Genomic DNA, 71,065 nt, shown 5'->3' on the forward strand with positions numbered 1-71,065 from the left:
ATATATTATCCAAGCCTTCTTCCTATCTAACGTCGGGTCGCGATATACCTGCGTAAGGTATGCGTTTAGGGGTATGCGTTATCCTAGTCTTGGGTAGCTTGCTACTAGTAATCCTTACTACAGCTGCTATTTGCGTTCCTCGTATAAGTCATATGCGTAGCGCCGGCGTCTAGGGGGTCCTCTAAGCTATCTAGCTGTTAAGTAGTCTCCCCGGGAGTTTAGTTGGGAAAGCGTCACCTTTCTAAGGTTCTGTCCTCTAAACCTGACCCTATAGAGCCTACACTACAACCGCGCTTTAAACGCGAGGATCTGTCGCTACTAGCTGCGCGGTCTTCCGCGAGCTTTATAGTGTAGAGTAGTTGCTCTATATAGCGGATTTCTGCAAAGAGGTCTTTAGTAGTTCTTACCCGTATAACAAAGTTCTGGCGAAAGAGCTTTACTTATAGGTAGGTTAGAAGGCGCAAGAACTAAAAGTCTACCTCTTAATTAGGGTCAATAAAAGGGGTGTATAAGAAGAGGTCCTCTAAGCTATGTATACGGGCTAAGAAGGTATTAAACTTCTAGTTCTCCTTTATTACAGTTATATAGTATATAATAGCATTTTTAAAGCGTCTTACTATAGGGTTCTTGATCTGGTCTTAGACTATAGTCTTAAGTTTATCCTATAGTAGAGGACCTTTATCCTTAGCGCCTAGACGGCGATATACTAGTTAGGCGACTATCTTCTCTTTTATAAGACCTTTAATAGCCTGGCGCGTACGTCGCTCGCAGTTATAGTTAGCGTTATAGATCTTAAATCGATTCTTAACCGCGGTAATCTACTAGTTAAACCTCTGTTAAGTAATGCCGCTAATGTTAGGTGGTGACTTCTTAACCAAGGCGTTAAGATTCGTTCGTTATATACATTTACTGCGCAACTCTTCGCTAGAGAGGCGACGGGAGGGCTTTATTAAATTGATGATGCTCCGTAAGTTAGCTATTTTATTAGCCAGCTTATCTAGCTCCTTTAGGTTAGCAGTATTCGGTAGGACGCTAGTAACCTTACTAAGCTCCTATTAAGCCCAGGTATATAAGTTAAACTAGTCTCCAGCGTTCGTAGATGTCTGATTGTCTTAAGATTCGGAAGGTCGCGTAGATTCTGCTAATGTGCTTCTAGTACTAGACCCTAAGGCGTTCTGCCGTCGTGTCGCAGGCGTGTTGCCGTCAAGCGCAGGCGTTGATCTTGTCTTCGGAGGCATTGTGGAAAGATTAAACCGGCTATCCTCCTAAAGGGATTAGTAAGGATTTGAATGTGAGGTAAGGATGTAGATAGGGAGTCCAATGATAGAACAATAGGGTATATTGTACAGTAGACAAATCCTTAAGGTAGAAGGAAGAGTCTGAGGTGCGAGGTAAGGAAGGGGTTTCCCTAGGCACGTGCAGAGCACGTGCCTTACAGGCGAGTCGCATGCGAGTCGCCTACTCGGCCCCTGCTGGGTCTCCGACTTTTGCTCCGCAAAAGGCCTCGCGTAGCGAGGCCCTACTAGCTTAACGATAATCACACACTTAACGATAACATCTGTCAAAAATCATTTATTTACTCGTCCCTAGTGTTTTCTATAGCCAAAAAAAAGCGCGAATTATCTAATTATAATGCCACTGTCCTCCGCATTAAAGCCGCGCTTAAAGAGCTCCGTGTAGTGCTAAATCCAAATATCCTCTAATACGCTAGGTCTTATAACCTGCCCTACTAGAGGCTTAACTAAGCTTATAAGGGCGGAAAGAATTGTAAAACTTGCTCAAAAACGAATGCCCTGCTTACCGAAGAGTAGGACTACTCTCTCCTACGCTATATTAACTTTGTAGACGATATAGGCTTCGGTATACGCTATGATTTAGTACGCTAGTAATGCGATGTAATCCTAGCTGCCTTATACACTAGGGCTGGCTTACCCCCTTATTATGGGGTCTATTGGGCTTAGAGATGGCTGTAAGAGCACCTATAGTTTAGGAGAGTTAAAGCAAAGCCTGTAGAGGTATAGAGGAAGCTTGCGTAACAGCTAGAGGCTATTTAGAAGTAGTTTAATAAGCTAGGGGTAAAGATTAAAGAGCTAGCTATAACCTGAGAGGATCTATATAATATAGACGAATATAGAGTTTAAATTGGGGTTGCTAAGAACTAGTACGTATATACAAAGCACGGCAAGCAGGTAATTATTCTAGGATTCTACTGGTAATTAATCACTAACGCTGTACGGTAGATATTTATACCTTATTTAAATAACCGTAAGCAGGTCTCCCTAGTAGAGGCTATCTTAGCTAGCAGCGTCGCGATTACTCCTATAATTATAGTTAAAGCAGCAACTATTTTAGAGGGCTGGATTATAGACCTTCTAGATAATTATCTTATATATAAGAGCGAAACTAGGTATAGCAATAATAAGACGAGTTTAGATTAGATAAAGTATTTTAATAAGATAACTTAGGGGCAAGCTAAGGGTAAATAGAGACTACTACTAATAGATGGATATAGATTCCACTTTACTAGAGAGTTTATTAAGTACGCTATAAGTAATAGGATACAGCTCTAGGCGCTCCCTTTATATACTACCTACTTCCTCTAGCCTTTAGATGTAGGGTGCTTCTAGCTATTAAAGTAGTATTAAGGCAAGGTGCTTAACTGGGCCTCTTATAGTGGTGCTACTAAAATATCTAAGACTGATTTCTTTGCTACTATAAAGGAGGTTCGTTAGTAGGCCTTTAGAAGTAGTATAGTCCTTAGCGGGTAGAGGCGAACTAGGCTATATCCGTTTAAACCTAAGCTGGTTATTAATTACCTTAAGGCTCTAGAAGGCACCAATTCTCTATAGGAGGCAGCACTAGCGCGTAGAGCTGTCCCTTAGCCCTTAACGCCTCCTTAAGTCACCCCCGAGCCTAGCCGCCCTGGCTAGAGTACCCCTTTTACTATACAAACGCTTTAAACCTAGAACGCTTAAGTAAAGGGAATTATTAAGTAGTAGCTGCCGTCCCCTATAGCGATTAATATAGCTTGTACGCTAAGAGGAGGAGAAGCGCAGGCTACTAACTTAGCTAGTTTTTAAAAGGACCTACTTAACACTAAGGCGGCAGAGAATGCCCGTAAGGAGCGCCGTAAGCGTAAAAGGAGAGTAATAACAGCTAGAGGAGGACCTGTTTACGCAGGCGAGGCGCGAGAGATGTTAAAGAAGCGCAAAGTTGATAAGATATAGGCTCTTAACTGATAGTTAGCAAGGCTTAAGGCGCGAGAGCGCTAGAAGGTCTTTACGCGGTGGGCTAAGCTTCGCCCTACTGTACGCAACTATGGCAAGATATACGGGCGGAGGCGGCTTAAGGGCGAGCTAAGGCGTAGGGACGTCTCTAAATGGCTGAAGGATGACTATATTGAGCTCCAGGACCGCTGCTAGGAGTCTATTAAGCGCGTAGGTCTATATAGGCCGCGCATTAAGGCATGGCCTACTACTAAGGACACTACACCTACTGTTAATGTCGCTGCGCAGCACCGAGCCTCTGATGACCCCTATAAGCTTCTACTACGTTAGAAATGGACTGCAGAGGCGTTAGCTAGTGCTCCTATTGTTATAAAGGACGACTCTAACTCTGGGGAGAATGCTAGCAGTAAATTAAGCACCTCTAGCGCCTCCTTTAGTAGCAATAAGCTTAGAGATTACAAGCGATTTAGATCGGATGAACTCCCATATAATGAGAGGATTTTATAGCCTTATAAAATAGGTGTAGCCTTAATACAATTGTCACAATTGAGTTTTTTATCGTTGAGTGTGTGATTATCGTTGAGCTAGTAGGGCCTCGCTACGCGAGGCCTTTTGCGGAGCAAAAGTCGGAGACCCAGCAGGGGCCGAGTATGCCTCGCAGCTATATAACTATATACTTAGGTTTCACCTAATATAACTATATTAACGTACACCTTTTTAAATATATAATTGCTGCGTTGTTAAAGGCGTCTTAATATTTACTTCTTGGCCTTTTTAAGGTAACAGTCCTTATAATAAAATGGCTTATCCTTAGTAACTATAATCCCTTTTATACTTCTAGCTAGTTAACATATCTAGTTAGGAGGAAGATATTATAGTCTCTTATACTAAGTCTCTATAGTAGCTTTAGTAAGCACGCCTTTCTTATAAAGGCGCGATTATATAGTAGCTAGAGCTATTACAAAAGGAACCTTTATAGGGTTATCTACCAATATAAATTAATTAAGTCCGTTAATGTATAGGATATAGGCTATTTCTACCTAATCTTTAATAAAGTTAATTATGTTATAAAGACCGTTAAAGAAGACTTCCTTCTCTTATAGAACACTAAGCGAGATAATATTTATAAAGAAGTTAAGATAGTAATATACTTCGGTAAATATAATTATATAGGCTAAGTGGTTAGTTTAGGCAACTATAAGCTTAACTAATCTAACGCTAATGGCCTTTATTAGGCCTTCTCCTGTTTAGATTTAAATAGGTTTAATTTCCTAATACTAAACAAACTTCCTAATATTGTTGCTTATATAAATATTTAAGCAACTATCGGCTATTTAGAAGTCCTTAATATTTGTTCCTAAAGCTATAGCTGCTAGCCTAATAACCTATATAGTAAAGATCGATCTAGTTACCGAATTAGTAGCCTAAGAGGGGCGATTAGATGTCCTCTTAAAGGCCTTATTTATATTTAAGACTACTCCGTTACCTAAGCGCGAAGGCCGTTTCTCTCCAGGTCTTTACTATTCGGGCCTTAAATAGGTGTGCTTTATTTAGCAGTCTTCCTTACCACCTAGGTAACCTAGCTTATACTATTTATACTTATTTAAAGCATCTTTAGTAGGGCCTTAATTACCTAATAAGGCACTACAGCTGGCTTCCCTACTACCTCTACCTTAACTATTACCGCAATTATGGCTATTACCGCGTCCTTAACCGGAGTTACCTAGTAGCTTATTAACTAAGGCGAAGCTCTTAAGTAAGTCCTTCCGCTAAGCCTTATTAGTAAGGTTAGTAATTAATTAAACCAGTATAATTATATAGCCGTTGCGAATCTTATTACATTAGATTTAAGCCCATATAGGGAAGTATTCGTTAACAGCGTTAATAATCTTGTTATCTAAGGCAAGCTTTACCTACTTAACTCCTTAAACCGCTTCTTAGTAACGGCTTAAAAAAGTAATAATTACTTAGTCTAATTAAAAGCGGAGCTTAATAAAAGTCTCCTATATATTAGCCTTATAGATTAAGCCACGGGCCTTAAACGTTTGCTTAAGGTAATTAATATAGTCCTTTACCGTCTGCTTATACTCTAAGGCAATAAGGATCTTATTATTAATTATACCAAGGATAACTAAATAGACTTTACCGTCTTCCTTACTATACTTTTTAAACTCCTTATTATACTTATTAGAGAGTGCCTTATTAGTTAAGCGAATTAAATTATTAGTATCCGCAATAATTTAAGACCTTTTAAGGATCTCGTCTCGCTCCTCCTTATTAGCGTCCTTTAATACTTAATTAATAGATATTATAGGTTTTTCTTCCTAGAGCTTTAGGTAGAGGGGTAGGCCTATATCTTCCTAAATAATATACAGAAGACCCCCGCTACGTAGGTATATACTAAGCTGCGTCCAATATTAGGGCTAATTTAAACCGTCTTTCTTAAGGCGTTAAATACCTAGATAGTCTTTACCTATAGTAACGCGTAGATTTAATAATAAGAAATAATACAGAGTAGTAAGAAATAGCCTAGCACGGGTGTGGTAACCCTTAATGCAACCTATAGTAAAGTATTAATCTTTTAACGTTATAGCTTAGTAGTAACAAGTGCTTATAACCTAATGAACTAAATAATATTAATTAAATAAATAAAGCTATAGAATCTAACTATAAGGAATATAGGCCTTAATATAGGCCTATATCTACGGAGTCTGGGGTGACTACTACGGATACCGAAGTAGTTGCTGCGGAGACCAAACAAGAAGGGACTCTGCTTATGTAAGCAGGAAACGCGTGTAGACGCATGTGGAGGACTCTTCCAGAGCCATCGTCAGTTTCGGCCCCCAAAATTTAATATCTTAAAAGCTACTTAACTATTTACTATACAAATTTAATAGAAGCTGTAGAGTATATATAAAAGTCCAAATCTACATTTTAAGAATTTATTATTAGGTGGTTGTTGAGATATTAAGGTGTAAATTCTCTAATTTTTGGTGAGTTTTGATGTGGCCCACTTGCCCGCATGGTCCACTTGCCCGCAGACTACGTTATGGCTTTTACTAGTAAAATAGGTGCCCGAGTAGTGCCTTGGCTACACTTACCACCTGCTAGGCCGCCGCTGATCAAAAGATTCGGGCAGTAAAGTTAGTTAGTGCCAAGAGTTATTTCCCGGATCCTGTCCGAAGTTTTAGTTCGTGTTCCGGTCTCTTATCTGTCTATATATTTCTTCATCCATAGACCACTCAGTATACAAGTATATTTGCATGAATACAAAACAACCTAAGCCTACGTATTCTCTTGCTGCGCAGTGTGATCCAATACAATACGGTCCTCAATTTCAAGCTATGTGTTCAACCTTTTCTGACTTTCTTATTCTCTGACCCCAAGGTCTCCACTGCATGAATTTTGTGGCTCCATCTCCGTCAGGATGCTTTCCTTTCATCAACTTCGCTCTCGTGTGCATGTACCATAATCGCCAAACCATTATCACAACCACCGTCAACGGCGCAGCAATTGCCCAAAGGATCCAGAAATCAGGTGATACCCTTAGATGGTACTGAGCGGTCGAATCAAGCGTGATAAGTTGGGACCCAAACACGCCCGCAACCGTTGCAACAGGCAAAAAGACCATTGTTACGACAGCAATCGTCCTCATGNTCTTACTGTCTCGCTGCATGATTCTAGAATCCTGCTGCGTCACCAGGTTAAAGCTTAGATTTATGATGTTACCCATCCTTCTGTCCATACTCACGATCCTTCTTTGTGTCGATTGGAGCAGACTTTTGCGGTACTCTAAAGCGTCCTGAGTCGAGATATTGCACGGGGTCGGATTCTCTCCAATCAATTGCTTGTGCTTCACACGCAAGCTCTCGGCGGTGAACAAGGCCGCTTCAGAGGATTCATGCAAGTAAATGACGTGCTTGGCGACATTATGCAACCCAACAAAATCAATCGCACGAGCTGCTTGCCCTGGTGTTGAAGTGTTATCTAGTGTTTCCTAATGCCCCCCGGTCAGCATCGTCACAATCCGCCCAAATTCCCACAGTAAGGTCACCTACAGTCTCGATCTCTCCAAATACGTCCCCTAGTAGCCACGCTACCTGATCAATCAGCGCAACCAGTTCCTCAAGTACCAAATCAAATAGAATGTACGGATCCTGCATCACATCGTCACAGCTGAAATCTTTCGCCAGCCTTTCGAACCGGTTGACCAGAGCAAGTGGCGCCCCAAAACAGATCAGTGTTACGGCATCGCTGGCTTGCGCAATTGTCGTGGAGGCGCTACTGCTCCAACCGGAGTTGTTCCGCGGATTTCTGGGCTGCGTGAGCTGTGATGACTGAAGCATATAGCCGGATTGGACCCAGCTAAAATCCGCTTGGCTTTGCGACTGCGGAGACTTCTTGTCGTCAGTCTGGCGAATGGGTGCGGCAATGTTTTTGATTTTCGGCAGTCCGTTAAGACCGGTCTCGGTGTTAATATTTTTGCACAGGAAGTGGAACCAGGTGTCTGTATAGTTGTCAGCAACATGTATCGAGAGGTGTACTTGTATATAGATGATCTTTCACACTGTGTTCCGTCTTCGTTTAGCGACCCAAATGACTGCGATACCGACTGTATGCGCTCTGACACGAAGCTGCTTGGGAATTTGTATTCCTTGAAAAGGGCCATGAGGCCGACGATGGTCTTTGGGTGGGGCACGTCTAGGGGAGCAAAGCTGCACTTCCTTCAGAACCGACTAGATCGCGGATTTCTTCAGGGGGTTTACATTACACGGAGGCTGCAGCGCTCGCGAGCATTCAGCTCATCAATGTTGTTTAGGATCACGTCTCGGCCAGTAAGGTCCCCTACGACAGTTGCCAGTCAGTCGTGTTGCTTAAGATTACGGGCTACCGGCGATCTGTACCTTGGTTCCATTCGAAGACTCGCATTTTCAAACCACCACCATCTGGGTTTCCCGCATGATCCTCGAAGATCTCGAAGGGTTTACTGTCCTGGCTTAGAGTCCGCATTGACACGACCTTCGGGCACTCTTGCTTAGGACTAGAAGTAATAGTCTTCATTGTAGACGCAGCCCTGTTCGGACCAAATTTAGTCTCAACTTGCACAGCAGTCGAATCCATAGAAGAAGATTTACTCCACCCTCTAGCTATCGATTTCGACGCCGAAGACTTGAGAAGTTATACAAGTAAATATACTACCGCCAACCCTTGCGCAAATGCTGATTGCGGACTTTCAAAAGTTAATAAACTCCCACAGCGCCTTCAGCGCAAGTTGGGGCTGAGACCAGTCATGGGTTCTACTAGTGGGGGGGGGGNGGGCTCACAGCACCAAATCCTGGTTGGCCGAGAACATAACCAAGAACTTGGAGCGACAGGCAGCAGCAGAGTCCGAAATCGGGGTTTCACGGATGCAGTAACCAGTGCTACACAAGACGCCTTGTGGAAAGTGGCGCAAGGCTGAGGGATGCGTCAACGCCTAATCGAACGTCAGCACTCTATCTTGGCTGCGCGTCTTCGGTGATTGACCTTGTGTTCCCTGCGCAAGCTTCGCATCAGATATATTATAAAAGAGAGTGTTTGCCAGTTGACCGGTCGTGGAGCTTTGGCATCGCAAACCACTCATTTTATGATTCTGTGAACGTTAACCAACACCGCGCTTCAGCGAATAACGTGGAAAACAAAACCTACATAGATTGCCCAGGTAGGGCTGGCGGATAATTCCGTATTCAAGCCCCACGGTCCAGGCAAAGATCGCCTGGCCACGAAAGCGGCCAGCTTGCAGTAGCCGGGTTTTCGTGGCTTGCGCCGAGTCTCCAATGCGACCTTTGCTTGCGCGTCCAACCACCATTACGATATTACCAAAAGCTTGAGCATGTACGCCCTGTACGACGGTGATTGTTCGACCCGACTGCAATAGGCATGGCCCGTCTAATCCTCTTCCATTTCAAAGATTAGCATGCAGTGGGATGTGATCTTGGCCGATTGCTTTTACATAACTTGACACTTTACCTCCCAGGGTCTGAACGCCATGTTTCCTGAAGCAACCCGCATTCAGTGAGTAACAGGTCTCGTGGGAACTAGATGGCTGTTTTCGCCAGCATCGCCAGGCTCAATTGGCGGTGGACGTCCAGGGGTCTCCTACGCCGTCATCTTGTCTTTCTATGGTAATCGACTCTCACCATGGGAGCATGTCGGCCAAGACCTTATTTCACCCTCCAGTTACCTTTCCAGGAATGTCAGCCCATGGAAGCACGACAGCCCGGTCAGGGCCGGCATACCCTACCCCCAGAGGGAAATCAGGGCAAATGGCGCTCTTCAGGAGGATACTAAAGGTCGGCAATGCTCGCTCTTTGTCTCTATAGCATCGACCGGACAGTTATACTTTTGCGTTACGTCTTCAGCCTTGTCTATAGTCTGCACACTTCATCCCTAATGGTATGCTCTTCATAGCAGCACATCATAGGAGAGATCACTGAACATCTACTGTAGGCATACCCTCCCTTGAAACATGGCGGTGGATTTGACCCAAGCACCGTCCCAAGCAACAGCTTTCCACAACCTCGTCCTGTAAGACTGCAGGACACACCTTTACGTACATTCTCCGGTGACTTATCGCTAATTGAGTTTTGTTCAGGCACTTCAACAGCACTGCGGCGGTGGTAACTTCGATCCCTCGCAATCGTATATCGGTGAACAGCCTTCACGTCCGACTTACCAGCAGTACGCCCGGCACCCTCAACCAGCTCCGGTACAACATCCGTACCCTCAGACAGTTTACCAGCAATCAGTGAGTATATGCCGCGAACCGTAATTTGGGCCAAAGGTGACTGACCTTTCACGCCAGATGAACCAACAACCAAATCAATACGGAATCCAGCCTGCCCCGGTCCAGCAATACGGAGCCCAGCCCGGCTTTGTAGGCCAAATCCTACGTTGCTTTTGTCTTTGAGCTTTTGGTAACTGGGGGAAGCATAGACGAAAATGAAAGCCGAAGCGACTGCATACGAGATGCCGGGTCCTTCAAATGGAGCTGAATATCCTGAGTACCGTGGAAACCTTCCAGTCCATACAACCGCTGACGTAGATGAGTACAACGGAGAGGTTACTGTACGTAGTCTATGCTTCAATACAATGCTCAGTCTCCAGGCGTATTTTCCGTGACGCTAATTGTCTTCAAAGCGCCGAGGCCCTGTGCGCCTCAGAGGCTATCGACACATCTTCGATCCCTACACCTCCGTCAGATGGAACTTCCCTCACTTCTACCGCAAGCCCGGGTTCGGCTACGAGCATCTAGGCAATCATCGCCATAGCGATGTCTTCAACCGCGAATATAGCGGTGGATACGACGATCGATATCTTAGCCCATATGATGGCAAGATCAAGCGCCTGGTCGTGCAAGCTACTGATGATATCTACGACAATACAGAGAATGGGACTTGGCGGCGCACCTTCATTCGGAACATTAGTCCGTTCTATTTGAGGTTGGCCGATTGGCCGTTGAACCATGTAGATTATACTAGGAATGGGGGCCCGACGAGTGAAGATTGGCCCATGATTTGTGTGAAGTGGTTCATTGCGTCCGTTGCAATTACGTTTGTGGTGAGTGTTACCTCGCGCACCCGGATGAAGCCTCAACTTACATTCTTTCGCAGATTGGTACGCCAACGCCCGCCGAAGGCCAGGTTAGGAACAACGGCAGATACGATATGTTTCCCTATGGGTACGGCGGCTACCCAAAAGTCTGTCGCAACCTGCTCGAGAGCGATACATCGATTGCTCGGCGTGTCGGAGAGGAGACAAATCCAATTGCTGAACGTAACCTTCGTCCGAGATATCTCTGCTTCTTGAGGGAGCCGGGTACGCCTGCCATGACTATGAACGTTGAGGAGTAAGTTGTCCTTCGAAGTGTATTGCTCCCCGGCACTGACTTGGCACAGATGGATTACTCAGTACAAGTCCGAGCGAACGCTGGCGTACGTGTTCGTGGCATATACTGCTGAACAGTTTAGTGCCCTGGAAGACCTGCGGGAGCTGCACCAGATCGCAGACGCAGCTGCTCGCAATGCTGGTGTGCCGGCGTACTGGGTTGGGTGCAGCTGTATGCCTGAGACCGAGAACCTGCAGGAGGATGTAAGTACTGTTCATAGCTTTTACACACTTGAATCCTAGGTGCTGATGGAAGCTTTTTGTCAAACTATCACTGACGTGCCCGAAGGTGTACCGCATCGGAGACGTCATCCGCGGCGCTCACTCTATGATCATTGCCGTTGCACGTCCCGTAAATGACACAATGGGTGCACTCACTACAACTGACGAGATGCTCCAGCAGTGGGGCAAGCGCGTCTGGACATTTCCCGAAGTCCTCCTCAGCCCTGCTGGCAAGGACATCAAGGTCTATACACGTGGCACTGACCTGATGTCGCCGCTTCTACTCGCCAAGAACCAATTTGCTGCTAGGGTGTGGCGGAGTGATGCGTTGATCGCTCGACAACTGATTGACCATTATGAAGGAAATCTCATTCTCAACCGGCTTGAACTGGTGACACTCGCTTTGGAATGCCTCCAGAAGAGAGAAACAACGCAGTATTTCCGCGGAGACCATTCGTATGCCCTCATGGGCCTGCTGAGGATCAGGCCGAAAGTCGACGGAACGGATAGTGCGTTCCAAGCGTTCGCTCGGTGAGCTGTCTAGCCATGTATTCGACATCCTCTAGCTAACTAGCTGCCTAGCCTCTCCCTTGCAAATGACAGCGACCAACTCCTCGAACGCCTGATCTGCGTGCTTCCCAAGCACCCGAACCAGCCCTGGCACAGCATGGACGACGCATACGACGCCAAGCTCTGGGACATTCTCCCGCAAACATGCAGCATCGCGGGCATCGGCCACGACGATACCATCATCCTCGACGGATGCCATGCGGCCAACGTCCGCTGGAAGAGCTTCGCCCCCGTTGCCTACAACCGCATCGATAGCTGGAAGCGCTTCTTCGCGAAGAGCTTCCTGCATACGGGCGGTTATGTGTTCTTTATTGCGTGCGTGCTGGTAGCTCTACCATATACGAAGACGGCCGGGGCCGTGCTGCTAGTTTACAGCCTTATCTTGATGGGTTTAAGCCCGTATATGCTGAGAGTGCTGTACTTGGGTAAGTTCTGGGGCACGCAGGCTTGGTTCTTTGGATTTGAGGGATACATGGACATCGGAACTATCGAGCGGCAGATTTTTGGGAGTAGATTGGGACGAATGCGGTGGACAGCGTTTGGGAGTCCACTGTCGAGACACCATAAGAATGGGTATGGTGAGTATGTCGCTGATGATCCGACGTGTGATCCGGAGACGAGGGCGTTGATTGAAAGAGCCAAGCGAAGCCCCCCGGGTGAGCAGAAGGTAAGCCATCACCTCAATCCCATACGAAGTATACAAGCTAATATATCTCAGATTTTCACCATAGTAGACACAAATACTATGACCGTGACCCTCTTCGCCGCTGCCCGTCCACCTATCGCCTTCATTCTTGCTGGCTCGGAGGGTGGTATGCAGCGTGCTATCGGCTGCTCCTATGATTGGACCACGGCCACGCTGTACAGAGAGACGGTGTTGAGGCTCGAGACCCCGGTTATAGATCAGATGAACAGGATCCCGAGGGTTAAGATCGGGTTCAAGAGACCACTACATCCGGTTAGACAGGGAGGTGCGGAGAGTACAGGTAGGCGTGTAGTTTAAGGGATTTCTTTGGAGGCTTATAGGGGATAGTAGATATAAATCTATGATTGCGTCGTTTGGCTAGGGGCTAGGTTATCTACACCACCCTGGCGCATCTCGCTGTAAGTGCCTTATTAGCGCTGCTGATCTCCGACGGATCAGCACGCTTAGAAAGACGCCCATATCAAAATTAAACGAAGCTTTTCAAATCAAGCGATTGTGAGGGTTTTTGCCTATATACTGATTTCTATGGAGGAGCAATCAAGCGATCGTCAAATTGCCAAACGAATGTCCAATTCCTTCCTTTAAGCTCTCACCTAAATCTACCACTTAGTTATGCCCCCTTCGGCTGCAATTACGTCGCGTACGCGTTGCCTCATAGATACGATAAGTCGGTATAGATCTTCTTCCGTAATCTTGTCCCACTCCTCCTGAATTGCCTATTGCATCTACTCCTCCGTACGAGGCTTATTGCGACGCTAAGCAATTCATTCCTTTATTATCTTCTAAAGAGCTTTAATTAGGTTAAGATTAGGGCTATTTAGGGGCTAATTAAGTAGTTGGATTTGGTTAGCCGTAAATCTAGCTATAGTAGACCGAGCTCTGTGTGCGGGTACGCCGTCTATTTATACGATAGATAGGGTAGGATTAAATGACTGGGGGGCGTTAATATATATATAATACTCCCTATTATAGTATTTATAGAAGTTCTTTAGGCTTGGGTAAATGTAATCTTAGAAACCTTAAGCCGTAATATTACCCTATTCCTGCTTATTCTAAAAGACTAGAGGCCCTTTTTTAACACCCGCAAAGTAAGCCCAAATTATTATATAAGGTATATTGCGGAGTCTCGGCTAAAGGTAGTGGGGGTAAAATTGTTTGTGAGGCCGTCGAGTTATAAAGACACGCTAGTGGCCACTATAGTATATTAGAGATTTGTCTGTCTATATAATCTTAAACCAGTCTTTAATTATCTATAAGCTTACCCAGTGGGCGAATACAAGTCGCTCTTAGCGCTGCCTTTAGGTGAGCCACGGCTTTAGGTAAGCGACATATCACCAAAAGCCTTCCTTTTTTAGTAATTGCCTAATTATAGAGTTAGAAGTAAAGAGTCCTTTTTCAGCAGAGAGCTTAGTATAGGTGGTAGTACGCGCCTAATTATAAGATTTAATAAAGTCGACTAAGTATTAGCGCGCAGGCGTGTTGTACCTAAGGCGATTTCTAAAGCTACCACATTGCGGAGTTAATGGCTCGTTATAGATGGCGTGTACAGTTAATAGAGGCTCTTGTAAAGTAGTCGCGATAGTAGTAAAAGGCATAGAGAGAACGTTTTGGAAAGCCTTAATTGCGCACTATATTTTATATAGTACGGAGCCACATCAGCGAAAATCGCGCGCCCATGCAATTACGCTCTGCCGATACTCATCAATATAGCGGTAGTATTGCTTAATCCTCTAGTCTTCGTGCCGTAACTCTCTCTAGGCTTTATATAAGGTGTCCTAAACAATTTAATTATAAGCTCGGTGCTCCTAGCGATTAGGCGTTAAAAAAGAAGATACCTAAAGAGAAGGAGATAACTAAGGGGAGGAAGAAAATAGTTACTGTAGATACATCTAGTGAGGCCGTATTGGGTATTATAGTTACATTAAAAGCAGGTCTAGTAGAGGTCTAAAAAGGTAAAATTAAACGAAAGACAATATCAGAAAAGCTAGGTAGAGCTCTTTAATTTGGTTAAATATTGCGTTTAGTATATAAGGGAGGAAGGGTAGGAGAATACGTAGGGGGAGGCGTACTTAGGGGTCGATTTTCGTCTAAATTCTTATTAGAGGCTATATTGAAAGAAGTGTATATCCGTGTAAGGGATAGATCAGTATTGGAAATAATTAATTTTGGTATAAAAAGGGCTGATTTTAATAAGAGTAATATACTGTCCTTTTATATAACCTTAAGCTCGCTATACCTACTAAAAGTTATCCCCTAAGTTATCCCCTAAGTCATCCCTCTAACCCAATTGCTCACCTAACCGCTTACTACCACCGTTACCACCTCTCTACTTTATTATAACCTCTACTATTACGGATAAGGCTGCTTAAAGAGGCGTATAAGTCTTTCTATATAAAGAAACGCGTTAAGTATTGTGAATATTAGTTAGTAATATAAAATTAAGAAGAGCCTTATCACGACCGTACCGGGAGAGCACCTGATTGTAGAGCTGAAGAAAATGAGTCAAAGGCGTCAAAGGCGTCGCGGTCGCATCACGAGTTGAGGTTGTTCGGATATTTCCATTTGATATCGGCGATCGATCTACATACGGCTAGTAGGAGGCTTGATCGACACGCACTTACAACGAGATGTGACAAGGTGGTGTAGTGTTGTCGACCTGAATCGGACTTGCTTACTACCGTCTTACTACTGTCTCAGTTGCCTGTTACCATGTTTCTGTTGCCTGCACCTACACCACCATGTATTTATAGCCTCATTTCCTTCATAGATCAATCTACACACGAGTTTTCCTTACCTGCGTTTCCAAGTTCGACAAGTGTGGAGGAGTTCTGAGGGCTTTTTGGGGTCCGGGGGCGTGAGGGGGGCAGAGTGAGGGCTTCTCTCTGGTAATATTTTTACGTTGACACGCTTCCAGTGTACAGTGGCACAATCTCTTTCCATTTCCTAAATTCCTTTGATATAACATTTGTTATGCTTTCACTAGTAATCACTAAGAATTGTTGAATTTGGTCAGCCTTTGCTTTATGGTCCTCCTAATCTTGACATTCTTTGCCACCTGTCTGCTCTTTGCCAGGTGGCCTCAATGGTCGTACTGTCCCCATGGCGATTAACCACAATTTGCCGCTCAATAAGTACACACAAGTTAAAAGCCAAGACCCATTGTTGGGATGTTAGCTTGTGCCAGGGTGGCAGAATATCTAATCGATACAGAGGATTGCGCAAAAAAAGCGGTCCCCAAGGGCTGTTAAAAACAGGGCGCTTACCGCCCGTCCCAAAAAGGAAAGAGAAATATCCTTTTGCGCAATCCCCCGCAACGATCGATATGATACGCGAGATCATATCGACTGCAAAATTTCAAGTTCGGTACATGCATCCAATCTCGCTTGGTTGCCACCAACTGTACATAGTAATTGTAGCGAAGCCGTCTGCTTGGCTGAAGCCGTTCGCGATCGGCCTTCCTCCGAAATGTCGTGATCTTTGTCAAATATCGTGAGGTTTCCACCCCTACGATATTACCAATTTTCATTGGCAATTGCAGAGACAGCGCTATATTCGCGTTTTAGCAGAGGCATAGGCAAGAGAGAGAAAGAGGAAGCGTATGTCGAGAAAGCGTACGTCAGGCAAGTTTGGTTGTTCCGACTGATATCGGTACATACGATGTTCCGGAACATTTCTGCCTCATTCTGGAACGAGTCGTCCTTGTTCCAGAATGAGTCGTGTATCGCTTTAATCGGCTCCATTCCGGATTGCTTGCCTTATTCCGGAAAAGATCTTGCCTTATTCTGGAAAATATTTGAAGCTATATTAAGATTTAAAGCTATATTGAGATTTAATAGAGCTTTTTTGACTTCTTGATAAATATATGGATTTTGCCTATTTCTTGATGATTATAAATAAGGACCAATATATAATTAATTTAATTTTGGCTGCAAAATAAGTGGTTATATATCTTAGATATTATAATCTATTATTTAGTAGAGCATAGTCGCGATATCTGGTATAAAAATATAAGATTTTAATTTTCTAATAAGATTTTCTATTGCTCTAGAGATTAAATTTTACCACCCCCCCTAAACCACTACAACACCATTAGATTCCATCTAAACTAGGTTACGCTGCGATTTATAGGTGTATTTAAAGGCCTTTCTACGTTATAGATATAGTCTATAAGTAGTAGAAACCAATTAGGTAGGGGGTGGTTAATTATATTCCCTAATACTAAAATTTGCAAATCGCATAAAGCTTTAAACCTACTAAGATTTGTTAAAATCCGGGCCCTTTAACGTTCTGCTAGCCATAGACTAATTACCTAATTAGGTTTGGCGTAATTGCGGTTTAGATTTCTCCTAGCTACGCCAACTTTACTTACTCTATTATTTTCCTTTCCTTTAGCTTACGCAGCCTTGCTAGTAGGCTTAATTAATTGCCTTCCTTATCTGCTATTATTAATTAAGGTTGTATAGAACTTTATAGTAGAGTCCCCCGTTAAGCTTACTTTATTTAAGAGCTGATTTAAATACTAGCAAGCCTTCTATAAGCTCTTGCTAGAGGCTTGCCCAGGGAGTCCTTTATCGGCCGATTTATATAAGGCTTTCCTCTATAATAGTAGGAAGAATACTCTATATTTCCTTTTTAATAGCTATATTGTTAATTATTATATCCTTACCTATACCTATAGTAGGTAGGCCGCGTAGTTATTAAATAGGCTTTAACTACTATAGAGAGCGGCAGGATCGTACTAACGCTTATATTAAGGCAAGCATTATAAGTCTTTAGCGGCTTAATAAGCTCGCTGCCTAAGAAGAGCTCCTTAATGATTCCGTACTGAGTACAAACCTTAAAGTAGCCGTGATTTCAAATCTTATATATACGGCCAGGTATGCGGGAGACTTTAGTACTATATTAAAGCTTTCTAGGAATTCTAAAAAGGATAACGTTACTTATATTAAATTCAGTAACGTAGTGCTGCTTACTATACTTCTTCTTTATTTATTTACGGGAGTGAGTAGCTCGCTATTAAACTCTCTTATATAAATCTGATGAATTATAAGTAGAGAAATCTAAATGTTGTAAGGGACTTTATAGCTGCTGCGATTGTAATTCCTTCTAATGTTCTTTAAGTCTCTTACGCACCTGCCGTATAAGCTCTTACTATAGTGGTATAGAGTGAATAGGGTAATTAGAGTCCTTTACCGCCCGAATTAACTTACGCCGGTAAGAAGGCATGGCGACGTTATGGTACTTATTAAAATCTATAGGTGGCAGGCCTACTCTACTAGCTGCGCGGTAGAGCTGTGCGCGTATATCTTTAACCCTTATAGCAAGATTATCTATAAAGGAGCCTCCGGGTGTATAAAAAGGATCCTCCGGATCTTTAATCTAGTTATTTAGATATAACTCCTCCTGCTAATAGATAGATTGCTGCCTTCTTTTAATATTATAATTGAACTTAGCTTGCTGTAGAGCTCTAGTAGCGGTGTCGGCTATAATCTATCTATTTAATTTAGTAAACTCTTCTCTTATTAATTGTATCTGGGTGTCTTAGCTTAGTGTAGGAAAGCCTTTTAGTAGAGGCGGAGGCTATCTAAATTTACTTAATCCTAATAACTGCATAGCCTCCATAATCTCGCGAGTTTGACTTAAAATTGGTGAGCAGCCTTTAAAGGTTTGATTGTCGTCAAATAAAGTAGGGTTTAAAGGAGTTCTCGGCCTCTGCATATTAACTTTAATTAGAAGATAAGGAGAATGAGGGTTAATTAGAAGATAAGGAGAATAAGGGTTTAATTAATTTTTATTTTCCTTATCTTCTAATTAACCCTTATTCTCCTTATCTTTTAATTAACCCTTATTCTCCTTATCTTCTAATTAATTCTTATTCTTTTTATCTTTATATTTGGCCGCGATCGAGCTCTAGCTGCCGTTAGGTTCCTTATTAGAATATTTATTATTTTTACGCTCTTGCTTAGCTGCCTATCACCTATTACCGTTCTTATTTAGTAGAGGACTAAGAACTTCCTTATTGCTATTAAGATCCTTTTCCTCCTTAGCTTTAAAGGCGTTAGTGACTTTTAGTGGAGGCTCTGTAGTAGCCCGGTGGCTAAACGCCACTAAAGTAGATAGCTAAGGATCTCTCCTATAGAGGTAGTAGAAAGGTGTGCAGCTAATTAATTTATAGTAGGTGCGATTAATTAAGGCTGCGATAATTAGGTAAGCCGCCGCCTATCGCGAAGTTCCTAAGAGTTGCTTTACTGTATAAAGCTTCTTCTTTATATAACCGTTAGCTTGCTTTATAAGGCCTTATAACTAGGGGTATTATAGCCAGCTGTTAATTACCTTAATTCTATAACGCCTAAGTAGTATAAGAAGGGCGCCTTTGAATTCTGAGCCGTTATTACTCTGCTAAATACGCAGGTGAATATAATGATGTATTTATTAAAGCATAGCTACGGCGACTTGCTTAGCAGTCTTCTGCTTAAGGGGGTAAAGGGTATAGTATTTACTAAAGTGATCGCGTATCTATAGGATCTATTTGTATTTACCGTTGGCCTTATTGCGTATATTAATAAGATCGCCCTAGATACGATTAAAAGGAGCCCTAGAGATAATTACATTAAGTGGTAACTATATAGCGTTAGGAGCGTTTTTATAAGAATATTAGTACGACTAATAATTTTATAAAAAGTTAAACTTATTTAATGTATACCTGGCAGTGTTCTAAAAGCTAAATAACTTCTACTAGCCGTATACCGTATTAATTGGCCGTAAGCATACTATATGTCTTTTTCTACCCTGCGTGGTGAAGCTTCTTATGGCACCAAATAATGGTATTATATATTTCTGGCTTAGGAACAACCTTTAAGCTACGGTTAGGTGAGCGAATTGACCACCTCTAGAGGCCGCGTATATGCTCTTTGCCTTATTCCTATATAAACTAGCGGCTCTTAGCCTTTAATTTAGCGTTGCGTTTGGCCTACGAGAAAGCTTTATAACCTGGATTAGTAAGCTAGGAAATAATGTTATTATATTTTTCCTATATAACGCGCTTTATTAAGGCGTTTTGGGTTTTTTCTAGATACTTAGTAAAGGCAGGCTTTACTATAACTAAGAAGGAAATAACTGCTTGGCTAGTGTTATAGTCTTTGTTTGTGGTAGGAGTATTAGTAGGAGGTAAGGGAGCTGTATTGGGTGCGGGCGCGGAGGTAGGCGCGGAGGTAGACGCGGAGGACGATATTGCTGTTATTGGTGTTAGATTTAAGCTGGCAGTAGAGTTAAATATATATTTAGAACTTATAGAAAAGGTGTGTATATTGTTAAGGATCTAATTAAGTTATATATAGAGGCGGTAGGTAAGGAAGGATTAATAAAAAATTTTTAAAGTTTGTAATAGCCCCTGCGCTAAGCCTAATTAGGCGATTTTTAAGTAAAATTAACACTATAAAGGAGCTTACGAGAGCCCTGTAAAATGCCTTACGCTTAATTACAAAATATTATTTAACCACTAAATATACACTTATTAAGTGGATCTTTTGGCGACGTTATATAGGCATAATTAGTATAATTTAAGGTTATTCTAGACCCTATGCGATAACTATTTACCAATTAAATCTAGAAATGAAGAAAAATGAAGGCATAAAATGCATCTATTTTAAAGAACTTCACAACTCGTGGTATGCGTGTGGGCGTTGGCGAGCCTCTACCTACTATACCACCTAGTAATTAGCCTAACCTTCAAAGGTCTTTTCCGGAATGAGGCAAGCAATCCGGAATGGAGCCGATTAAAGTGATACACGACTTATTCTGGAACAAGGACGACTCGTTCCAGAATGAGGCAGAAATGTTCCGGAACATCGTATGTACCGATATCAGTCGGAACATGGTTGCTTCGATTTGATTCTCCTACAGTCACCTCCAAAAGATCGTTTAATCGCGCCAAGCTCCCGAACAGCCAGCATCGCACCCCACCAAAATTTGTAAGAGGTGCGATGTAACGAATTTAATCCACTACTTATTGCCTAAAATGGGCAGAAGACTTGCGCCTGAGGTTGTATATCGAATTAGGGTCAGGATTGAAGCTAGTGAGGACGTGCCAGCTATTGCGAAGGCTATTAACGTGTCTTGTCCTACCGTTTGCAAGATATAATTAAACCTTAACCTCTATAACGAGCTATATGCGCCAGCTAGTCTTATATAAGGTTGACTAAGGCTACTTCTGGCCTATTAAGAGCTTATAAGTCTAATATTTCTTAGTATTAGGTTTCTACTAACGCGTCGCTGGTAATAGAGGCTGCTTAATTTTCTTAAAGACCAACCTACTGCCTATATTAATAAGATGTAGGACTTCCTACTTAATGAGTTTAGTCTCTAAGTCTCTAAAACTACCGTTGGCCGTACCTTATTAAGAGCTTGCTAGTTAAGGAAGGCCGTTAAGGCTTACGTGGTAGAGAGAAGTTGGGAGCTTTATATATTATAGATTGGTAGATAGGCAATATAGACGGTAGACTAGCTAGTCTTCCTTAATAAGTTAGCTTCTAATAAGAGGACGGGCAATAGGAAGTTTAGCTGGGCGCCAATTAGAAGAAAGTATAAGGTCTCTCGCCTGTTTAAGAGGCTAGAGAGGTAGAGTATCCTACTAGCGCTATTAGTTAACGGATACCTAAGCTACCTTATCTACTAAGGCTTAATTATAGTAGAGATCTTTAAGCTATTTCTAGAGCAGTAGGTGCTCCCTTATTATACACTATATCCTAAACCGCGATCTATTCTTATTTTAGATAACGCGTTAATTTATAAGTTAGCACAAATCTATAGTTTACGTAAGGAGCACGGCGTACTGCTTATATTCTTACTACTATACTTATTAGATTATAACCTAATTAAGGCGATATTTAAGGACCTTAAGGCGTAGGTTAAAAGGAACTATTAACTAGTAGAGATATTTAAGAGCTTTAAGGCGTTTCTATACTTTGCTATTAGTTAATTAATAGGAGCTTACGCGGAGGCGTATTATAGAAACGTAGGATATATAGTCTAAATCTATCTACTGCCTTAATAGCTTAAAGGTAGAGATCTTACCTCTTATCCTTACTAATATTCCTATCTTAAAGTTATACCTCTCCTATATCTTATTAGTTATACCTTTACCCTCCCTTTTTAATGCCTTTAATGTGTTAATATTCTATATCTCGTCTATTAACTTTGTCTTAATTAGCTTAAGAACCTCTCTCTACTGCTTATTATTAAACCCTAGCTAGTTAGTAAGCCATTTAAAGAAGAATCTAAGCAGCTTAATTGGGTCTGTCTCTGACCGGATAGGGCTAGAATTATAGGGCTAATTAACCGCTAAATATAGATACGGAGTATAGTGTGGAGGGTATATAGGAAGCTAAGGTTAAGGCTAAGGCTAAGACCTAAGCTCTTTAAATAGCAGAGCTTTAAGAAGATTGTTAAAGGTATTATCCTTCTCCTTTAGCTGCTTTATTTTATTACTTTTACGGTCTTTCTCTTTCTAGTTTATAAGCTAAACGATAATATTCTATAAAGGCTAATCTATAGTAGACTCTCCCTTTAATATCTTATGGTTCTAATGCGCTATATTTTCTAAGCTAATAGAATAATAATAAAGGACGTGATTTGGTAAGGTTAATAATTAACTATTATGCCAATAAGTTGTAGGATAGTTACTGTAGTACTTATTTAAATAAGACCACCTATTAGCTATTTTAGGGACGTAATTACCGGTGTCCTTCTTAGCGGTAAGTAACTTAGGTAGATTATTAAGTTAAGCTTATATAGCAGTCCTTCTTCCTTCTAATCTATTACCTACTCGCTAACTTAACGTAGATATAGGTGTTGCTGAAATTACCTCCTTCTTTTTAACTAAACTTAATATAAAGTTAAGCCTTAAGGATTTTAATGGCTAGCGTAAATACTACTCCTTTATAATCTTAACCGCCTACTAAAGGTCCTTATAGTTATTAATCTGCTATTAATAGAAGTTATAAGCTCGCGCGTTTTTATATAAGGCAATTGCCTTAAGCTACTAGACTTTAAACTTCTGTAGTAAAAGATCCCTTAATAGCTTTTCCCTCTAAGCCTTAATTGCAGTTAAGTAGAGTATATTCTGGTCTAATATTGCTAACTAAGACCTAGGTAGAACCTCCTTTCTATTAAATGCCTTCCACATACTTATAAAACGTACTACCGCTAGCGGCTTTAGCGGCTCCTCTATATTATTGTCTTTTACCTCCTCCTTTCCCTTATTATTATCTTTTACATCTATATTTATTGGGGGCTAGGTAGACGCTAGTGGTAATAGCGTAATTGGTAATACTTTAGGGCGTAGAGGTAGGGAAATACGTATAGGTCAAGGCGCTGCCCTAAGTCTTACTTTCTTAGGTGCTGGTATAGAGGGTATTAATATTAAATAGGAGCGCTTCTTTAATAGTTTAGGACGCGTTAGCGGCTTAGCTAGCTTAGTACATTTACTAGAAGCTATAGAAAACACTATAGAAGATCCTATATAATTATCCTAATTAGGCTAAACTTAAGCTTTATTTTAAGTTACTTACGGCTATTTGCTAATAGTTGCTAGGTCTTTAAATAGCTAGCATTGCACCTTATACAAATTTTAGTGGGGTGCGATGCCGGCTGTTCGGGAGCTTGGCGCGATTAAACGATCTTTTAGAGGTGACTGTATCCAACCGATCTAGTCTATAACGAAAACTCCCCTTACCAAGATCCCTTTCCGTCTTTAGACCTGAGCAGCCGCCGCTTTAACCTGAGCTGAGGGTGAGCAGCCTTAAGCACGCCCTAAGTATAAGGAGGGTCTAGTTCTGGGCCCTCGGGGCCTAAATTTAGGAATTGGCTAAAGATGCCTAACATTGCCTCGAAACAAAGTTTCGGCCAAGACTGCTGCCTTGGACTTAGCTACCTCCTTTAATCCTAGAAACTATTACTGACGCTTACCCCTTATCGCAACCACACTAACGACCTTAGCTTAACTTATGCCTAAGCGTATAAAGACAGTAAATAAGGATAGTGCTTATAATCTCTTCTATAGAGGGAGGCTAAGAAGTTAACTTCTTATTAGATTAAAACGTAAAGATTTCCTAGTTCTTCTTTATAAAGATAGCAACTCTTATTCCGGGCACTAATTAAGCAAAAATAGAAGCTTTTTTAAAAATGCCTTTCCGTTAGGTTATAAATATTTAGTTACTAGCTTCTAAAGGTCTATATAAAGATATATAGGGTTATTTTCTTAGGCGAGGCATAGTATTAATACCCTTTTAATAAGATTTAAAGGTAGATATACGTAATAGTCTCTAAATAAAGTAAGACTAATAAAATAACGGTTTATAGTAATTAAAAGTATTCCTAATAATATTTATATTTAATTCTGCTAGAGATAATATAAATAGTATAGTATATATATTATATACAAGTTATACGCCTTAGGGCATATTTAATAACTTTTTTAGCTAGGTTAACTCCACCTAGGTGTAATCTTTAGGATATAAGCGCCTCTTCTAAATGCTAAGGTAGGGGTGCTTTCTACCTAGTCTGAAACAGCACGTTTCAGCCCGCACAGCCTTAAGGCAGCAACACAACTCGCAGAAAATTTCGCCGGTTTCCAACCTCGTGCAACTTCATCAATTTGTTCAATCTCGCTATCTGAGTTTTTTTTATCTCGAAACTACATACACGCCCGTACCTATCCTGAGATATAGCTTATCCTCAAACATGGTAATCGGGAGAAACGTTGACGAGAAAAAGGTCCGACTAGAAGAGTGCTCGCAGTGTGATCATGACCTAGAGCTCCAGAATGTCAGCGTCTCACTGTTTGCCAACGCTAAAACTAACGTTAGGCAGCATGTCGAAGATCAGGGATCGACTCACGGATCCTATACGAGATCATGGCGACAATTGCTTAGGCCGTTCCAATATTGTGTCCTGTTGCTAGCTCTATTCTCTCTTTCGTCGAAGATTTTCCGATACAAACCTTCGACAATCTCTAATGAGACGACTCTATTTCCCCAAATGAACCTCGATCTTCGCAAAACGCCGCAGCCTAGAATTCAAACATATGAAGGTTGTTCATCCATTATCGCCTCCAAGAATCGCCAGTTCGAATTCAACATCACGACTGAAGGCACGGCCGCAAAACAATGGCAACTTCTTGATTTCGCTGTTCCCAAATCGCGTAAGAACCTTCAAGGCGAGATAATCATTGACCGCGGTAATCTCTTTCAAACTTCCGATATTGACGTCCGCGTCATTGTTCGCTCCAACAACGAGATGGACCTCGATAACGTGCTCTTCCACAGATCAGACTCCGCTCTTGATATCGACTACAACTTTAGGGATAGGAGCGATCTCTGCACGGAGGTTCAGATACTCGTATTTCTCCGGCCATGGCCCAAACGTTCACTAGACTTGTTCAACATACGGACTAGTATTTTCGACATCTGGTTCAAGCCCTCCCTCAACTGGGAAATCAACAACCTAATCGCACATACTTCGCACGGTGAGTCCACGATGGAGAGCAGCCCCTACACCGATCCACTAATCGCACACAACGTCTCCGTCAGCTCTATCGATGGACTTATTTTCGGCTGGTACACTCCAGATGAGAACCTCGAACTTCGCAACAAACATGGCCAAATTGGCATCTTTCTCGTTCCTAAACTGGGTACTGACTCGCCATTTGATCCGGAAAGTATTTCGATTTCGTCTTTCTCGGGGGATATTCATGCGGAGACTGTCTTTGAAGTTTGGCCCCCAAAGACTTATACGCATCGAACGAAGATTGAGACGGTATCAGGCAAGGTCGATGCCCAAGTACCGCATGGTTGGTACACAAACCTTTCCAGCATCAGCGAGAACATTTCATCCTATATGAAGCCCAGGCTTGTTACTCAATCAATTCAATTCAATTGAGGCCTTGAATTGATTGAATTGAAGGCTTTGTAAGCAGAAGGTTCAGTTGATTGAATTGATTCATTCAATATTGAAACGATTACAACTAATTGCAACTACGTAGTAGTTAGTAATTATCACGAGTCCTGACATGGTGCTGATGCAGGAGGACCTACCTGGCAACGCCCGAATAGTTTTCTACCGTCGTTTCTGTCGCTCCTGCCGTTAATATAGGTCTATCGCGAGTCTTGGCATGGTGTTGAGTTACTACAAATCTAATCATAAAACTCTTCTTACCTGCCAAGATTCTGGCGATAATGTGATGGTGTAAACAACGGGTAATGCTCGGGTAACCCTTTTTTGGTAAGGGGTCTGAGAAAAATAAGGTTTAGAGCTTTATTATATATTATGTTCTGCATATTTCTGTATAATATTAAAAGTTTCAATATTTATCAATCAATTCAATTCAACTAGAACCTCTATCTTGATAGAGTTGCCAAGCCAGCGAGCTCTCAGTTGATTGAATTGATTGAGTCTTGGCATTCAATTCAATTCAATATTGAAACCTGGGTGATTGAATAACAAGCCTGATGAAGCCGTATGGTGCCGCCAGCCCGGATGCCATGAGCGAGATATATACGACATCGCAGTCTGGCAGCATTAGTGTGTACCTCAGTGACCCGCACGAAAAATCACTTGCTGGGAAATACAATCCGCTCCTCAACACTGTCAGCGAGCATGACGTCGGCGAGGGGAAATTAGAGTTGATATACCCCTATGATTGGTATGGCGAGATGGAAGCAAAAATCAAACATGGCGCGTTAGAATTTGATGGGAGCTCATTGGAGGATATCAAGTGGGGTAAGGGATATGTGAAGGCGAAGAGGGGACGAAAGGGAGAGAGTCAGATGGAGGCACGTGTTGGGACTGGAGTCTTGGATATTCGACTTGGGCTGTAGGAGCGGGGTGAGTGCAGTGATGTCAGCGGTTAGGTTAAACCGATAAGAAAAGACTAACCGGTTAAACCGATTTGATTGGCTTGATCTGGATTGGATTTGAAGCTTTGGTGGTAACCAGGTAACCAGTAACTAGTTGAGCCTTATTAGTGGTAAGGATTTAGGTGAGGGAGAACGCCACCTAAGAGAGCTAAGCTTCGTGTATTGGCCTAAAATCGTCGCTAAATCTTTAAGCCGTACGGAGGATTGCGCGAAAAGCGATTTCTCCTTCCCCCTCGGGAAAAGCGTCGTTTTGGTGCCAAGACCCTACCAAAATATTCTAAAATTTTGACTTCGAGCTTGTAAAAGCAACTCTACACTAACCTTTTGATATAATCTATGCACTTAATCGCTTGCAATATTACCTATACGTCTTCTACGCTTTTTTGTGCCTAAAATGTCTTACTACGGCCTTGTAACAAGAGCGCAGGCCGTAGTAATAAGGGCTCTAGGTACTCCCCTAAAAGTGGTTATTTAGGTTACTAGAATTAGCACTAAGCACATCGGCAACCTGCTAAAAAACGCAGTAGAGAATGGCTGGCGTGCAGATTGGGTCCTCCTTAATAACTACTTTAAGGATAAGCCCCGCCTAGGGCGTAAGAAAAAGATTACTCTAGGGAGACTCTCTAAGCCTCTTGCGGTGGGGGCGTCGTTTTAGGGGGTAAGGAGGTATGGCCCGTTATCGTTAATTAATAGCCGTACGTTCCTTCCGTAAAGGATTGAGAGCAATTAGAATTATAAGAGGCCAGTCTAACTGGAACGTATAATTATCTAATTAATAGTATAGAATAAGAGTTACAGGTAAGTAGAAGATAAGTTAAGGTAGAACGATCTTTATAAATAAAGGATAAATGCTTTCTAACCTCTTCTATTTAGAGACTAATTGCTAGTTCTTCTCTAGAGGAGAACTAGCTCCCTATATAATCCTTCTAAGACGCTAGCAAAACCCTTTGCCCCTTATCTGTCTGACCATGTGTCAGGTGACGAAGTCACCTCGCCTATATGTATTGTTCCGCACAGCCGTGTCTGGCATCAAGCCAGTCACTCGTTTACCTTTTGCGGGTTTGTGTGGCTGAGTGGTGCGGAGCTTATCACCTCACACCATGTCTTCTGGGACGTAGATGGAACATAGATGAGACCTCCTTCTGTCTTATCCGATATGTACCTTCTGGGGAATTCCGTTACAGGAGCTACATATAATCTTTAACGAAATTGTTAAAGCTACCTATGTAAGGTCTAGGGCTGCATATAGGCTTAAAATAATCGCACGAGCTAGTTTATAAATGATTAATTTTTGGCTCTTATACGTATACTTGTTGTAACGTTATAGGTAATATTACAATCCTTAATAACGACTTTTTTTTTTGGCGAAAATAAGCACGGCTCCTAGGGGTTATGGGCCAATTTAGACCCAATATCTATAGAATATTGGGTCGTCTCTCTAATTGATGAACTTTTCTTAGTATTTTAAGCCGTTGTGGTTAAGCGATTCAACCGCGAGTATAGGGAAAATTGTGGATATTGTCGTGATTCCGGTGGTTTCGCACAAACGTAGTTAGTCGGGTTGCGGGCCGATTGAAAATCCGCACCAACGGAATCACGTCTAAGCTGGCTGAGGTAGGACTGTATATTTATAATTTTCAGATAGTTACTATGGAAGAACCTCTGATGCGCTACCGGAGTTAAATAAGAAAGACATAAAGTTTAGGATGAACTGAGACTCTGATTGAAGAAAACGTACAAAACACCAAGGCCATTGGCATGTTGCTGTGAAGTAGCAAAATAAGCAAGGTAAATAGCCGTTAAGGCACCAGTTATGTAGCTGGTGCCGTAGCAGAGACTTTGAATGAACAAAATATCTTCAGAGCAGAATCTAGGAAGGGGGCCCGTGAAACCTTTCGAGTTATCGTGGTTAACGGGGTTTTGACCGGTCCCTGAGTTATGACCGATTTAAAGTTTTACTAGTTATTTGTCGGCGGGTCGGCGTTTTGGCGAACTTTGATTTTCAAATCGACCCAGAGACCTATTTGAAATAACCATGGGGCTGCAGCAGAGCGTCTGAAGTTATCTAATTAAAAGAGCTAGTTGGCAACGACTGAGCCTCTCGGGTAAACTCAGTATCTCTCCCATTCATACTCTCACAATAATCCTATAAACCAAAAAAAGAGGTCTAGGTATAGAATGTACTCCTCAGTGCTCCACCAAACACCAAAACGCCATCGCCATGCCCAAGCAAATCATTACTCCCCCAGCTCCTCAAAACGCCATGAAGCCAAGCTCCATACTCCCTCCACGACTCCCCCACTTCCCACGCTACCAAGAGTCCATACTAAGCCCCAGCCGCATATTCTCGACCGTCCTCCCCCCAACCCCCTTCAGCAGCGCCAAACTCTCCAAATCCCTAACCTCCTCCTCCTCCATCTCGACAAGACAACTCACAATCGCATCCGCCTTCTTCGCCCCGACGCCCTTCAACGCCCGTATCCGGCTCACATCCCGCGAATTGATGATCCGCAGCAACTGCACCGTGCGCGGCGTCTGCTCCCCAGGATTCGTAGCCTGCGCGGGATGCGAGGCGTGCGAGGAAGGCAAGTTAAACGCCGGCGGCTCGTCGCGGAACACGGGGACCTTCTTGGCTTTTGGCTTCGGGGCTTTGCGCGCCTTAGACCGGTAGCGGAAGCTAGAGTCCGAGGTGTACGAGTCCGATGCGTCGGGGGAGGCGGGGTGCGGCGCGAAGTCGTCGTCTGAGGTGTCGTGGGATGGCGGTGGGGGTTCGAGGGCGAGTTTTCTGGGTTTTTCTTTGCGGCGCTCGTTACGCTTCTCTTCTTTGGTTGTAAGGGGATTGGCGGTGGGGGCTAAGAGGGGGAGAGAGAGGAGGGTCGAGGGTGCACTAGAGACAGACATGGAGGCGGGGAGGACTTTCTCGAAGATCGAGGCGGGATTTTCGGCGTCGCGCTTGCTCTTGAGTCGCTCTTCGATGGCCTTCATTTTGTTTCGTAGCTTCTCGTTTCCGGGGAAGAAGGGCAAGGCGAGCTGGTACATCCTCAGCGCGCTGCCGTCCTCGCCTCGGACTTGGTGCTGCTTTGCCATCAGCAGGAACTGCAGTCCCTCAGCTCTCCCGCCGTCTTCTTTGGCCTCGATACGCTGCTCGAGGTCATCGAGACGCTTTTGCAGGTCCACTGGTAGAGAGGGAGCGGGTGCGGATGATTCTTGAAGGGCTTTCTCAGCGAGCTTCTCGTCGATGCGTTGTGCAATTAAGGCTTCGATTGATTCTTTTGAGAGAACGGGTTCCGAAGAAGCATTGCTTCTGACGTTGGAAGAGAAGCGGGAGGAGTTGTCGCCCGGGCGGAGTGTTTTGCTTGGTCGGGAGGAGATTGTGCTGCTAGCGTCTGCGGTGCGTTTGTGCGTTTCTGTTCTTCGGATACTCTGGTTCTGTGTGGGAAGGTTGGAGGAACGTGCACTTGGCTTGCGAGAGTCGGAGTAAACGGAGAAGGCTTTGACCGGCTTGTCGCCTTGGTTTCGCTCAGGGTCGTTCAGATTGGCATTATGTGCGGCTGTTAGAGGACGGAGTGGCTGCCGTTGGATGTTAGGGCCTGTGATGCTGACAGTTGCTGCTAGTGGCTTGGACTGGCTCCGGAAGATGGGCTCATTTTCTACTTCGCAGACTTCGATCTTCTTCGTTCGATTGGCGAAGTTGAGCGAACTGAGTGTGTCGAGGTGGTACGATCGTACTGGGGCTAGATTCAGAATCATTAGTGTTAGGCCGTTATTTTGGCCTAGAGATAATATCCGTGTCATCTTGGACTCGCGGTATGGGATCCGAGATTGCTTTTTGCTGATGGCTTCTACACATTGGGCCAAAACAAAGAGAGACTTGTTTATGCTAGCTGACTCGACTAGTCGTTCTTTATTATTGTCCGTTCGGCGATTGTCCTCGGAACCAGCAAGGTCGATGGCCGATGCAGTAGATATGCGTACCGTAGTCTCGGTCGTTTGGGTGAGCTTCACGCAGAGAATAGCATGGGAACGAGAGGAATGGGCATTAAGCTGTTGGTGGTTTAGTGATGTGTTCTTCCAAAAATGATGTATCTTAAGAATCATTACCTTTGTTGCTGATGTTGACCTGTTGACGTTGGCCTGATCATACAATTGCTCAAATTCCTTCAAGGTCGAACAAGGTCTTTCCGTTAGGCCGACTACTACTGTCTTACCATTGTTGTCCCGAATTGGCAGTCCGGAAGGTGTTCGCTTTTCTGGTGGCTCAAAAAGATCGAATACGCGGTCATTGTAGATTTCGTAATAACTCATAGCCACCTCTACCTGAGTAGCTCCAGCGGTATCTTTCTCTATCTTGCGACTTCTTCGATATATGGCACTTAGCAACCTTGGGATGACCCCTCGATCTGCTAATGACTTCCCGCCACGCATTGTGTGCGTTTTGCCTGTGCCGGTAACACCATACGCGAAGATGGTAGTATCGAATCCATTAAAGAGGTGCTTAGCCGTTGGTGCGACTAGAATAGCGGCCAATTAGCTTCCTTGTTAAGATCCAGCTTGTCGAGAATGCCTTCGAACCTTCATAATCAAAAATTTGCTGTTGCGTTGCGTGCTGGTCATAAACACTGTTGAACTGGAAGCTGAAGGATTCTGCATCATTCTTCGGGTTCGGTATCCGCACTACAGTGGGACTTCCAGGGCTCTCACTGCCGGCGGACTCTGCAGTGACGATGGTATCTTTGTCGAGCTCGAGCTTGAGCAAAGGTCGTATACGAGCAACAACGCGGACGCTCATGGTTGCAAGAGGGAGGGAGATTGATTTGGAGGCAGGATAGATAATGGAGGACTGCCAATGCCTAGATCTGTTGGCGAAAGAATGATGGGCTTACCCTGACGTTGTGCTCTGCGCGAAGGAGAAGTTCGCCATAGTGTTGAATGTGGCCGGGGACGTGTTATGGCGCTAGTGTTCACCGGGTAACACACGAAGCAACTCCACATCACGCATGGATGGAGACGTCCAAGACGCGGCTGAGATCCATCCGAGATGCTCGAATAGCACTGAGAAACTGACTGGTAACAGAGAGTTCTGCCGAAAATGGACTGGTGATGTGCTGCCTTGCCCAAGAGCTTAGGAAAGAATGTTCAGAGGAGCAGACTGCTTGAATCAACCACAGAAAGAGGCCAACGAAGCCAAGTGGGATGCCCTGCGTACGCCATCCCACCAAGACCTCATCTCGCAAGTGCCACACTCATTCCACAATGCTCTTCTGGTTTGCCTGAGCTATATGCTCGACTGTTCTGGTACGTACCTATTTCTGGGGCTGTAGGAAAAGCAGGTCGCATGGTGCTTCAGGGTGGCAGCCAATCGGATGGGCAAATGGCGCCAAAACCCGCCTACTCTGCAGGCGAGCCGCTGAACCTCAACCACGCCGAGGTTTCATCTCAACCACTCGACTATGTCCAAACGTTTGCCCGCAAAAGTTACTATGCGCATCTCCTGTAGCACACCAAATTGCAAGTTCCGGCGACAATGCTTGACCAGTGCGTTCGTCGCTTCTATTTTCGAGTAAAACAGCGGCTAAAAGAGCTTCAAAACCCGTTCGCCATCCCACCCATCTGAGTTGCTCTGTACGAGTCTCGTAGCTTCACACTGACCTGTATCCTGTCTTTCGTTCCAGACAAGCATTCCTTTCGTTTGCCCTTGCACTTTCTTTACCATCTCGTCAATCTTTTCCTTCAAATCTCAGACAGTCCCCCCGTTCTTTCTTCTCTCAGGACTACTGCTTCCTTTCTACGTGTTGACGTGCGCGTCTTGTTTTCTTAGAGCCCCGTCCTTTTCTTCGCGGGTCTTTGTTTCTTAACTCTCTTCTTTCTTATCTTGAAGATGATTTTTCCTTTTGCAATATTGCTGCTGGCAGCGTCATCTACTACCATAATTGCAGGCCCGTTGCCCCGTCATTACCAAAAGCTGAAGTAAGTCAATATTGCCATCAACAATCCATTGGGTCGTCTAACAGTATCAGCTCCCCTCAATTCGCAAACACCTCATCAGCCTCCGTAACGAGTCCAGAAGCGTTGACGCTTACGACACCTACCACTCTCTCAACTTCAACAATATTATCTACCTCAATACAATTGTTATCATCGTCAATAATTACCTTGGTATCGTCAAACCTACAAGCAACATCCATTCAAGCTGCAGACACCGGACTTGAGGTCATCCCCCTTTCTCCATCTGTATTCCAGTCGGTCCAGCCTGCGGTTACCTTTACCAATGTTGCTGGCACCCCACTTGCCACAGTGCCAGCTATAACATTCGAATCAACTTCTTTTATCGCAATCACGCCTACAATAAGCTTCCCAGAAGCTCCAACAAGCACGCCCACTCCCTCATTGTCGAGTGTGGTATCCAGTGTCCAATCCTCATTGTTGTCTAGCGCTAAGTCATCTACCCTGTCAACATCTGTCATAACTTCGAATCTGGCGGCGATTGGAAATGGAGAGAGCCCTGTAACCTCCAGCACGGCCAGCCGTAGATTCTCACTGGATCTTTCTGGTTTGGAGAGCTCGACATCTACTCCGCAATCAAGCGCTTCAGCGATTGCAAGTCCGAGCTCCAACGCAACAACTACTGAGCTACCATCGCAACCATTGACTAGTTTGAGGTCTTATTCCGGAGCTTCAGGAATTATTTCGGAATTATGTTCGTCTACCATAATGTCTTCCGCTGCTGCATCACTCGCATCATCGATAGCACCAGTCCCAGAAGGCTCGGAAGTCGCATCAGCCCCTCTATCTTCGACATCTGCAGTCGTATCATCAGCTGCACTTAAGAGTTCTGTCATTGCATCCTCAGCTACTGTTGCAAGCTCTATCACTGAATCTTCGGCTCTACTAGAAAGCTCCGCTGTCGCGACCAGCGCTGTCGTGTCCTCCACAGCCTTAGCATCTTCAGTCGCCGTCAGTACTGCAAGGACGTCACCTTTTCCGAACGTCGTGTTAGTGACCAAAACAGAGTTCACCACCATCTATCCCTCTTCAACGGTCGCAACGATTCCGCCAGCTTCATCTGCAGCACAAGTGTCATCTGCAGCAGCAGTTTCCTCTGCAGCACATATATCTTCTGCAGCACAGGTCTCGTCAGTTGTGGTCCCAGAACCCTCAGCCCCAGTATCCTCGGCAGCAGAGGCTTCTTCAGCCACGCCACTAAAGCCCATTCCTGTTGTCACAGTCACGCTTTTCACCGTCGTTCCACCTTCCAGCGCTGCTGCGCCTTCTGCTCCCCCAGCATCCTCTGTAACCCCTGCCCCTTCTGCCCCCGCGCCAGCATCGTCCGCACTTCCAGAGTCGTCAGCAGCAGTACCTGCTCCCTCGCCCGCTCACTCGTCCCAGGCATCAGCGCCAGCACCAGCATCCTCTATAGCCCCCCCAGCGCCCTACTCGGCCGCTCCTCCCGCATCGACGGCCGCTCCCCCTGCCGCTTCTGTGACTACATCCGATGGACCCGGTATTACCGTTGTCCCAATCAACCCGTCGCAGATCTTCACAGTCACCGTGACGGAGAAGGATACGGTTACCGTAACCGTCACGGCCAAGTAAACAAATCACACTGTTTGTGACGACTTTCAGAAGTTGTATACCCAAATTTCCTTTCCTTTTTTTTTATGTAGAGAAAGGCTCGTGCCTTTAAAAGAATGACCCTCAAGCATCGCTGCGGCTAGCCCGCGCATTTTGTTTATCATAACATTGCATCTTAGAGTGGGAAAAGGGGAGGTATTTAATTCTTAATTAGCCGGCCGATCAATCAAACAGTTAAACTTCATATTCTGTGGTTATAATTTTTCTGCACTTCTGTGACCGAATGGTTAATAAATCAGAGTATCTCCTCGTATGTTTCACATTCTAACCCGAACACGCACACTTTTACTGACAAGATATCACGCAGTGCCTAGGTATGCTTGTATGAGAAAGAGGGCTTAGCGTCCCATTTCTGACAGCATTTGAATGGGGAACTCATCACTCGGAGGGAAAGAGTAGGTTCAAGTCCCAGTTTATAAGACTTAGAACTGTTTTAGGGTTATTACGACCTTGTACGGCATATGCAGTTCTATTTAAATAAAGATATCTCTAATATTAAATCTACAAGCCGCCCTCAAACTAGCTCTCACCAGCCCGGGGAAAAAAAAGAAATGCTCGAACCTACCTGCCCATACCACTTCCACTCAAACCGCCACAGCGACTCGATCTCCGCAGGCGAACCCCCCCGATAGCTCAGTGCCGCGGAGGCATTGGGTAAGGGAGCCAGGCCGCGAAGCCGCGCCAAGAGAGGGGGTAGAGGTGTCCGGGGTGGCGAACCGGGAGGACAAGGAGCGCGCGCTGCGCTTTTGCCGAGGGCGTCGTGGATCGGGTGCCCAGCTATTTCTTCGACGGGGTCGGAGTAGATGGCGTAGTGCGGGGTGCAGTGCAGTGTGGTTGCGAAGTGTATGGGGAGCTTTGAGGGCGCTTCGGTGGCGTTGGTTCGTAGGATCACGAAGGCGTTGTCTAAGCCCGGAAGAGAGGGAAATACGGCATTAATGGGTGGAGGAGAGCCTCCCTTAAAAGCACCAGTCCGGCCGTTCGCCCCAGACACCAGAGAAGCCCCGTGAGACGAAGTAGCGGTAAGCCCAGAAAGGTAACGGCCATCGAAAGAGATACGGATAAGAGGGCAAGGCAACCCCCAACTTCGGGATTAAAAAAACAGATGCAGGAAAAAGAGAAGGCAGAGCGCCAAGGTTGCTCTTTCGCATTAAATACCGCTCATAGGTAGAGCACGCTTTACCAAGGGAAGAAGATCGCTTTATGATAACCGGTAAGGCGCAGTGCGCGGGGTTTAGGGGTTAAGCAGGCCCGCATGGCTGAGCGGTATACATATACAAGGGGGTAACATGAATGGGTCAGACGCCCCCCCTGCTAGTATAGTAAACAAAATAGCCTGGCCCCGCTATGTCACTTTGGACTCGCTTGTTTCTTGACCTGTACTAGCAGGGGGGGCGTCTGACGCATTGAAGTTATCCCCTTGTATGATATACCAGGTGACCTCGGCCAAATCTAGGCTGCAACACCATGCCAAGACTTTGTATATACCCTTACTAATCAATATTACAATTTAGATCCCAGCAGGACCTCCTGAACTAGCTCAGAGTAAAATCGAATCAAGCGAATCAGGCGCCAAGCAAATCGATTCCAGAACGACCCCTTCGGAGGGTTTGAAAGATTTGCTGACATGCCTGTGCAGCTCCGTCAGGTGGAGCATAGATGCGAGTGGCCATGCGGCTGGCTACGTTGCAAGACCGTGTTGTTACCTCCCAAATCATTCATGCAAACCAGCGTATCAAGGCGCAGTCACGGCTAACTCGCTTAGTTCAAACTTGGCCCCGCTACGGGCCGCAAGTGGATCGTTCGCTTTGGTTAACAACCAAGGAACCATCTCGTCGTTTTTCTCTCTTCTCTTCGCCCAGGCGTACGGTCCTGTCAGGTGAGCTTCGGAATTTGGAGCTGGCGAATGGCTTTCCCAGGCATGTAATTGTGATGGTGATGGTAGCGGTAGGAAACTCCTAGAGGACGACGGAGAGGGTGAAGAGACGCATAGCGTGAATAAATCTAACGCGGGATAAGAAGTTGCATCTGAATGAGATCCCTATTCCAGAACCTAAGTCACACTAGGTTCTCGTTAAGGTCACCTGCGCTTCCTGTGCCACACTGATGTAATGCACTTCGAACCCAATGAACAAGGATTGATTCCCGGAAAAAATCCAGTTATTATTGGACACAAGACTACCGGTTACGTGGTAGAAACTAGCTCCGGCGTCAGTGGTTTCAAAGAGGGTGACAAGGTTGGGTTTATCTGCGCTGTTGGCTACTGTTTTGAGTGCGAGCCATGCAAAAAAGTGCATAACTCGTGGTGTGACAGGAAAGCAGAAGATGCAGGGCTTTTCGTGCAATGGTTATTTCCAAGAGTATGTGTGCGTGGATGCCAAGAACACGATGGCATTGCCTGAAGAGCTAGATGTAACTTTAGCTGCGCAGCTGGAGTTGAAAATTGCGGATTGAAACCGGGGCAATGGATGGCGGTAATCGGGTGCAGTGGATTAGGTCATATGGGAATTCAATATGCTAAGTAAGTGGGTTTGCTTGCTTGAAAGCCTGCGGTGACGTTTGTTAGTTGCGGCTGGTGGCACAAATTGCTGACATTCACTTAGTAGAGCAATGGGACTCAAAGTTATCGGGTTGGATATCGCAGATCAGGCCCTGGACGAGGCGAAACGCTCAGGTGCCGATCACGTATTTAATTCAATAACGAAAAAAGACTGGCGGAAAAAGATAGTAGAAATCACGGGAAGTGGAGTTTGATGCAGCCGTCAATTTTACTACGTCTAAGAAATCTTACGACGATGCTCCTGCTATAATAAGACCTGGATTCGGTATACTAATGGTACTTGGTATCCCTCAGAAGCCTTTGGAATTCAGTGGAGTAAGCGTATTCTGAGGGTAAGGTTTGTGTTGAAATGTAGGTTATGGAGCTAAAGCTCTGTGTATTGCTTATTTTCTATATAGGTGGTTGAAGAGATTTCAAGGATCTTCGACCGCACGGTCGAAGTTGTCTGATTCTGTCAGATAATCTGTATTCTCGGTGGCGTAGGACGTGCACGAGTCACGTGCATCGTAAATATCTTCATAGAGCCCAGGTCAATCAAGCATCAAGACAAGACCAAGATCATCAATCAATCAACCCATTTCATCAAAGAGTAGCTCTATATGAACTATCTGACAGATTCAGATTCCTGCCAAGAGGTTTCTCCCACAAGTCTCATCACGTGATATCATTGCGGGCTTGTTTTCCAAACAGTTTGATTGAACAGGGTCGGCTGCAGAGTTCAAGAAGTGCTGAGGCAATTTGACCCTTCTTCCATGGTTAGAACATGATACTCGCTGTAGGATTAGCAATCACAATGGAATAAATCCAGTTTGTAAGCAGAAAATAACCTCGGTGGTCTTAGCTGTGGCAACTGGAAAACATTTTCGGAGTCAGGCGCTAAGACATCTCACGTGCTCACGCGACGACCCAAGTGTCGCGTACTTTACTCGTCTCCAAACAACATCCATCGAAACTGTAAAGGAGCAAATGTACTCACAGTCCACCGAATGAACATATACAAGTATGCTAACATTGTTCTAGGCATCGTCCTAAAACCCTCGCATTAGGCGAAAACAAGGAGAACTGCACTTCCCCTCTGCAGAAGGCCGTCCGACTCTACGGTGGCACACCTCAATCCGTCGACCGCCTTGTTCGCCCCTTCAAATGTCCTGGCTCCGCAACACCTACACGTGCATCCGAGAAGCCGGCACGAAAACGACGTAAAATTAATTATGCAGACACGGATGGAAGTACGGAGAATGGCGACAAGGCATACACTAACGAAGATCGTCTTGCCCTTGCCACCCGCGATGTCAATAGATACCCCGTGTTTAAGGTCAAGGATAAAGACACAGCATTCAAGCAGCGATTTGCTATTCCTTTGCTCAATAAAGATACCGGGGCTTACAATGCATTTCGACCGGCACCGCTATTAGGAATGCGGCAGGGTAGGGTGTTTGTTGCCAAGCCTCTTCATGATCCGAGCGGAGAGTTTGCGATAGTGCTGTATGATCCGACGATCGATGATAAGCCAGCCGAACAGGAAGAAGTAGAGAAGAAGGTAGACAACGGAGAGATGGAAAAGTTGGACGTGCCACTAGTGCATAAAAGTTTAGCGGATATATTGGGGCTGAAGAAAACGGTGGAAGAGCGACCAAAAGTTCCCGTAGTTATTGATCCAAGGCTGGCCAAAGTCCTTCGCCCGCATCAGGTAGAAGGAGTTAAGGTGAGCAGGTAACCCTGTATAGTCTTGCAGTCTGCTGATTAGCGAAGTTTTTATACCGGTGTACTACAGGTTTAATTGATCCCAAAGCTAATGGATGCATTATGGCGGACGAGATGGGTTTAGGAAAGACGGTAGGATTTTCCACATGCTTCTAGCTAATTCCAAATGCTTACCTTTGTAGCTCCAATGTATTGCATTGATGTGGACGCTACTTAAACAATCCCCAGATGCTGGGAAGCCCACTATTCAGAAATGTGTTATTGCCTGTCCGTCCAGTCTGGTGAGGAATTGGGCGAATGAGCTAGGTAAGCAAGACCTTATTACCTTCTTCGAATCAAGCACTAATATCACCAGTAAAATGGCTTGGAAAAGATGCCGTCACTCCATTCGCCGTCGATGGTAAGGCGTCAAAGGAAGAGTTAATCCAACAGCTTCGGCAATGGTCGATCGCTAGTGGCCGTGCCGTAGTTCGACCGGTGCTCATTGTATCATACGAAACTCTCCGTCTGAACGTGGATGAGCTTGCGAATACACCCATCGGACTGCTCCTGTGCGACGAAGGCCACAGACTGAAGAATGGCGAAAGCCAGACCTTCACAGCCTTGAATGGTCTTAATGTTCAAAAACGTGTCATTCTCTCTGGAACCCCTATTCAAAACGATCTTTCTGAATATTTCTCCCTCCTAAACTTCGCCAACCCCAATTATCTCGGGACTCGCAACGAATTCCGCAAGAAGTACGAAATCCCTATTCTCCGTGGCCGTGACGCTGCAGGGACCGATGCCGATCGTAAGCGTGGCGACGAATGCCTTGCAGAACTGCTCACTCTCGTTAATAAATTCATCATTCGTCGGACCAACGATATTCTTTCCAAATACCTTCCCGTCAAGTACGAGCATGTCGTATTCTGTAACCTCGCACCATTTCAAAAGGACCTGTACAACCATTTCATCCAGTCTCCAGATATTAAAAGCCTACTTCGTGGCAAAGGCAGCCAGCCGCTCAAGGCTATCGGCATGCTTAAGAAACTATGCAACCACCCAGACTTGCTGGACCTCCCCTCTGACCTACCGGGCTGCGAGGATTTCTTTCCTGAAGATTTTGTACAGAAAGACGCGCGCGGTCGAGACCGAGACGTGAAATCTTGGTACTCAGGCAAAATGCTGGTGCTGGATCGGTAAGCTTCCTTTATCATCCGAAGCATTTTCAAACTTTCCCCTCTGACTATGACTAATATGCTGGCAGTATGCTTGCTCGCATTCGCGCTGACACCAATGACAAAATCGTTCTTATCTCTAATTACACTCAAACTCTCGACCTCTTCGCCATGCTCTGCCGCGCGCGCAACTATGGTTGTCTCCGTCTCGACGGCAACATGATCGTCTCCAAACGCCAAAAGCTTGTTGACAAATTTAACGACCCCGAAGCCCCTGAATTCATCTTCCTACTCTCCTCCAAAGCTGGTGGTTGTGGTCTCAACCTCATTGGTGCCAACCGCCTTGTGCTATTCGATCCGGACTGGAACCCGGCTGCTGATCAACAGGCACTAGCAAGAGTGTGGCGTGACGGCCAGAAAAAGGACTGCTTTGTGTACAGGTTTATAGCTACAGGAACGATCGAGGAGAAGATCTTCCAGCGTCAGTCTCATAAGCAGTCGCTCTCCTCTTGTGTCGTTGACTCCGCTGAGGACGTGGAGCGGCATTTTACCCTCGATTCACTACGTGAGCTGTTCCAATACCGTGACTGCACAAGAAGCGATACGCACGACACGTTCAAGTGTAAACGGTGCAGGGAGGATGGACGGCAGACCGTCAAGGCTCGGGCGATGCTGTACGGCGATACTAGTACGTGGAATCATTTTGTGAATGATGGAGAAACTGGACCGCTTGGGAAGATTCAGGATTTGTTATTGAGGCAAGAGACGAGCGAGAAGGATGTGAGCGCAGTTTTCCAGTATATTAGTCACTGAGAGAGGGGGGTCTACGGAACTGAGAAAAGGGTAAGGGGAAGGTGACTTGGCCAGATTGTGGTATTTTGAATAGCTTTAAGACGTAGATTTTGTAGCTCCACAAATCTTAGAGCGACCGGAAGTGGTGGAGTGCATGAGATTTTTAGAATTTAACACCATGAAATTATGACCCCACTATACATGCCAGCCGATATGGCAGTGCATCAACCAAGCACCGGGATTGTCTGTCAGGAAAGCAATGACAAGATACCCACTAACCAGCAGTGTCGCCACATCGCGAGGGTTGTTAGCGTTAAGCGTGGCGCTAAGGGCTAGCGCTACGCTTGTCGAGTTCTATAAACTCCTAAGCTAGTTAGATTACCTTACCCTAGTCCTATAGACTCCTATAAACTCCTAGACTAATTAAATTATATTAAAAGAAATTTCTCTTTAAAGTCTAAGAGCTAATTAGTGCCCTTTATATATAAACTAAATTTTTTATTAAGTAATAACTCTCCTATTATAACGCCATTTTTATACTTTAAATTAACTCTAAAATATTCACAATTAGAATTAATTAAAAGCTTTTCACTTCCTTTATTTAATTAAAAATAATAATAGATATTAAAGCTAGTAAGATTAACTATAAAAGATCTTACTTAAATAAGAATGCTATATAAACTATAGATATATTCTTCTGTAATATAGTTTATATATAATATAACACTATAAGAAGGCATAGAGATATTACTATTTTAGGCGAATTATAGATATAAGCCTAAAATATTGTTGTTACTATAATAAGTAAAGAAAAAGAGTAGTATAGCTATAAAAAAATAGAGATATTAATAAATCTTTATAAGAACCTTATAGAATTAATAAAAATAGTATTAAAAAGGATAAAAAAGTACTATAATGCTAGGAGATCTAAGGGACTAGATCGAAAGGAGGGGGATAAAGTATAGCTATTATATAAAATTTTCACAAGTTAATAACTAAGTAAAAAGTTAAACTATATTAGACTAGGACTATTTAAAATTATAGCTAAGATTTTAGAAGTTATATATAGACTTAACTTACTAGTAAAGATAAAAATCTACCTTATATAGCATATTACGATACTAAAGCTAGCGTATAAAGATATAGAGCTACTAGTTTATAAAGTAGACATATATAGAGGATAAGAGAAAGACAAATAATAAGTTTTAAAGATTATTAGTTATAAAGATATTAATAATAAAATATAGTATAAAGTAAAGTGGATAGGTTATAATAAAACTACCTATAAGCTATTATAGAACTTAAAGAATGCTATAGAAAAGGTATAGGAGTATTAAAAAAGAACAGATTAGGTAATATTAAGAAGGAGCTAAAAATAAAGGGATTAGTTAAAGGCAATAGACGAGCCAGATTATTTAGGGGATCTACTACTAGCGTATAAGTTATTTTCGCCTCTTCTTAATTAAAATCCTTTTTAGCCTTCTTAGCCTTAAGCTTAGAGAGACCTTATTTAACTAAATGTAATTTTTTAGAGCGTACCTTTTTATAAACCTTTACTAGATAAAATAACTAAGTATAAGTATCTAGTTAAGCTTTTAGGGCCTAAGACGCTTTATTAGAACAATATTAAACCTTAGTAAGAGCCTTAGCTAGCTTACTCTTTAATTTTTTAGCCGCTACTAATATGCAAGACCCTAAAATAAATTAGATAAGGAATAAGAAGATTATATAGAATTATAAGACGTATATATTTAGCGCTAAAGATAGATTAAATATTATAAGATAACCATATATTCGCTCGCGTATACTTAGTATAAAAATAAGGTTAATAACTAGATAGAGCTGTAATTATAATATATACTAACTTTTTCTCCACATAATAAGAATAAGACGGTATAACTTTACTAAGTAAAAGAATAAATATTACTAGCTAATTATAATAATTAGACCCAGAAGATCTAATAGGAGGTATTAGAAATAATAAAGGTTATTAAATTAAAAATAGGAATGTTATACCTTTAATAAATAACTTAGAGATAGGAGATATCTTTAAGGATAAAAATTAAGAGGAGGGGGATAGTGTTACGGACCTTATATTAGTAGTAGTAGTAGCACTACTAAGGAGAGAGATAAATAGGTTAGTTAAGATAGTATAGGAGGCGCTAGAACTGGTTAGGCTATAAGTGTCATGCCTTGCGCTACCTATACGTCACGTATAGGCTGGAGAGCTTATAAGACATTCCAACCGGCAGCCCGTCCAGTCGCGAGACACTACTGCTACCTTTTTGGTGGTTTGTATGGCCGAGTGGGTTGGGCTTGGGCATAACAATAAGATAAAAGGTAGCTAAATTACGTAGCTAGTTATATTATAAGTTTAAAACGTAAAAACGTAGGAATATAGGAATATAATATACCAACGTACTAATATACTAACGTACTTTGTATATTTCTTAAGCGCAGTATTATATATTTAAAGGACTACAGTCCCTACCTAGATAGTTCTCTTCTTTATAGTAAATCTTAGAATATAATTAGAGTTAATCTATTAGGTAACCACTCCACTAGTTATATTATTGTTATTAACTTATTCGTTACCTATATACCTAGTCCATTAATAAGTTTACTATAGTATCTCCTATAAGGCTTCGTTATATATAGCTGTAGCTAGAGCTATAGTCCTAGTTAGAGCCTAGGTCTAGGTCTCTACCTATATACTATATAAGCTACGCGGTAAACTCTATATAGGCCCTTTAGCGTAAGTAGGCTAAAGGGCTAAAAGGCAATCCTTTTATAGTAGCGCTAGATTTTAAATAGGGTAGTAAATAGCAAGCTAGCTAGTAAAAAGAGGTTTAATAATACTCCCTACGGCTTAAGGTTATTAAAAAGATTAAGCGGATTATATAGGTTTAGAAGGTTAGTAAGGAAGCGGCTATATAGTAGATTAATCTATAGCAGGAGTAAATATAGTGCTTATATAACGGAACCTTGTAGTAGGAACTACGATAGGCTCGTCAATAGGCTAGGTGTATAGGAAATGCAAAAACAATAGTTAATAACGTAATAATAACTAGTGGAGTGGTTGCCTAATAGATTAACTCTAATTGTATTCTAAGAATTACTATAAGAAAGAAACTATCTAGGTAGGGATTAAGGGTCCTTAAATACACAACCGTACTCCTATAAAATCCTTCTTATATATAATATACGTGTGCTTTATCTACTTTATTGCGGATTATATAGATCCTATAGATTATACAGATTATATTATATAACCTTAGTTACTATTCTTTATTATATAGCTCTATCGGCTCTATCTTAGACTATACCTAGATTAACTAACTAGCTTCTTTTAACTCTTCCCTAAGTAGTTATAATATTGTACTTAAAGCGTCTATAACACTATCTCCCTTCTCTCTATCTTTATTCTTAAAGATTTAAAACATCTTTAAGTCGTTTACTAAAGGTATAATATCCGTCTAATTAATTTGGTTAATATTATTGCTTATTATACCTAAAGCAATTTCTTCGTCTTCGACTGTTCGTCATGCTCGTACTATTACTACAATATTGTCCCTTAGTGAGATTATACCGTCTCCGTATTCTCGCTGTTTAAAAAAGGGGTTAGTTTATATTATATTGGCAAGTCTATCTTCGCGATAACTATCCTCTTATTTAGAGTATACTAAAGCGAATATTTATTCATCCTATAACGTTCGCTCTGTCTCTAATACTAAATATACGCAACCTATTACTCTTAATAGTTGTCTAGTTCCCTAATTAATTTATCTTAGGGTTTTATATTTAATCTGCTACTATATAGCTAGATAATAAACTATTTATTACCCTAGCAGAATGCTAAACAAGAGGCTGCTAATGCTTAGTAACGGGCCCTTAAGTCTTGTCTAGCTGCGTCTACTCGGTTAATCCGTCTTAAGAAGGTTTATAAGAAGGTTCGTTTTAAGAAGTAAAAACTTATAAAATAAGGTTTATAGGAACTTGGTAATAAAAAAACGGATTTTCTTTTAATAGAGAAGAAAACAGATCTAAGTAGTTTAGTAACTACTCTTCTTAGGTCCCCCTTAGGTAACTCATTCTTTAGCGATTCTTCTTTATTAATACTACCTAACCTAATTTTTTCTAATACTCCTATACCTTTCTTATATCGTTTTTTAAATTCTCTAGTAGTTCCTAAGTAGTTTTACTATAGCCTATTCACTTAACCTTATACTATATTTTATTGTTAACGTCCTTATAACTAATAATCTTTAAAACTTACCATTTGTCTTCTTTTTATCCTTTATATATATCTGCTTTATAAACTAGTAGCTTAATATTCCTATACGCTAGCTCTAGCATCGCGATATGCTATATAGGGTAGATCTTTATTTTAGCTAGTAGGTTTAACTTAAACGTAACTAGTAAAATCCTTTACGTAATTTTAAAAGGTCCTAGTCTAACATAGTCTAACTTCTTACTTAGTTGTTAACTCTTAAAATTTTTATATAGTAGCTATACTTTATCTCCCTCCTTAAGATCTGGTCCCTTAGATCTCTTAGCGTTATAATACCTTTTTATTCTTTTTTATACTTTCTTTACTAATTCCATAAAGTCTATATAAAGATTTATTAATATCTTTATCCTTTCCTTAGTTATACTACTCGTTTTCTTTACTTATTATAGTAACAATAATATTCTTAGCTTATATCCGTAATTTGCCTTAAATAGTAATATGCCTATTCCTTTTTAAGGTATTATATTATATATAAACTATATAACTAGTAATAGTAATACCTAATTATTCTATGCATAATTAATATAATACCTTAAATACTATTCTAGTATCTAATTTAGTCTTTCCATTTAACTGTCTATCTGCGGATAATATGCGGTAGAAGTTGCTGCTTAAACTCCTTACTCCGCTAAGAATACCTCCTAAAATACTACTACAAATCTTAGATCTCTATCCGATATAATCTTGCTTAATACTCTATATTTCGCGAATACTTCTTTAATATAGATTCTAGCGACATCTTTTACTAAGATTTCTTCTATATATGCTATAAAGTATCCCCACTTCGTAAGCTTATCTACTATTACTAAAATCGCGTTATAATCTCGTCTAGTAATAGGATCTCTTAACTTTAGCAACTTAATAATAAAGTCCTATAATATAACCTCCTATAGTCTCTCTAGTATTTTAATAGGTTATAGCCCTCCATATGGCTTATACCTTATTAGTTTATTTCTTTAGTAATCTAGATATTCCTTTATTACTTTTCTTATAATATTCTAGATTCTATTAATAATATACTTTTCTTAGAGTCTTAACACTAAGCCTATAGCCCTATTATATCCTTAAGTTAATCCCTTATAGAATTCTTCTATAAATTACTCTGCTATACTTCTTAGGATATACTTTACTTCTTAATTTTTATATATATCCGTCTATAGATCTTCTAGCTATACTTTTAGAATTCTTTATGCTTAAAAGCTTTCTAGTATCCTATAGATTTTCCCTAGCTCCTCTTAAGTTGCTATAATTTTCGGATAATTATACCTAATTAATCCGTCTATATCTTTTCGNAGTAAAGCCCCTAATNGCTTTTNNTNATTNTNNAGTTTAGCNNTNTANCTTANAGNNTCNGCNNNTATATTATCTNTACNCTTAGTATACTAAATCTTAAAATAGTATTCTGTAAGTATCTCTACCCATCTAACCTATCTTTAGTTAAGTTCCTTTATTATTAGAAATCCTGTTAGGTTCTTATAATCCGTTTTAACTATAAATAGTTTCTCTATACCTTATAAGAATGCTCTCTATTCTTTAAGTACTATAACTATACCTAATAACTTCTTATTATAGATGTTACAGTTTAATTCTAATAGTATTATCTTCCGACTATAGTATGCCACTAGGTGCTATCTATTTTAATATTTCTATATAAAGTATANCCTTAGTATAAAGTCTAATATATCCGTTTCTATAACCGTCTCTAGTCCTAGTTAATAGATCTTAAGAACTAGCTCCTGGGTAAACAACTCTTTAACCTTCTTAAATAGCTCTTGCTATTCCTTTCCCTATACCTATAGTTCTTCTTTCCTTATTAATCGCGTAAATGGCTTAATATCCTTTAACTATTGCGCTATAAACCTTCTATAGTAATTATAAAACCCTAGAAACGATCTTAACTATATAACATTCTCTAGTTCTTACCAATTTACTATAGCCTCGATCTTCTTTAGATCTATACTAAGTTAGCCTAGTTTAATAATAAATCTAACAAAATTAGTCTTCCTTATAAAGAACTCGTATTTCTTAATTGCTACTAGCATCTATTCTTCTTATAGTCTCTTTAAGACCCATTTAACGTGTTCCTTATATTCTTCCTTAGTTATTAAGTAGATAATAATAATATTAAAATATACCATAACAAATTTATCTAAGTATTCTCCTAATACGTTATTAATACGCTTTTAGAACGTTGCTAGTACATTTATAAGCCTAAATTGTATAACTAATAGTTTATATAGTCCTTCCTTTAACCTAAAGTGTAACCGACTACCGGACCTTGCATATTACCCTGGTCACTAGCGTCAGCACTACCCTCGTATACCTCGTATATCTTATATTACCCTGTTTTAACTACGTATTAGTCTCCCCTTTTATCTTATTACCTATACCTTTCTCATGTATATATACCACTTGATTTCTATAGATTTACAATCAAGTCGCTTATTTAATTCCTACACACTGCAAAGCTTACATAAAGGCTGCCTTTTATTTATCGCCTTCCTTAATCCTAATCTAATAGTACGCCCATCTTAGATCTATTTTCGTAAAGATTTATACGTTGCCTATCCTATCTTAGATTTCACTAATTAAGGGTAAAGGATACCTATCCTTTCTAGTAATGCTGTTTAACTACCTATAGTTAATATACAGCCTTAGTTTACCATTTTTCTTTGGTATAAACAGTACTAGATAACCCGCTAATAACTACGATAGTCTAATATATCCCTTTTATAGGTTTTTCTAGATAAACTCTTTTAGTGCTCTACCTTTCTCTTCGGTAAGCTTATAGATTGGAAAGAACTTTAGACTTATTTCTAGTTCTAACTCTATTTTATAATCCTATACTATATACTCTAACAGCTTCTTACTTTTTAGCGACCATAGTTTCTTACCATATTTGTGGTATCTCTTTAGTATATAACTTAAGCCTTACTTAGTCTCTTTATATGTCGCTCCGACTTAGTTATTAGGCCATAGAGACGCACTAGCCGTAACCGGCTTAGCGCAGGCGAGGCGCCTACAAAACGTAGTCGCCCCACATCAGAGAATAGCAGAATTTAGTTTTATAGTTCTACTTTATTAAGAACCAGATACTCTTTACATCCCGCTACTATTGTTACGTTACTATATACCCTAAGGACCTTAGCGTCCTAACAGTACTAAATTCTTATCCCTTTTTAGGGGTAGTAGCCCGACAACACAGCGGTCTGCTAAGGCCACGACTATATAGCGGCAACCCTCTGTCAAGAAGACAACCTATATTTATTAACTATATCGCAGCCTATTGACCTAATGGCGAGACGAGGGCGTACTAGTGTAGTGCGTACTACCGAGCCTGGGGATTGGCCCTAGGATAATATAGGTAAACCTATAGCATCCTAGACAGAACCGGAAGCTACAGATAAAGGGGATATATAGGAAGAAATATAACGGTTAGAAAACAAGAAGCTACAACTCCTAGAGTAAAGAAAACTATACTTACTTAGGGAAGAGGTAGAAGTGCTAAGACGGCGTTAATGCGGTAAGGTAATGTTAACTCCCGTTCCTAACCCAGATCTACAACCTTAAACTATCCCATTAGAGTACTTAGATAGTAGCTAGATGCGTCTAAACCTTAAGCAAAAGGCTACTAATATAATAGGCGCTCCGTTAAAACGGGCCGTTAAAATAAAGAAGATTGCGCTATATTATGGTAAGACTATATAAGAGCACTAAGACTTCCGTAACAGCTTAAAGCTAGCGTTCCGCCTAGAGTATAACGGCTTCGCGGATAAAGATACTAAAGTTACGTTTACCATACAATATATAAAGGGGACTAACTAAACCCTTTAGCTACAGTATAAAGATAACCACTTAGATATGCAGTTTACCTAGGAGGAGCTAATAGAATTCCTAATTAACCAAATTAAAAGTCCTATTAATTAAGAACTCTATATAGCCCTAATATATATAAGGGCAATATAACGAACCGATTAACCTATAAATAAGTTTACTGCTTACCTAACCTCCTTAAAAGCATAAATTAATCCTCTCTATAATATAAAGCATTTAATAATACACCTATTTGCGAAGCTACGGCCAAAGCTACAACTTATAGTTATTAACTATTAGGAGTTTCTATAAACTTAAAATTAGCTAGTTTCCCTAGCTGCCCTATTAAAGGAAAACTAGAAAAGCATAAGCGCCCTATAGGCGAGAAGTAATAGGCGCGCCGCGAACTTAAATATAAAGACCACCCTATTAGGTAACTTAGGGAAAGCAGACTCTAAAACCACCGCTAGCGATATAATGGCGGGGCGAAGTAGTACCGCTAGGGGTTTAACCCAACCTAAGGGGAACTGCAAAAATTATAGTAAGCTAGGATATTAGTGGCGACAGTACCCGGAGCTACAACAGTACTAGCCGTAGTTAAGTAGCGTAAACGCCATCTTAACGCTAGGAAAAGGCAGGCGCCCTTAAAGCCCCTTATACCTATAGGGCGTAAGCTACTACTAAATTATAAGGAAGCTATTACTATTTTAGGAGAAGTCCTATCTAAGCAAACCTAGAAGGAGACCTTAGTAATGCTTAATCTTAGCGCTAAAGTAAATATAATTAATTAGCGATTTATAATAGAGTGTAACTTTAAGACACTAGATATAGAATTACCTACCTACTCCATCGGGAAAATATTTATAGGATGAGATTCAAGTAGACTTTGTTTTTCGCGTTTCGCGTAATTGACATGCAATTTAACCAACTCAACACGCAATTAACTAACTTAACACGCAATTAACTAACTTAATATACAACTTAACTAACTTAACACGCAATTAACCAACTTAATATATAACTTAACTAACTTAATACGCAATTAACCAACTTAATATATTTAAAAGTTAAATAATACGCAGTTAACCTACTTAATAACTTTAAAAGCTAACTATATATTCCTTAATATGTAATTAACTAACTTAAAATTTAAATAATACGCAGTTAACCAACTTAACAACTTTAAAAGCTAACTGCACATTCCTTAACATATAATTAAGGTAATATAATATATTATTTTAAAGTTATATACCAATTGCGTAAATGAATTTTTACTATTTTCTTAGCCTATAGTATGCTAGCTTATAATATATATTAGAATTAAAATAATTTTATATAATCTTATATAATCTTATATAATCTTATATAGTCCTATATAGTCTTATATAGGTTCTATACTAGCTTAGCTGCTTTTACTATTTGTCCTGGCTTCTATATAATAACGCGATACGGGTTCCTTCTTTAAGAAAGTTGTCTAAGTATAGAGTATTATATTAGTTCTAATTAATATAATTATTAATATAGTATAAATCTAGACAAGAAGTAGCGGCTAAAATAATATGCGCGCTTTATAAAATAGATGGCATTAAATAAAAGCAACCACCTCTAAGTACTTGCCTAGTATTTACGCTTGAGCGCGGCTACCTTTTCACCTTAACTATGCCGTGTGTTAGATGCGGCAGTCCATAATTCAATAGCTAAAGTAGCTCTACTATAGCTTTAGTATACTATATATATACACCATACTTATCTAACCTTTTAATATCTAGAATAGTAATAATTAGCTAAAGCTAGCCTATAAGTCTTTTACCTAATAGTATGCGGCCCTTTCTAATACGGTCGTCGTTATCTATATACTCTTAGACCTATACGTAATTATACCTCTACTAGTTAAAATATTGCCAATCTAGTGCGCAACGTACTACCTTACTAATTTGGGCCTTAAGGTCAGTTATATTTTTTTTATCTCGTTTCTAATAGCGGATAGATAGATATATTTTAATAAGCAGGCGCTTAACCCATAAAGGATTCTTCTCTTTCCGGTCTATATTAGAGTTCTAGGCATATTCGCCTTATAGTTTTCGCCTACACTCTTAAATAAATACCGCAATGCCGTCTAGAAACCCTGGGATTTTATAGTAGTTTACTATATAAAATATATAAAGCTATATCTTTAACCTAAGACACCTCTAGACAAGATCCGTTGCCCTATCTATATCTTCTAAAGGCTACTAAAGCTTTGCAACTACTAAATGCTATATTAGTTAAGTAACCTATACCTCTAGACGCTAGAAAGACTATAATACAGAATTACTATTCGTGAAAGCTATTTCGTCTTCTATTGCTAGTACTGCTACCCGTCTTAAATTATAAGAGCAGATTTAAAATAGCGAATCCCGTTTATTTATTAAGTTATAAAACGCCTTAATAATGTAACGGTGTTTAGCTTCGCTATTTACGCCAATATAGTACCTATCTGCGCATCCGTATAGGCGGATATTTTCCTTAAAATATATAAGGGCATAGAATTTTGGTATATTAAAATGGCCCATATTAAAATCCTTTACCTTTAGACGGAAACTTTAAAATACGCCTTTAAGCATATTAATTTAATATAGGGCGTAGTGCATATATCGTAGTATCTCCTTATTATAGGTGCGATACTAAGCTATAATAACAAAGTTGTATACGGCTCTTGTAAAATACATAGCATATAGTTCCCTAGACGACAGTAGTAGGGCTAGTACAGCGACAAGTTAACAAATTATAGCTTTTTATTCATCACCTGTCCATTAAGTAACTTTACTAAATAATAGATTATTAAACCGTTTTAGCCCCGTAAAAGCTAGGACTTATCTAAAACGCTAATTAAGCTAAGCCTCCGCAGATATATTTATTATAGTTGTCTTTATCCCTCTTCTCTTTCTTTTTAGCTAGATAACATCGCCTACTAGTTTCCGTACCCATTCAATAAGTTATATAATAATACCCTTTAGAAGCTAATATAGAATATCTACTATTATACCCTTATAGATGTTAAATAGGCGATAGTACCACGCGAAATATTCTACTAGGTATACCTAGTTGTCTAAGGATAAAAGAATATTCTCTAGTTACTAGCGTTTAATCTATCTTTTTATCTCCTTATAGGTGCGTAGCGGGTATTATTTCTTAGTTAAGTTCTTACGCTTTAAAGGGGGGACCTAGCACATAGTGCAGTGCTGTCAACTTTTAACACCTATAAGCAGCACTTATTCTTTATAGTCTACCATTATTCTATATATAATTGGATAACATCATCGCATAAAATTATCCGTACATTAAAGGTCTATACCGCTTTCTATAAGATGCTTAATTACTATTATATTTTAGTTTATAGAATATAGCGTTAGAATATTAAAGTAGGACTTATATTTAAGTATAGTTCTTATCGCCTTATAATATACTTTACTTTTTATATTATTATCCTTTTCTTTAATAACTAGTATAAAACTAATAAGAATATTTATGGGGGATATCTGTTGGCGTCAAACTTATTAGTTAAGATTACCGATAGTAAGATATACCGGCCAGGCCAATTTATCGCTATGGTGCATTATTAGCTAAGTCTTATTAACTGCTATAAGTATAGGAACTACTATAGCACCGCTAGGAACCTTACCTTATATCTCCCACTACTAGTTACTGCTATATAGCTTATTATAGACTTAGTAGTTATTGGCATTATAGAGTCTCTTTAGTATATATGCTAGTGCATCTTTAAAGAGTTAATGGCTAATTAAAAAGGTAATTATATTTATAATATCCTAGTAAAGAATATAGTATTTCCTCTACTTAGAGCCTTTAATATTTGATTCCACCTTACACTCTAATTAGAGCTATTGTTCGTCTTATATACTAAATAAAATAGCGGTAATTAGTTCCTCCTATTAATTTGCAGATTAGAAGCTAAGTAGGCTATAAAGTAGGCTAAGGTGGGTGTCTTTAAGTAGTGCGTTAACGTCTCCCTTTATATAGTAAATACGGTGCAGCCATATTAAAAAGGCGTAATTAAACTCTAAATAAAAAGGATTGTATAGTATACTTTAGCTATTATTATATTATTATATAGTAATATCTAAAATTGTCTGGTTAACTTACTATATATTATTATCGGTCTCGCATAAAATTGGTTCACCCGCCTTTATATTCTTAGTTACTTTAAATATCTCTACTTTAAGTAATAATAATAACAATAGGACGCTTTTCTAATATGGTATACCGTATAAAGGCACTAAGTAGGCATTCTGCTCATATTCTACCGCTACCGGAGCATACTTATTAGTATCCGTATTTGTACTATCTAGTTATAATTACGCGTTATCTAACTAGTTAGAGTAGTAGAATTAATCGCGAATTATAAGTAGTTAGGCTGTAATAAACGTGTAAGTGTTATATCTCTCTTTACGTATTTTTTTATAGACGTATTAGTGGCTAGGCAGCTGCCTTTTATAGCACTATAGGTATTAGTAAAGGCCGCCGTAACTCTTAAGGGTATAAGAACACCATAAACAGCTCCGCTGCATTATCACTAATTATATATTAAATAATATAGTATTATTTCTAGGCGTAAAGAGTACGTATTATAGTACTAACGGTTAATTACCAGTATTTAATCTAAATGGCTTAGCTTTATAGCTGCTAAGAGTATACCTCTTATTTTCTTGCTAGAACTAGTTATGCTAAAACGTAAGTATGACTAGCTTAATACTGAGTTTAAGGACTTAAGAGTCTAAGGCAACCAAACTAAACGCTAAAGCGTAAGTGTAACTAGCTTAATACTAAGCTTAACACTAAGTTTAAGGACTTAAAAGAGTCTAAAGTAGCCGAACTATAAACTAAAGACTTAATAGTACCTAAAAAACCTTTATCCGTCTAAATAATAATATATAGTATTCTTAGGCGATAGCTATAGAACCATAGCTACGGCGAAGATATTATTTACCACTAATATTATAAAGCCTAACAATGTTAGCTATCCGGACTTATAATTCCGTTATTTCTATATAAGCCGTAGTAAAAAAAAAGGGAGAATTAAGGGTAGTACTAGTTAAGTTAAAATAACTAAATAAGTTAGTACTTAGAACTATAATATCTAGTCTTAGGTATATAGAGTTCTAACTAATGTCTAACTTAAGCTGCCGCCTAAAAGTCTTATATTTGTCGTTAGGGTAACGCTAGAGGGTTAGGCTAGATAATGGGTATCGGCAATAATATAGATAATTTAAAGCCCGCGAAGTAACTAAATAGAAAGCCCATGTCTTGTAGGCTAACTACTTATCTTTAATAGCTTTCGAAAGTTTATTTCTAGAATTCCTTTTAATACCTCCGGTTTCCTATTAAACAGATATATTAGCACGAGCCTATATACTACTAGGGTGCGGAGAGCTAAAATATAGTTAAAGCTCTTTAAATGATTTAGCAGAAAAGAATGGGTTATTTAGGTTAGTCTATAGATTGGCCAGCTTAACCTTAACATCCTACTCTAGCTCGCGAAGATTAGGGCCATCTCTACCTAATATGCCACCGTCGATCTGCATATTAGTATCTCCCTTATTTATAGCGGCTAAAGAAGCTTTAGGTGTCTAGTCTCTAGAAGGCATTATAATGCGGCTTTTAAGAGAGCCTACTCTGCGCTAGGGCACTAGACGCTATATTATAGGTAGAGCTTATAGTAGTTATATAAGGCGGGATATATTTCTAAGTAGTATACGTTTAGAGAAATTAAGGCTAAGGCAAGCTTAATATAGCCGTGTTTTTAAAGAGAAATTAAGGCTAAGCTAAGCTTAATATAGTTGTGTTTTTAAAGACAAAGAGGCTATAGTATTAGTTTAGGCGGCTATAGAAGTTTAAAAAATTAAGTAGACAATAGCAGGAAATAGAAGAAAAAGGTGTATAAATAAGAGTACGGTGTTATAGGGCTAGAGTAACAATAGCTATATTATAGATAGCTTAATATATAATTCGGATTACGGGACCTATATATAAATAAGTCTAGCGAATATCTTTAATATAAGGCGTAGTAGCTATAAGTAGGATCTAGGATACTAGTTTTAGGTTGCCTGTATAGTAGACATAATAGCTTACCTAAAAAAAAGTTACTTTATCAGTAATATAGCTTAAAAATGGGTTATACTTTAGGTAAAAGGGTATCCTAAAGCCTTATCTTATACTTATAGGATAAAATACTATATTATATTTCACTTTATTTTATACAATCTTAGACTTTTTATAATGTCTTAAATCATCCCCCTACCTCTCTCTACTATACACTTTACCTTATCTTATACTTATAGGATAAAATACCATATTATATTTCACTTTTTTTTATACAATCTTAGACCTTTTATAATATCTTAGATTATCCCCCTACCTCTCTCTACTATATATTTTACCTTACCTTATACTTGCGGAATAAAATACTATATTATATTTTACTTTTTTATACAATCTTAGACATTTTTTAATATCTTAGATTATCCTAAACTTATTTCCCTACCTCTTTAAAGCTGCTTTACTAACTAGTTACAATATAAAGAATAGAATTATTAGCTCTCTTATTATTATTCACTTAGTTAACAGTATAAATCTTACATCTTATCTCGCCACGTACCTTTCGTTCCGTTTCTTACTCTAAGTCTTATATTTCGTTTTACTGCCTACATTAAAGCTTACATTTTATCCTACTTCTTACATTAAGACTCGTATTCCATTCTATTTCTCACATCGCTCTTAGATTACTCTTATTAGCATCCGCTATTATCTTAAGTTAATACCATCAGCACACCTTCTTATTATAACTGTTAGGATTATCTTATTATATTATTACTAATTATCTAATATATTATCTACTCTACTATCTTTATAAGTCACTCCATACTATTCTATATTAAGCTTTTACCTACTTATAAATATATAGGGTCCCTAACTATAATAGCGGCGCCACATCCAGAATCTAGTTAGTACTTAACCACTATAACTAATAAGAACTTATTATAAATAAGTAGTCTAAAGCTGTAGTAAGGACTTATAATTAATAAAAAAACATATAGCAAAATCCTCTAATATTATACTAGCGAAATTAATAAAGCGTCTAGCGATAGGTTATTAACGTCCGGACTTATACAAAATAGAGTTAAACGCACAGTCTTTAACCTTCTTAATACTAAGTATAGGTACGTATTTAAGAGATCCGATCTACCATTAGAGTTTAAAGCTTTTACTATCGCCGCTAAAAAATCTATATAGTAACACGTAACAACTAACAGATATAGAGGCATAAAGGTTACAATAACTAATACTATTTAAAAGCGTAGCGCCTTATCTTCCAGAAAGCAGTCTATTAACTTATCTAAATTAAAGGCAACCTCTAAGGCTACCTAGGTACTCAGTAATCTGTCTATTAAAGCCTTATAATAGCTAATACTACACCTACACCATTTTATAAAATAAGCTTTACTATATACAGTTACCTAGACAAAATGCCATTTACTAGGGCCCCTATTCTATATAGATTCGTATTAAAAACTAAGTATAAGCATCTATTATCCAATTCTCTAGAGAAAATTAATGTATATTACTATAAATATAACAAGCTATAGGCCGCGATAAGTAAAAACTTCTTAGCGGATAAATATAGGGATGGCTAGACTATAGTAGATCTAACTACTAGTATACTAATTCTTAACCACATAAACCTAGTATTTATAGTGCTTTCTATAAAGAAGGCCGGACTTAATATAATTATAATTAGAGTTAAAGATCCTAATTAGATTATAAAGCGTAAGAGACTTTATAATTTATAAGATTATATAATATTATATAGAGTTATCTAATATACGTTTATAGGCACAAGATTTAATAAGGGTAATTCTAAGTCTAACTCTAACCCTAATATTATATAACTAGTGCCAACTAGGAGAAGAACAGACACACCTACCCTAGGTTAAAGTAATTACAAGCAGTTAACCCTAAAGTCTACGCTACCTATACCTAAGCAGTTAAATCTAAAGCCTATATTAACCCTAAAGTCCACGCCACCTATACTTACTAATATATCATTAGCCGTACGGCCGGCTATAATTAAAACTACTTATAGCTAGACCCGTGGTAGTAAAGACTAGCCCCTACTAGATAAATTAAAGCTCTTAAAAGGCGTGGATCTAGATAAAGTATAAATATTTAAGATAATACCATAGGATAAAATAAAAGGATAGTATAATAAATAGCTAAAGTCTAATCGCAAAATATTTATTAATATATTATTTAAGGATATAAATAATAACCCTAACCTAATTTATATTAGGGAAATTAATCTTAACCGCATATAGGAGCGCCGCCACTTTAACGCCTTAATTAACCCTATTTTAACTAATAAGGAACTAAAAGATAAGTATAAGGATAAAATTAAGGAGGTTAATTAGGAAGTTAATTACCTAAAGAACGTATAAGAAGCATATATTAACCCAATATTATAAATAAAGGCGCTATAGTTCCTCTTATTTCCATTAACTATTTACAATACTCTTTAAGACGCAACCTTCCACTTATACGGCATAAAAAAGGGTAAAGCTATATAGATATATTAGCTGCTTAGTGTTACCTATACTCTTCTTAATTATATAACCCTAGGTAGGACCTTTCTCGCGGATATAATGGGTTTAGGTAAGACACTTTAAATACTTTTAATCTAGTATACCGGCGTATTAATAACCAAGATTAACCTTAACTAGCTTAATTAAAAAAATTAAAAAGGTAGAGATAAAAGTCTCTACCTTACCCTTAGTATAAATAAACACCTGCAGCCGCCTAACGCCCAATACTTAAGTTAAATAGATAGCATACCACAGTGCTGTTATGTTAAGGGAAGTATCACCAGAAAATTTCTTAACCGGCTAGTAGGACTAACTATATACATTACTAGATAAAATCTACTACCCCAAGCGGTTAAAGACGTTAAATTATAGTTTAAGACCTTAGAACTAAATAATTTTATTTCTAAAGGCAAACTATAAGTCCGCATACGCTATACGGCTTTTATTAGGTCTAGTATAAAGAAGTATAATTTTACGGATAAAGATAGGGATATTCTTAAACCTATAAAATATAAAGGAGAAGGCAAAGTAGTCTAGTAGAAAATAGACCCAAAATCGGCTTTATATCTTATAATTATAACCTTATAAACTTAGGCAATAACCTAAACCGCTTAGAAATAGTATAAAACCATTTTCAATCTCTATAGAGACGGTGGTCCTTATTATATTATTAGTAGGATTTTTACTAATAAGTTTTATATAGATAGGTTAGAGACAGGTTATCTAATAAAAATCGCCAAACAAGTATATAATAATTAAGCAGTATTTCCTCACTTTTAACGCCCGGGCTAGTCTTATAAGGACGGCAATAGTAAAATAACCTACTATACCTCTTAACCTTTAGTAGTGTTTACTTCCGGTACGCTAACTAGCAAAGGTTTTACGAGTCTAATTCCTGCCTTAGAAATTTTCAGGGCCCCTAATTAAACAGATTCCCCAAATATAAAATTAATTAATAATCATAATATTAAAGCGTTAATTAAATATAAAAAGCTAAGAGTAGCTAATTACTCTTCTCTTCCGAACAAGGTTATTATAGGCTTTAAAAAATACTCCTCTTTAATTATAAAGGTCTTAATTATGCGCAGGATAGGGGAAGACCAATAGTTTAATGGGAGGGTAATTAATAAGCTACTACTGGTTATTTACTAAGACTGCTATATAACAAACAATTTAATATTTAAACCATATATTAAGAAGCTCTAGCGTAGAGCATCCCTAAAAGCTTTTAAACAGCTAAATAAAGCTTTTAGACACTAGAAAGCTAAAGGAAGAAAAGGAAAAGAACCCGTCTTTAATATGGATTAATTTCTAGAGGGAGCCAGTTACTTATTAAAAAATTTTACTATCTTTCTAGGCCTAGCTAAGGTAGGAGATAAGTAGTAGGATATATAGTAGAAGGATAAGACAAAAGTTAAAACAAAGCCAAGGTAGATAGTTAATGAGTTCCGCAGCAAAAAATAGGATAAACCTTTAAATAAGAATCCACTTTAGAAGAATTAGAGCACAATTACTAACTCCGGGAAACTAAATAAAATTATAAAATATATTAATAAAGTACTTAAAAGGAATCCTAATAAGAGATTACTGTTTAGTAGTTACAAACTAGCGGTATATACGCTATTACGCCTTATAAGTTAGCCATTAGACTAGTGGTAAACTATTACTAATAATATAATATAGTATTTCTATAAAAGGCTCGGCCAGTCTAAATATTCAACTATTTACTAGATAAAGTCTAGGACATCCCCAAAAGACTAAGAGGATATCTGCGAAGCGTTTTATATTCTAATAGGCGGTCCTTACTAAAATAACGTAGTCTAGTTTCTTATTATTAACTAAAAAGTTAGAGGAGAGGGTCTGAATTTGGTCTTTATATATAAAGTCTATTTACTTAAACCGGCAACAACGGTAGATATAGAGGTGTAAGTATTCGGCTAAGCTGCTAGATCTAGACAGCCAGCGCTAGTAGTTACTACGTTAATAACGTATAGTACGGATAAGTGGAACCCGATTAATATAGTTATATTAGTAAGGCGTATAATAACTAAAAGGATGATAATTAATAAGTTCTATAAAGTGTTTAAAGCCTAACCTACTTAGTAGGCTAATAATAATATAATAGAAATAGCGTAGCTAGTGTAGTTAGAGTAGCGACCCCCTATAATAAGAGTATATCTTAGTATAATATATATATATATAGATAATATGCAACTATTTAATATTTTATAATATATTATCTTAGTATTAACCCCTTATAACTAACTAAACCTTAAAAAGTTTAAATTTTATCCGGATTAATATTACTCTGGCTACTAACTACCTTAATACCTATTAAGTAATCTAGCTTATAACCCTACTAACTCTTATTCCTAATATATATTAATAATTCCTATTAAGGTATATCCTCTCTACTAATAGACTATATATATATACCATCTTTATTATTCTAAAAGCCTAATTGGTATATAAGAGGATTATCCTATAACTAAAGCTCCCTCTATATCTTAAATTATTATAAGAAGTAAGACGGCATTAAAATAGACAAACTAATGTTTATAACTACCGCTTTTGTCTACTAATTGCACAGTTATAGCGCATATACGTAGTTGTCTACTATAAGGGGGAACCGTCAGTAGTGGTTTTCGAGATCTTACTATCCCGTATAAAACTTTTACTACTACCCACGATGTCTTAACGACCACCAGCTCCTACCTGTATACTATACGACGTTTATACGAAATCCCTAACGGCGAAGAAAAGCGTACCCTAATTATTCTATTTAATCTACCTTCTGCCTTTTTCTATTAGTGTAAGATATTGAATTAACCTATAATATAATGCTGACTGGAATAATTAGCAAACCTGGCTCCGCTAAATAAATATGCTTAATTATAAGGACCGAAACCCCATTATTATTAAGCTTATTATACTATAAAATAAAAGGGCTATTATTAATATTAGTACGTTTTAAAGGTACTTTATTAGCCAGCACTAATAGATATAAGTTAATAGACTACCTACCACTTTGTATTTAACGGTTCTAAGAATAATAGGGCAAAATATGCTGTTATTTGTCGTGCTCTTACCGACTACAATATTTAATTTATTATAGGCCAGAAATTTAACCTTAAAGATAAGCGAAAGGTAGACTTTTAGAATATATTAGATATATTACGGACAAAACCTTTATATAACCTACCCGCATTAAAACACCTTAATAGCAGTACTATACCGTTAGATTTCGCTATTAAGTATTAGTAACTGAGTAACCTTAAATCTTTCCTCGTTACCTAGCCCTAAGCCTTATTACATTGCTAAGACTCATTACATTATTGAGTTTTATTATATTGCCGCTGAGCCTTATTATATTGCCGAGCCTTATTATATTATTAAGTCTTATTATATCGCTGAGCCTTATTACATCGCCGAGCCTTATTGTATCGTTAAGTCTCATTACATTACCGAGTCTTATTATATCGCCGTTAAGCCTTATTACGTTATTAAGCCCTATTACATCGCCGCCGAGCCTCCTAGCTAGATTAAGTAATTGGATGTCGCGTATTTAACTCCTAGGCGTGACGGGTTTAATTCCCACTTATTGCGCATTAAAAATATTAAAAATATTAAAAAAGAAGGTCGTTTCCTATTAAATTAGGCGTTAGTAAGGCTCTAAATTAAGCTTGTATTTTTATACGTGTCCCGCAACGCCCAAAGTTATATATTTAACGAAATCTCAGCACTATATACTAAGCATATTGGCTCTTCCACGTTAAGTTTTAATTATATTAGGCTAGCTCTAAATTATAACAAGAGGCAGAACGCACTATACTACTATGCTATAAGGACTTTGGAATGTAATCTTATAAATTTAACTAAATTATAACCCCTTTTTAAACCTTACGATCAAACTAGATCCTTAGGGAGAGATCCCTACATTAAATCTTAGGGAACGTTTGGTTGCGACTTTAGATTAAATCTAAAGGCTATAGAATATATCCGAGCTAAAGCTTAAATCTAATTCTAACGCGATCGTTTAGTTAATCTAGCGACTTTTTAATCTAAAAGCTCCTCTAGATTAGCAAGCGCGTTAAATTTGTAAGCTATACCGTATATAGAATCTAAATTTATAAATATAGGGTATCTCTATTACTATAGTAGCTACTATAGTAACGGGGGCGCTATATTTAGTAAGTAGTTAATCTACTATATCTCTGCCACTGCAGTAGCGAGGCACCTTAAGTTTAATACTACGCTAAGCATTACAACTTTCCTGCAGTAACTGAGCAACCCTAAACTAAAGCGATTATAGAACTTACTATACCACTACGCCGCAAAGGCCCTTAGTTATAGTCTTATGAATTTAATTAAAATATAAACACCTTCCTAAATCTAATAATTGAATATTTCTACGTGTAACACTATGCTAAGGATCACGATATAGATTGCTTAGATATGGCTTTACTACGATATAACGGCTCTACGCTAATTAATTAATCTATAAGAGATTCGGGCAGTAAAATTACTGCCAAGAGTTACTGCCTAGATCCTGGCTAATAAATACCTATAACTATAATCTTAGTAAATAGTAAAAAGTATATAGCAGTACTGAGACAATAGCAGGATAATATAAGACAATAATAGGACAATATAATATAATAGTAGGACAATGACAGGATAATATAATATAATGGTAGGACAATGATAGGATAATATAACATAATGGCAGGATAATGTGATATAATGGCAGGACAATGTGATATAATAGTAGGACAATGTAATATAATAGCAGGATAATATAATATAATAGCAGGATAATATGGGATAATATGGGATAATATAATATAATGGCAGGACAATAGTAGGACAATATAAGATAATATAAAAAAATAAAATATAAGATATAAAAAGAGGGAGCCCTAACGCTTTCTCTTCTTCCTACTCCTACGGCCCTAGCGCCTAATATAGTGTAATATCGTCTATCCGTATAAGCGATAGTATTAAAACGGTTAGAAGTACTAGGAAATTTTATAAAGTATATATTACTTTAAGCAATATACCTAAATAACTAGTTTAGCGCATAGTTTATATAACATGTAATAATAACGGGGGGATCTCCCATTATTATATTGCTAAGCAACGCCTTTAAAGCCACGTTTTTCTAGTGCCTAGAGGTCTTTGGATTATTGCAAAACGCTTTATAAAAACTCATTTCAGTACAGTAGCTTAAGATTTATTAAGCCCTATAGTAGTTATATCTAACTAGTTTTTAAGAATATAAATATTTTTAAATAAGGAAGCATCTTTAATAGCTATAATTAAACTAAGATCCGTATAAGGCTTATTTATAACGTATTATAGTGCTTTAATATTTTATTAAACTTAAATAAGGTGTTCTAATAACGGGAATCTATTAGTAGTTAGATATCTTCTTATTTAGAAAACATTATATACTTACGGCTCTCTTATTAGCTTTTGTAATGCCAATATAGTATAGTAACTAACTTTATAAAATCTAGTTTATTCCTTAACTATCGTCTATAATACGGATAAGTTAATCTTAATATCTTTAGGTCTTAAAGAATAAGTTAACCTCTAGGGGATTCTATTCTAATACGGCCAATAGTCTCGCCGCCACTGTTATAAGTATATATTTCGTTCAAAAATTATTAGTCTTAGGAGTTAAAGCAACTAGAGACCTGGCGACTAGTCTTTTTAACTAATTTTAATGGATTATCTTCCCTACTCTTCTAAGTGAGAACGCTACGCAGATTACTAGCCCTTAAGGTGAAAATATTACTAAGCTAGTATAGACCTTATAGATGTCAGGGGATGACTGCTTTAAAATTATGGCATACTTACCTATTTATATATACCGACTCTATTACTATATCCAGATTTTAGCAAACTAAAAAGGGTCTGCTCTAATTTAACCTACTGCCTCTTTTAATGGTTTAATTATGTCTTTTCTTAAAAGATTATATTAAGAGCTTAGATACTCCTCCGTTAAGCTATACAGACCTAAGATCTTATTAACTTATAGTGGAATATCTCCGTTTTCGCTGATAATATTCTGGCCCTTATTAGGGATATTAAGTATTTTAGTAGAGGTCAGGACCTTTAATTGTGCTAACTAGGCTCTACTAGTTATGGGTTAATTAGGCGTCTTAAAGTATTGGCAAATATAGTTACTAGTATATATTAAGCTGCCTAGAAAGGATTTATATATATAGAACTATAGCACTATAGCCTAGAGGCTGTATGCGCATTATTGTACGTAATATAATATAATGAATATATAAAAAATATATAAAAAAAAAGTATTAATAAATCTAGGTGCTGAATTAAGCTTGTAGACAGAGATGTAAAAGGGATAGGAGGTTGTAAGTCTAGGTAGTATGGCGGGTAAAGAAGCGTTTGCTAATACGCTCATTTATTTCTTATAAGACATTTAACCAATTGTTTTATATAATAACTAAATAATATACCTGTCTACACAATTCTGTATATTGGTCTTGGCGCGTAATTAAGACGTCTTTCCTGCCGCACCTCCCCTAACGCTTTTAGAATTATGGCACTAATAATAGACCTAAGCCATAACACTAAAGACACTCTTAAGTAAGATTTAGGGCTTACGAACGAACAATATAATACAATCTACTATAATATTGAAATTAAAATGTTAACGCGCGGGCTCCTTAGACAGCCACTACGCTCCCTTATAAGTAAGGCATAAATACGGCAAATATTAAATAAAATCTCTAATAAATTCCTATCTGTGTTTCTAGGTTTACCTAAAAACCTACATACTAAATATATTAAACAGCTTACCCAGCGCTGCAGCTATAACGCGACGCGTTAAATAAATAAAACGGCTCCTATTAGGCAAATTATAATAGGCAACCTAGTACTCCTATACTCCGCTATCGCGTATTATCTACCGGCCGGCATACTAAAGGCAATAAGGCAGGAGGGAATACTAAGGTTATATAGAATAACAATAATACTAATCTAGTAGGCAGCTGACGAAGAGCTAATAATTATCCTAACCTAAAAGCTAGCGACTGGCAAAAATGACGCTCTAAATATATACGTTAATAATCTAAGCTTTAATACATTTGTAGACATACTAGGCTAGGATATTAACTTTAACCCTAAAAGTAAAACGCTTTACTACTACGTTGGCGATAAAATAGCTAGAGGACGAATTTAGCTTATAAACGAAGAGAAATGGCGTAGTGCGGTTAAGGATATATTTCTATAAGAAATGGATAGGTTTTTATTTATAATAGAATAAAGAAGAATAAGTAGGTTACTATTTAAAGTTAAGCTAGTATTACTAACTTGTATTTATAGTCTACGCTACCAGCTAAGAACAATATAATTACTTACCCTTTATTTCCGCACCCTTACCTTTACTAGATAACTCGCACTCTATATATATAAGAATAGGTAAAACTAGTAAATAGGTTAATACTAAGGCGATACTTAACCTATAGCTATCCTAAAAAACCTCTCCTAGTCAAAAAAGAGCCCTTACTTTACGCCTTAACCCGCAATAAAAAAGGCGAAGGTAACTATAACCACAGTATGGATTATGCGCCTTAAAGCCACTACTTTATCTAAAATACTTACTGGTTTAATAGATTACTATATATAAAGGTAGACGGCTTAATAAAGCCCCTTAGTATACTATTAGGCGAGGGAGTTTTAGAATAATATAACCTAAGATATTCTTGTAACTTATCTAGCATTCTTAAAACGCCTAAGGGGATTAGACAACAAAGCCTAAGGTTTATACCCGTTCTTTTTAGTAAACTCATTAGGGTAATATATATTAATACCGTCCCTAGCTCGCTCTTAGTATCCAACACCCAATCCTTATATCTATACTTGCGCTTTCCTTACTATTCTACTAAATTTAATTACTATTGCGATATATATATAGGGGATAGGTTGGGCTTACTATAGGCTGGCGGGGTTAATAACGCGAAAGAATAACATTAGATGTTTGCGGTAGAAATACTAGGTATTATATAAGGGTGTGGAATATAGTAATATAACTATATAGAAGTATAATTACTGTCCTATATACCGCCTATACCTACCCTAGCATTATCTATACTGGCGAGCTGTATAGATAAGGTGGATAAGCTTCGCTTTAAGCGCAAGACGGGTGTTAAACCTAGTATAGGTAGACCAGAATAAGGTATAGGATCTAAAAGCCAGCGCCCTAGGTAGGTAAAGTGGTTTAATAAGGTACCTCCCTATTAAATTTAGATATAAGCCTTACTAGCCTACTGCTTTTATTACTAGGATTAACGTTTAACCTTTTATACACGTATACCGTATCTACTAAGGGATATGCTAATAGAATAAAACAGTTTCGCGTATAATAGCAAATAGTATTAGACAATCTTTAACTATATAATAATATTTTCTTAACTACTAACTTAACGCGAGTTAATAGGTCGCGGTCGCGGCTTAACCGCAACTAGTTAAAACTAGCAGCTGATTATAATAAATGCACCCCTATTTAAGTCATTTGTAAACACTATAGTAATAATACTCCTACTAATACTGCTATTAGTCTAATATATACTATACCAGTATACATTTTTTTAAGTTATTAATCTATATACGCCCTAGACATTATAAAAACAGCTATAAGGTAACCTATTCTAGCTATAAGCTATACCTTTTACTAACTAGGTAAATACAGGAGTGTTACTATAGCAGGTAAACGTAAAAACGCGTTATTAAACACTTAAACTAGTAGTAAGAACCCTACTTTAAGTTAATATAGGATAAGGAAACGAGGATAACTAGTATAATTAACCTTACGTCTCTACCTAGCCTACTACTAGGAGTTACCCATGTCCTAGCTAATAGAAGGAAGAACGCGCTAATGGAGAACAAGTACGTAGAACCTAGCTAGGACGAGCATATAAAACCCAGCCAGAACGAGCATATAGAACCTAGCTAGAACGAGCAATATTATAACTTTAGTCTAGTTATATCTAGGCGCGAAGAGGAGTAGGCATATAATAGACCCCGTTAACGTTAAATATAATATATTAAGCTAGCTAATAATGTATAAAATATATATAGCCGCCTCTGGCTTAAAAGGGTAATATCTAATAATAAGAATAGCGACTCTGGTCTAGTTATATCTAGGCGTAGAGAGGAGCAGGTATATAATAGACCCTATTAACGTTGTATATAATATATTAAGCTAGCTAATAATATATAGAATGTACATAGCCGCCTCTAGCTAAAAAGGGTAATCTCCTCTAATAATGAGGATAGTGACTGTAAGTCTATACCTACTTCTTCTATAAAATAATAGTAATTAAATATTAATAAATCTACTAAATCTGTTAATAATCTGGCAGCAGAATTAGCTTAATTAAAGACGCGAAGTCCTAATCTTTTGGTTAAGGTAGGTTATACCTTTATATATAACCGGAGTCTAACTATAATACTTAATAGTCTCCTCTACTATTTGGTATTTGGTAAGCCCTAATAAACAGAATACTCTTTTTACTATTTAACCGCCCACCGCTATAAAAAGCAGTATCTTTATAATATACCTCTGGCTCTTAACAATTGCGTATTAGTTTAAAATACTCTTCTACGCGCCTAATCCGTACCTTACTGCGTAAACAATTGTGTGCTAGTTTAAAATACTCTCCTACGCGCCTAATCCGAACCTTATTGCGTAAATAACTAATATTTAGCTTTATATTCTCCCTAGTAAGCCGTGTTCGCCTAAACCCTAATATAGCTTCGTCCACGAAACAAGTAACCTCCCTTTAATATAGAGTATACCAATCTAGTATTTAATCTAAAGGGGACCTAGATAGCACTAGGGAAAGTAAGGATAAGTTGGACTATGACGATTTTGACCTAACTGCCGCGATATAGGCAAGAGAAGAGTACCTCTAGATATTACAACGGCGACGTATAAAAGAAAACCCACCTAAGAGATATAAGCCCATATTTGCGCTTTATAGGTCTATTTTACTAGCAAGGCTAGTAACTAACTCTAGGACTTGTAACGGGCATCTTATTAACCTATAGTTTGACCGCTTTCTAGGCCTTATTAAGGATATAATAAAAAAGGCATAGTTAGAAGCTATTTTAAAGCAGCTAAAAGTAGTGCAAAAAAAAGCTAATCGTATTCCTGACCCGGTGTCTGCTTATAAGGTATCTATATATTAGAAATATTGTATTAAATTGTCTACTAACAATCTTAATATTATATATAGCTATTCAACGCAATAGGGAACTTTAGAAACTACGCGATTATAAAGGCTTGTATAGTTATAAGGGAGGTATATAGGCTAGGGTTTAACGACGCGCCCGAACTAATTGTGGAACTACTAACTAATTATAATTTTATTGCGCTAGATTATATAAAGGTATTTTGCCTATACTATTTAGTAAAATGCTAATAAGAGTTAATAGCTAAGTAATAACCGCTTCTGTTCCGACGCGATAGTTGCTAGTATAGCTAGTATATTTTATAGTAGAGGAAGAAACGGCCTTACCTAATTACCCTGCTCTTATAATATGTTTAAAAAGCTTATTAGCAACACTATTACTTTCGTTTTAACAGCAATATATTATATAATTAGGGAGTATAGAACTGGGTCTAAGGGAACGGACAACTTTTATAGCACTATTATTAGTGGTTAGTATATATCCGATGTTTTACTACCTATTATTATTCTTTAACCCGTTATAGAAGCCTATGCTAACCTCTTAGGTAGCTAGAACTAGATGTCTAGAAAACGGTAATCTAAAATCTAGCTGCGGCTTTAGCCCGCAGTTATTAAATATACTATAGGCCTAATGCCGGATTAATTAACTATAGAAATTATTAAGGACCCGTATAAAGATAACCTTGACGACCTTATAGCAGATCTAAGCGACGATATAAGAGAGAGGTTCCTTATAAGCCTTAGCGATAACAAAACTAACGCGATTATTAACTTAGGCTATTTATTAGTAAGCTTAGCTATACTATCTAATCTACTAAGTCTATCTTAAAGGGAGAGCTCTAGAGTAGGCTAGACTAGTTTATTAAGTCTATCCTAAATAGAGAGCTCTAGAGTAGGCTAGACTAGTCCACTAAGTCTGTTTTAAAGGGAAAGCCCTAAAGTAAGCTAGAAAATCTAGGGCCCTACTACTACTATAATATTTACTAATTTAACTTTTGGAACTAGCTAAGTTTGTTAGATTTAGCAGAATATATATCCTCCGCCCTAGTATACCACTTTATCCTAAATATAGGAACCNGTAAGCCTAGGCCGGAAAGGTTTAAATCTAATAAGTTATTTATATAATTTAAGTAGTACTATAGCCTTATAGAGGACAGCTATGGCTAGTATAGTAACGGAAAAGTAATATTAAATTTAATTAAGAATAAGGAGTAGTATATAAAGTTTATAATATATACTCTAGACTCTAGTATGGAGGAGCCGGTAGAGTTTTTAGTAGGAGATTAGGTGTAGGACTTTCTATACTCTCCTATAGGATAACTACGGCTTCTTTATTATATATACTAGCTCTTAATCTACCTTTCTTTTAGCCTATATCTGCTACTCTTAGTAGCTACTTTTTAGCTATATATATATGCTATACTAGCAAAGCTAAATACTTATAGTATATTATTGTCGCAGGGAGAGTAGGAAAGGTCTTATGCTTTTAGAATATATTATAAAATAGTTAGGATATTATATTAAATTGTCTAAAACAATATAATAGATTATATAAAGAAGTGTATATAATTTGCCTTACTAGCCTTATAAATAGCTTTAAAGTAGCCTTTGTTTATTATCTAAAATATACTATTAGTATAAAAGAGGTGGATAGCTCCAAATATAATTGTAGTTGCAGGTTGCGTACAGGTTGCGCGCAGGTTGCGCGCAGGTTGCGCGTAGGCTGCGCGTAGGCTGCGTATTAAAAAAACACGACATAGGCTAGTCAGTCGAGTTGCCAAATGCCCTTAACTGCGCGCTAATTGCGTCAACCACTAACCATTAAGGCCATTGGTAGGGTACTATATTTTGCCGATGTCCTAGTTAAATAAAACTTAGGTATATTGCTATAAAGCCTATAAGGTACTATTAAGGATAAAGGATAGCTAGGGTAGGATAAGGGAAGTAATCCTTATCTACTATAGAATGGCTAACGTATCCCCTACTGTTACCCTAGGTATGCTAGGGTTAAAGAAGGCCTAACTTCTTATTAACTATAAGGCGAAGGCGTGGTAATAGAAGCTATATAGCTCGTCCCTATTGCTATAAACCCCTAAGGGTTTTGCGGAGTCTCTCTAAAAGGAATCTAGGGTCTTCGCCCTAGTAATTACTAGATTAATGCCTAGTAAATAAAATAACAGCAGCTTACTAGTCCTTCCCCTATAATTAAAAGAAGCTAGCGATATCTTCTTATATAAGGAAGTAGGAAAGCTACCCTAACACTACTAGGGCGACTATACTATTAACCTAGAAAAGGGACAGAAGGTCCCATATAGGCCGCTCTATAACCTCTTAGTTAAGAAGCTAGAGGTACTAAGAAAGTACTTAGATAATACCTTAGCTAAAGGCTAGATCTAACTAAGTACTAGTCCTATAGGGGCACCTATCCTATTTATACCTAAAAAAGATAGGAAGCTATGGCTCTATATAGACTATAGAGGCCTTAATAAGGTAACGATTAAAAATCGTCTTATACTACTATTAATTAGTAAGACCTTAGACTGCTTAGTAGGTTCTAAAATCTTTACTAAGTTAGACCTAATAAATACGTACTACCGCCTTTATATCCATCGGGGCAATAAGTAAAAAACGGCATTCCGTATACGTTACGGCCACTTTAAGTATTTAGTTTTACCTTTTAGGCTAACTAATAGACTAGCAACCTTTTAGGGCTATATTAATTGGGCCTTATTAGGACTGGTAAACGTCTTCTATATAGTCTATCTTAATAATATTCTAATTTTCTCTAAAAATCTAAAGGAACACTAGCGCCACGTACTAGAAGTACTACGTAGGTTATAGCAATATTAACTATATGCAAACCTTAAGAAGTGCAGGTTTAGTATATAAGAGGTTAAGTTCCTAAAATATATTATTAGTCCTAAAGGCGTAGCAATAAATCCTAGCTAGGTAGAAGCTATTACTAAATAGGAGAGCCCTTAATCCTATAGGGATGTCTAGGTCTTCTTAAGTTTTACTAACTTCTATTACTAATTTATCTATAAGTACTTTACTATTGCAAAGCCTATTACTAATCTCCTTAAGGAAGTAAAGAACTGCCGTAAAGCTAGGCCTTTTAGTTGGCCTAAAGAGGCGGAGTAGGTAATACGCCGGCTCTATAACGCCTTTATAACGGCGCCGCTTCTATAACACTATACGCCGGGCTTACTAACCTAGTTAGAGACTAATACCTCTATATAAGGCCTAGCAGCAATTATATCACAGCTATTTAAAGATAGTCTTTAGCATCTAATAGCTTTTTAGTCTAGGAAGCTTTTGCTAGCAGAGTATAATTATAAGACCTATAATTAGGAGCTACTAGCTATTATAGAGGCTTTTAAGCATTAAAGATATTATATTAAGGGGCTATTAAGCCGCCTAGAAGTGCTTATAGACTATAATAATCTAAAGGGTTTTATAAAAGTAAAAGCCCTTAATAGACGGTAAGCTAGATAAGCTATAGCATTAACTACCTATAACTTTATTATTAAGCATAGGGCGGGAAAAATAAACCCTATAGACGCGCCGTCAAGGTAACCCCTAGGCGCAGGGGGTCCGCCAAAAGAAAATACTATACTACTATTACTCTAAAGGACTTTAGGAATATAGGGCCACTAACCTAAAGTAAAAGTCCTATTAGGTGTATAAGAAAACGAG

At 39.2% G+C, this 71,065-nt stretch overlaps 8 protein-coding genes across 8 annotated transcripts; 6 read left to right on the forward strand and 2 right to left on the reverse strand.

The window, feature by feature from the left end:
- Window positions 1-2,240: 2,240 nt before the first annotated feature.
- On the forward strand, window positions 2,241-2,438 carry K441DRAFT_573763 (uncharacterized protein; the record flags this gene model as incomplete). The annotated part of the gene is made up of 1 exon (XM_067644067.1): window positions 2,241-2,438. A coding segment is annotated over one exon (198 nt), but the record flags the coding sequence as incomplete, so codon positions are not given.
- Window positions 2,439-6,367: 3,929 nt separating this feature from the next.
- K441DRAFT_698232 (uncharacterized protein) lies at window positions 6,368-8,431 on the reverse strand. The gene is made up of 5 exons (XM_067653045.1): window positions 8,132-8,431; window positions 7,994-8,072; window positions 7,794-7,942; window positions 7,286-7,734; window positions 6,368-7,224 (listed from the first exon to the last, which is right to left on the reverse strand). Exons 1-5 carry the CDS (start codon window positions 8,346-8,348, stop codon window positions 6,565-6,567), a joined length of 1,554 nt encoding a protein of 517 aa, XP_067501154.1. The 5' UTR covers window positions 8,349-8,431; the 3' UTR covers window positions 6,368-6,564.
- Window positions 8,432-9,722: 1,291 nt separating this feature from the next.
- On the forward strand, window positions 9,723-13,128 carry K441DRAFT_664140 (uncharacterized protein). Its single transcript, XM_067649303.1, has 9 exons — window positions 9,723-9,794; window positions 9,862-10,014; window positions 10,072-10,334; window positions 10,407-10,826; window positions 10,880-11,115; window positions 11,165-11,357; window positions 11,443-11,906; window positions 11,958-12,612; window positions 12,664-13,128. Exons 3-9 carry the CDS (start codon window positions 10,209-10,211, stop codon window positions 12,946-12,948), a joined length of 2,379 nt encoding a protein of 792 aa, XP_067501155.1. The 5' UTR covers window positions 9,723-9,794; window positions 9,862-10,014; window positions 10,072-10,208; the 3' UTR covers window positions 12,949-13,128.
- An 11,443-nt stretch (window positions 13,129-24,571) lies between these two features.
- Window positions 24,572-25,605, forward strand: K441DRAFT_664142 (uncharacterized protein). Its single transcript, XM_067649304.1, has one exon. It carries the CDS (start codon window positions 24,688-24,690, stop codon window positions 25,585-25,587), a length of 900 nt encoding a protein of 299 aa, XP_067501156.1. The 5' UTR covers window positions 24,572-24,687; the 3' UTR covers window positions 25,588-25,605.
- Window positions 25,606-25,893: 288 nt separating this feature from the next.
- Window positions 25,894-26,557, forward strand: K441DRAFT_664143 (uncharacterized protein). The gene is made up of 2 exons (XM_067649305.1): window positions 25,894-26,217; window positions 26,267-26,557. Exon 2 carries the CDS (start codon window positions 26,361-26,363, stop codon window positions 26,523-26,525), a length of 165 nt encoding a protein of 54 aa, XP_067501157.1. The 5' UTR covers window positions 25,894-26,217; window positions 26,267-26,360; the 3' UTR covers window positions 26,526-26,557.
- A 1,994-nt stretch (window positions 26,558-28,551) lies between these two features.
- Window positions 28,552-31,770, reverse strand: K441DRAFT_640949 (kinesin family protein-like protein). Its single transcript, XM_067646635.1, has 3 exons — window positions 31,137-31,770; window positions 30,666-31,075; window positions 28,552-30,608 (listed from the first exon to the last, which is right to left on the reverse strand). Exons 1-3 carry the CDS (start codon window positions 31,351-31,353, stop codon window positions 28,875-28,877), a joined length of 2,361 nt encoding a protein of 786 aa, XP_067501158.1. The 5' UTR covers window positions 31,354-31,770; the 3' UTR covers window positions 28,552-28,874.
- A 249-nt stretch (window positions 31,771-32,019) lies between these two features.
- K441DRAFT_664146 (uncharacterized protein) lies at window positions 32,020-34,612 on the forward strand. Its single transcript, XM_067649306.1, has 3 exons — window positions 32,020-32,531; window positions 32,582-34,446; window positions 34,504-34,612. Exons 1-2 carry the CDS (start codon window positions 32,443-32,445, stop codon window positions 34,155-34,157), a joined length of 1,665 nt encoding a protein of 554 aa, XP_067501159.1. The 5' UTR covers window positions 32,020-32,442; the 3' UTR covers window positions 34,158-34,446; window positions 34,504-34,612.
- A 3,088-nt stretch (window positions 34,613-37,700) lies between these two features.
- Window positions 37,701-40,600, forward strand: K441DRAFT_640953 (helicase swr1). The gene is made up of 6 exons (XM_067646636.1): window positions 37,701-37,721; window positions 37,774-38,458; window positions 38,506-38,589; window positions 38,640-38,763; window positions 38,813-39,635; window positions 39,704-40,600. Coding segments are annotated over exons 1-6 (2,442 nt in total). The 5' UTR covers window positions 37,701-37,719; the 3' UTR covers window positions 40,428-40,600.
- Window positions 40,601-71,065: the final 30,465 nt, after the last annotated feature.

The sequence above is a fragment of the Cenococcum geophilum genome, assembly GCF_001692895.1.
Source record: "Cenococcum geophilum 1.58 unplaced genomic scaffold K441scaffold_37, whole genome shotgun sequence".
Taxonomy (NCBI): domain Eukaryota; kingdom Fungi; phylum Ascomycota; class Dothideomycetes; order Gloniales; family Gloniaceae; genus Cenococcum; species Cenococcum geophilum.

Excerpts from the sequence above, each read along its gene's own strand:
- K441DRAFT_664146 (XM_067649306.1), top strand. The coding sequence starts at position 32,443 with ATGATTTTTCCTTTTGCAATATTGCTGCTGGCAGCGTCATCTACTACC. Across the intron at positions 32,532-32,581 it reads CGTCATTACCAAAAGCTGAA|CTCCCCTCAATTCGCAAACA; the intron begins GTAAGTCAATAT and ends TAACAGTATCAG.
- K441DRAFT_640953 (XM_067646636.1), top strand. Across the intron at positions 38,459-38,505 it reads ATCAGGTAGAAGGAGTTAAG|TTTTTATACCGGTGTACTAC; the intron begins GTGAGCAGGTAA and ends TGATTAGCGAAG. Across the intron at positions 38,590-38,639 it reads AGATGGGTTTAGGAAAGACG|CTCCAATGTATTGCATTGAT; the intron begins GTAGGATTTTCC and ends TTACCTTTGTAG.
- K441DRAFT_640949 (XM_067646635.1), bottom strand. The coding sequence starts at position 31,353 with ATGAGCGTCCGCGTTGTTGCTCGTATACGACCTTTGCTCAAGCTCGAG. Across the intron at positions 31,076-31,136 it reads GCAAATTTTTGATTATGAAG|TCGCACCAACGGCTAAGCAC; the intron begins GTTCGAAGGCAT and ends CCGCTATTCTAG. Across the intron at positions 30,609-30,665 it reads GGTCAACATCAGCAACAAAG|CTTAATGCCCATTCCTCTCG; the intron begins GTAATGATTCTT and ends AACCACCAACAG.
- K441DRAFT_664142 (XM_067649304.1), top strand. The coding sequence starts at position 24,688 with ATGAACCTCGATCTTCGCAAAACGCCGCAGCCTAGAATTCAAACATAT.
- K441DRAFT_664143 (XM_067649305.1), top strand. The coding sequence starts at position 26,361 with ATGGAAGCAAAAATCAAACATGGCGCGTTAGAATTTGATGGGAGCTCA.
- K441DRAFT_664140 (XM_067649303.1), top strand. The coding sequence starts at position 10,209 with ATGAAAGCCGAAGCGACTGCATACGAGATGCCGGGTCCTTCAAATGGA. Across the intron at positions 11,116-11,164 it reads ATGACTATGAACGTTGAGGA|ATGGATTACTCAGTACAAGT; the intron begins GTAAGTTGTCCT and ends GACTTGGCACAG. Across the intron at positions 11,907-11,957 it reads GCGTTCCAAGCGTTCGCTCG|CCTCTCCCTTGCAAATGACA; the intron begins GTGAGCTGTCTA and ends CTAGCTGCCTAG.